Source organism: Amblyraja radiata, chromosome 14 (assembly GCF_010909765.2).
Source record: "Amblyraja radiata isolate CabotCenter1 chromosome 14, sAmbRad1.1.pri, whole genome shotgun sequence".
In the NCBI taxonomy this organism is placed as follows: Eukaryota; Metazoa; Chordata; class Chondrichthyes; order Rajiformes; family Rajidae; genus Amblyraja; species Amblyraja radiata.
In genome coordinates this window covers 19,172,164-19,244,252 of record NC_045969.1, presented here as the reverse complement: position 1 = coordinate 19,244,252, position 72,089 = coordinate 19,172,164, and the positions used below count along the sequence as shown (strand labels likewise).

Here is a 72,089-nt window from a genome sequence, read left to right as displayed (position 1 = left end):
GTGTGAGGCCGAAAACTGAAGGGGCGGGGTGAGCAGAGTGCAAGCTGCATCTGCTGCGACCAACCCCACCCCTTCCCACCGCGCACCCCCTCTTCCTCACTCTCCCCCATCCCCCACCACCCCTTCCCCCACCGCTCCGTTCCCCCACCCCAATTCTCCCACCCCCTTCCCCCACACACACCCTTCCCCCACCCCCCTTCCCCACACCCCCTACCCTCTTCCCCACCCCCCCCCTTCCCCACACCCCCCTTCCCCACCCCCCCCCCTTCCCCCACACCCCCCCTCCCCCACCCCCTCCCCCACACCCCCCACCCCTCCCCCCCCCCCCCCCCCCCAACCCCCCCCCCCCCCCCCCCCCCCCCCACCACCCCCCCCCCCACCCCCTCCCCCACACCCCCACCCTTCCCCACCCCCCCCCCCACCACCCCCCCCCCCCCACCCCCTTCCCCCCACCCCCACCCCCCACCCCCCCCCCCCCCACACAACCCCCCCTCCCCACACCCCCTCCCCCCACCCCCCCCCCCCGCCCCCACCCCCCGCCCCCCCCCCCCACCAACCACCCCCCCCTCCCCACCCCCCCCCTCCCCCCACACACCCCCCTCCCCCCACACACCCCCCCCCACCCCCACCCCCCCCCCCCCACACCCCCCCCCCCACCCCCCTATCCCACCCCCCCCCCCCCCCCCCCCCCCCCTCCCCACACCCCCCCCCCCACCCCCCACCCCCCCCCCCACACCCCCCTTCCCCACACACCCCCCTTCCCCACACCCCCCTCCCCCACACACTCCCCTCCCCCCACACACTCCCCTTCCCCACACACTCCCCTTCCCCACACACTCCCCTTCCCCACCCCCCCCCTCCCCCACACCCCCCCTTCCCCACCCCCCCCCCCTTCCCCACACACCCCCACTTCCATACATCCTCCCCCTTCCCCACACCCCCACTTAGTCTAGTATCCTAAATCTTTCCTATCCATGTATCTGTCCAAATGTCTTTTAAATGCAGTTATAGTATCTGCCTCAAATACCTCCACTGGCAGCTCTTTCAATATACCTACCATTCTCTGAATGAAAAAGTTGTCCCTCAGGTTCGTATTAAATCTTGCCCCTCTCACCTAAAACCTATGTCCTCTGGTTCTTCATACCCCTATCCTGAGTAAAAAACTTTATGCATTCACCCTATCCACCTCTCTTATGATTTTATACACCTCTATAAGATCACCCCTCATCCTCCTGCACTCCAAGGAATAAAGTCTTAGCCTGCCCAACCTTTCCCTTTAGCTCAGGACCTCAAAGCCTCACAACACCTTTGTAAATCTTCTTTCGGGATTAATGACACCCTTCCTGTAGCAGCATTAGCAAAGCTGAACAAAGTCATGCAAGTGTGGCCTCATCAATAGGTTTGTAGGTTAATTGGCTTCGGTAAAATTGTAAATGATCTCTAATGTGTAGGATAGAACTAATGTATGGGGTGATCACTGGCCGGCGGGGACTCGCTGGGCCGAAGGGCCTGTTTTTGCGGTGTATCTCTAAAGTTTAAAAGTCTAAAGAATCTATTTCTCCTTTCCTGGGTAAGTACATCACTTTCAAAGTATATCATTTTTTTATACTTTTAAGAACAAAGATGACACCGTGATTAATACCATTTGAATTGCAACAAGTGATATTGCTGATTCAATATTTTGAGTCCAACAAATGATTCAATTGAATTACATATTCACAAAGGGAGTACACTGTAATTGACAAGACACTTTAGACCATGGAGATAAGCTTATCTGGGCAATGATTAAATGGGAGCTGTTAGAGAGTGAGGATATGGACAAAAGAGTTGGGAAATACAGAACAGGAATACGAGAGAAACACAAGAGGGAAAAAAACCAAGTTGGACGATGCTGGCAGATGGATGACTAATGCATCTGTGACATTGACTCAACTTGCTTTCTTAATCCCATTTTTCCTCTCTGGGAGTAGTCGACATGCCCAGCCTGATCTGCTGCTTTCATCCTCCTGCCCAGCAGTTCCCAACTCCTGCAGTCTTTTGTCTATGTTCTTTGGTCTATTTTCTCACTCTCTAACGGCTTCTATTGATCATTAACCAGGTAAAGGCATACATAGGCTGTTTTCAAAATGGGGAGATAATTCAGAAATCGGAGGTGCAAAGGAACCTGGAAGTGGTGGTGTAGGATTCCCAAAACATGGATCGCAAGACACCTCTGTCCATCGGTACTGTTAAGGGTCCTGCATTAACTGTATAGTTTCCCCTTCTATGCAATCTGGGTGTTGCATTCTATGTGTCACTTGTTGAACATCGTTTGTCATTTCTATACCCATTTCTGCAGCTGACTTTTATCCCACTATATAATATTATAATATATATTAAACAGCGCCTACACATAGGCAAAGACAGCAACCGTGATAATTCAGAGACCGCCAGCATCGCCTCTTCAAGCCCCAAACCTGAGTCACCAGGATAAATCTGAAACGACCAGCTCCTCCTCTTGAGGCAAGGGTGAAACTACAGGGATAAGCCTGAGATCCCCATGCCTCCTCATTCGAATGGCCAAGACAGGCCAGTGTCACCATACATGCATCCGGACGGCGAAGGCCAGGTCTCCCATGAGATCCTGGACTTCCTTACTACGGTAAATAAGAAATAACATTAAGTTCACCCGACTGCATGTTTTGGTGTGGCCTCTGCCAAACCCAGAGTCATCCCTAATGCCATATATAATCACAAACAATAGGGTTGAATGAATTCATACGGGATGAGTTGGTGCCAGAAACAGTTGCTAAGGAAAAACATGATCTCAAGCATGGCACGGTGGCGCAGTGGTAGAATGCTGCCTTACAGCGCCAGAGACCCGTGTTTGATCCTGACTGCAGTTGCAGCCTGTATGGAGTTTGTACGTTCTCCCCGTGACCGCGTGGGTTTTCCCCGGATGCTCCGGCTTCCTCACTCACTTCAAGGATGTACAGGTTTGTAGGTTAATTGTTTTTTTGTAAAAGTTTGCAAATTGTCCATAGTGTGTGTAGGATATTGCTAATGTATGGGATCCCTGATCAGTAGGGGCTGCCGAACGTCTTTCAAAGTGGGGGGGGCTGAGTGATCACTGATCACCTGCCTCGGGGATACCCGGTGAGGGAGCGGAGCGACCGAGCGGGAGGGAGGGAGGCACAATTATTTTTTGTTGTTGTTGCTCGACCTCCAAAAACCGGCAGATAATACAGGCCATCCCCCAACTCAAAAAGTGGGGGGATATAACCGTAGTGTGATTGGCCGTTGAGCGGAGGGGAGGGGAGGCTCCGCTCTATGATCTTTGGTTTTGCTGCGCTCTCCTTGCGCTTGTTCTGAGATTCTGGATGTCGAAGGTCCTCAGAAGAAGATAAAAAATATGCCTGCGGGCCGGATAATTTCGGGTTATGAAGCATGTCTCGCCAAAAAGTGGAGGGGCTGCAGCCCCCAGCCCCCCCGGTTCCACGGCCCATGATCAGTGCGGACATGGTGGGCCAAAGGGCCTGTTTCCACATTGTATTCAAACTAAACTAAACTAAAGTGAGAGGTTGTATCAATGTAGCTCACATTCTGCTGTTTGGAGTCACTGCCTGCAGACCCCACGATCCATGCTAAACTGAGTTAGAAGCAATGTGACTATTGACTGGCCTTCCACATCTCAAGTCCAGCAATGAGGTATCAATGATGACCAAGTTTTAACAAGTTCAAGGCCACTGACAGAAGGCAAAACTGCTTTGCTTTTTCTCAAAGCTGTTGTTGATGTTACTAGATGTTAAAGTTTTGTGACATTCTCAAACATTTAAAATATTCATAAACTATTCTTGTTTAAACGTTTTTAAATATTGAAGTTAATTAAAAAATATAATTTAAAAAGCATTAAACCAAATAATTTAAAAGATGTAGCATGTATATTTGCCTCCTAAATCCTTGCCGCGTAAACCTCATCAATGGGATTTATTATTCCTGCAATCATCCCTTTATTTTTCCTTGCCTTATTCAGTGTAATCCAATTCTTATGTTCACCAACTCACTATGTGGCTTTAGTAAAATCTATATCACTTACGTCAGCATTGACTTAGTGGGTAGCACTTTCACCACTGAGTCATACACCACCTTAACTTGGAAACAAATCTTGCATCATCATTGCATTTAAACCTTTGAACTTCTGAATGCACAGTGAAGTAGCCTCACATCAAACACTGGAGGAACTCAAGATGGTGCCACTCCATCAACTTCTCAAGGGCAATTTGGGATAGGCAATCAAACCGGGCCTTGATAACTATTTCCCATAAGGGAAATAAATAAAAGTGAGTCAGAAAGTTGAGGTTTCAGGCACCCTGTCGGAAGTGCAGTCTTAAAAATGTCCGATGGATGTCAATTGGTCTGTTGCTCCTTGACACTGGAACAAAGAAGAGGAAGTAAATTATTCTGGGCAATCCTGAATATCGTTGTTCCACATCTAGTATATTCAGTTGTTATTGTACTGCTGGGTGCCAATCTGATATGTTTCCTTCAGCACAACATTTCAATATTGACTCAAAAATGGTATAGGATGTCCTGACTTGGTGAAATGCTCAGTATGAATAGGTGTTTTATCTCATTATGAATCATGTCAGCATCATGAAACCCAGCCCAGTTTTTCTTTTCTGACCCCCTACTGTTTGAGGATCTCCTATGTACCGTGAGTCCGGGCTATCCTAATATGAACCATCAGGAGACTCAATTACACCGCAAGGGACTCTGGCTGTACTTGTGACTTAAACGTGTTTCTCCTCTCTGGTATTGCCAGTCCAATTTGACGTAGAAAGCTCATTTAATGCAGCACATTCTACAGGAAATGTTAACATGTCAGTAAAGAAATTTATTCTCTGACGATGTTAAAACAAACACCACCAATGTTATGTGCATATCCAATTATCTTTTATCTAAGTAAGTTACAGCTTAAACTGTTGAAACCACATCCTGTTCAGATGTACCAATTGAAGAAACGGTCTTGCAGCATTATGGTATCCTGACATGCAATCTGAGCAGTATCATGACGTGCATTCATTCAGTGACACATCCTTCATGTGACTATTGCAACACAAGCAATTATTGAACTTCATTCATTTGGCTTCCTTAATTCCTTTTGATTCTATATTTTTAATTTAGTTTAGTTTAGAGATCCGCGCCGACCAACAATCCCCGCACATTAACACTATCCTACACCCACTAGGGACAATTTTTACATTTACCAAGCCAATTAACCTACATACCTGTACGTCTTTGGAATGTGGGAGGAAACCGAAGATCTTGGAGAAAACCCACACAGGTCACGGGGCGAACATACCAACTCCGTAAAGACAGCACCCGTAGTCGGGGTTGAACCCGGGTCAACGGCGCTGCATTTGCTGTAAGGCAGCAACTCAACCGCTGTGCCATCCACAACTGCGGATAAAATATTATTTTATGATATTCATGAACTGGGGCATCTTCAGCTGATTTTGGGCCATAGCAGGCTGTGCTAAAGATCAGTGGAGATATAGTAGGAATCATTAACTTTCTACAGTACAATAGTTAAATTGTCTTAAGGTAGATACTAATTGCTGGAGTAAGTCAGCAGGTCAGGCAGCGACTCTGGAGTAAATGGATCGGGGATGTTTCGGGTCAGGACCCTTGTTCAGACTGATCAAACTGTTCTACTATCTTTTCAGTTAAAGTATGGATCAGCATTCATTATAAAAATAGACACAAAATGCTGAAGTATCTCAACAGGTCAGACAGCCTCTCTCGAGAACATGGACAGGTGAATTTACAGGTCGAGACCCTTCTTTAATGTAAAAAAAAACACCTGTTTGGTAGCAAGCAACATGATTTGGCTGCTTGTCACGGTTACTGAGTGGGGTAAACTATTTCAATAACAGGAATATGATTATAAGCATGATTCTGGTTAAAGCCATTTCCCAGTATCAAGGATGGTGCACATCTGCTAGGAAGTAGGCATGCGTACCCTGCCCATGCATTGATGATCGAGTAGATCTATTAACATCAGGAAACCAAGAGCCTTGGGTCAGATGATAAATGATAGAAGTATATCAAATTATGAGCCATTGATATGGCAGACCATCAGAACCTTTTTCCCCAGGCAAGAAATATCAAAGACTACTGGGCAAAACCTTATTGTGAAAGAGGCGGAATTTGAAGGAGATGTGTGGGGCACATTTTCCCTGTAACTTGAGTGGCTGAGGGGAATCCTGACAGAAGTATATAAAATGATGAGACCCATAGATAGGATAGATAGTAGAGTGTAAGAGGGTATTAGATGGGCACATGGACGTGTAGATTAGACTAGTTTACCTTTTCAATATCATGTTTAATTTCAGCTTCCATTGTCTCAGTAAAAAAAACACCTTTATTCAATTAATTATTTAGAGGAGGCATTAGGGTTAGGGTTTGTGCTTAATTTTTGTAAACCAGCATCTCGAGTTCCTTGTGTCTCCATATTCTGAATTGTGTTCTCTACAGGCATCTAAACTACCAGATCACCAGTATCTATAATCAACAATTTGGTTGAGGGAACAAAATGATATAGTTCCCATGTTTACTGTTTTTGCAAAATTAGGTGGCACTGCGAATAGTGACGTATAATGCCTTCAAGAAGATATAGGCAAGCTGTAAGAAGGCAAGAACGTGGCAGGTAGAACATGTTGGGGACGATTGTGAGGTCATCCATGTTGGTGTACATAACAGAATGGTAGTTTTTATAATTTTAACCAATTTGGTATTGATGAAATTCATGGAGACCTGGGTGTTATTTTACGCAAGCCACAGAAATCGAACATGCAGATGCAGCAAGCAGTTAGGATGAAAACTGGTGTAGAAAGGACCTGCAGATGCTGGGATATACTGAAGAGAGGTGCAAACTGCTGGAGTAACTCAGCAGGTTAGGCAGCATCTCTTGAGAAAAAGAATGGGTGACATTCCGGGTTGGGGCCCTTCTTTCAGTTTGAAGAAGATCCTGACCCGAAACATCACCTATACATGTTCTTCAGAAATGCTGTGTAACCAAATGAGTTGCTCCAGCACTTTGTGGCTCTCTTCGACAAATGGTGTGTTGGCTTGTAACACAAGAGGACTGAGTGCTGGAAAAGAAGTGCCCTTAACTCAAGTGTGTTATGCAGTTTTGATCTTCCAAACCAAAGCGATATATACTTGCTATCGAGGGAGTGCAGTGAATATTTACTTGCTGGGCTTGCCATATGAGAGATCAGGTCAATCAGGTCGATATTTTCTAGAAGTGGCAATTTCATTGCAACTTGTAAAATTGGTACAGGGCATGACAGACTGGAGCAGGGAGTATGTTTCCCCTGGCTGGGGTGTCTAGATGCAGAGGTCATACTCTGTGAAGACGGAGTGGGCCACATAGTGCTGAGATAAACGAGCATTCTTTTCTCTCGGGGAGTGGTGAATCTTTGGTCTTCTCTATTCCAAGTGGCATATGTACATAGAACATCGAAAGTATAGCATAGGAAAAGGCTCTTTCTCCCACAATATCTGTGCCAAACATAATGCTTAGATGAACTAATCTCATCTAACCACACATGATCCTTGCCCCTCCATTCTCTGCATATTTATGTGCCTATCTAAAAGCCTCTTAATGTCGCTATGGGGTTGAGAGAGAAAGATAGATCAGCCATAATTGAATGGGGGAATAGACTTGATGGACCGAATGGCCTAATTCTGCTCCCAATAACTTATGAACTTTGAAACTTAGAAAGAACACGCAAACTCCACACAGACTGTACGCAAAGTCAGGATGGAAGCCGGGTTGTTGAAGCTGTGAGATAGCTGCTTTAACTTAAACATTTCCGTGTCACCTCAAGGACAACATGTTTACTATCTGTTGTTTTTTTGTAAATCACTACAATTTGAAACTACAATGTTAGAGGAAATTAAATAAAAGTAAGCTAATACATTTTTCAAATGAAGATAAAATCAGCTCCTGACCTAAAGGGCACACCCATAATCACTTTGCTTTTAGCTGAAAATGCAGATTTTCATAAGTACTAGTATCTGAGTCGCCAGACTTTAATTAACTAGTTCTTGCTGATCTCCCAATACACTGGGAGACTAAAGTCTCTTTGCTTACTACTATATATTACTGCAATTTAAAGCTACAAACGTCAGCAAATTGTCCTATAAAACCAAAGTACACAAAGTAAATTTGGTAAGAGTTATCTCATCAAATATGAAATTACTATTGGATTTTAAAAGGAACCAGGATATGATTAACTATTCAGCTATCAGAGAGGGATTGTCTCAAGAGAAATAATGGGGTATAAATATCAATGCCACCTGTACATCCATGAACTCCTCAGATTTTCTGGAGGGATATGTGGTAGCATAATGTAGTGCATCGAGAGGCTGGTTATTATGCGAGTCAACTCCTGCCTCACGATAAACTGGATCTGCCTCAATACGCCTACAGCCACAATAGGTCAATACCAGATTCTATCCCACTGCCTGTCTACGCAGCACTGGCCCATCTGGATAACAGAAACAAATCTGCTAGGCTGCTGTTGATTAACTACAGTTTGACGTTCAACATTATCTTCCTCTCCAAACTCAACTCCATGCTCCAAGTCATGGGCCTCTGTACCTCCGCTTTGCAATTGGATCTTTGACGTCCTTATCGGCAAACCTCAATCAAAGCAGACCTGCCCCTTAATGACCATCAACACAAGGGCACCTCAAGGCTGCATGCTTATCCCCCTCCTCCACTCTGTTTACACTCTTAACTCTCTGGCTAAGCATCGCTCCACTGCCATCTAAGCATTTACATAGAAACATAGAAAATAGGTGCTGGAGTAAGCCATTTGGCCCTTTGAACCAGCACCGCCATTCAATATGATCATGGCTGATCATCCAAAATCAGTACCCCGTTCCTGCTTTCTCCTCATATCCCATGATTCTATTAGCCCTAAGAGCTATATCTAACTCTCTCTTGAAAACATCCGGTGAATTGGCCTCCCCTGCCTTCCGTGGCAAAGAATTCAAACCTCACAACTCTCTGAGTGAAAAGGTTTTTCCTTATCACAATCCTAAATAGCCTACACTTTATTCTTAAATTGTGACCCCTGGCTCTGGACTCACCCAACATCGGGAACATATTTCCTGCATCTAGCCTGTTCAATCCCTTAAGAATTTTTTAATGTTTCTATAAGATACCCTCTCATCCTTCTAAATTCCAGTGAATATAAGCCCAGTCGATCCATTCTTTCAACACATTTCAGTCTTGCCATCCCGGGAATTAACCTGGTGAGCCTACACTGCACTCCCTCAATTGCAAGCAAGAGCGGAACTCGCTATCAAAACATGGAGGGTACGGGGACACAATTTTTTGGCGGCCACGCGCGCATGCGCACACTCACACACACGCACACGAGGCTTCAGAGGCTCAATCCAGCGCTAAATGCAGCTCAACTCTGCCTGTCTCACCGGGTTAACTACAGCCCTGTCTGGACTGACGGGACATCAGTGCTGCTTCTCCACGCTGGCCATATTTCCCACAAGTCCAGGGAGGGCTGTAGGTTCCCCTGGCGGGACAGGCAGAGTTGAGCTGGGTTTAGTGCTGTTTCTCTGCGCTGGCTGTGGGCCTGGGGGCACCGCTCGCATCTGACACCCAACCTCTCTGGCCACCCGTTGGGGGGGGGGCACTCGGGACAGCGCCAGAGACCCGGTCGGGATCCATCCTGGCTGCGGATGAGACGCAGGTCTGTGCCACGTCTCCTTCCTCCAATTACCGCACTCTACCCTCAGTCCCCCCCCCCCCCTATTTGTCCCTCCTCCAATCATCGCGCTGAATCATCATGTCCTGCCCCCATTGTCTGCTGACCGACGTCTCTCTCGTCCAATCGGCGCCCTCGATCAGCAGTCCCACCCCCACTGTCTCGTGGAAAGAGGAGATTTTAAGATCCGGATCACAAAAACTTGGGGGGGATGTCCCCCACCTCTCAAAACATGGGGGGGACGTGCCCCCTCTGCCCCCCCCCCCCACCGTGTTTTCCACCCCTGATTGCAAGAATGTCCTTAGTTAAATAAGGAGACAAAAACTGCACACAATATTCCAGGTGTGGTCTCACCAGGGCCCTGTACAACTGCAGTAGGACCTCCTATACTCAAATCCTCGCTCTATGAAGGCCAACATGCCATTATCTTTTTTCACTGCCTGCTGTACCTGCTGCTTACTTTCAGTGACTGATGTACAAGGACATCCAGGTCTCATTGCACCTCCCCTTTTCCTAATCTGCCACCATTCAGATAATAATCTGCCTTCTTGTTCTTGCCACCAAAGTGGATAACCTCACATTTATCCACATTATACTGCATCTGCCATGCATCTGCCCACTTACCCAACCTATCCAAGTCACCCTGCAGCCTCATAGCATTCTCCTCGCAGCTCACACTGCCACCCAGCTTTGTGTCATCTGCAAACTTGGAGATGTTACATTTGATTCCTTTGTCTAAATCTTTTTGCCAACGACATCACTGATTTTGGTTGAATCATGGGTTGTGCTGAGTCAGTGTGCGGTGGAGAGAGATAACACCTGGTGTTGCAACAACAACAACCTCTTGCTCCAAGTCATCAAGACCAAGGAACTAATTGTTGACTTCAGACAAGAACGATTCACCAGTTTTCATTGGTGGATTCAGAGGAGAGAGTTAACAGTGTCACATTCCTGGGCTTTGAAATCTCGGATGACATGCCCTAGGACCAGCAAGTAAGAAGGTGCACCAATGCCTCTGCTTTCTTATAAGTTTAAAAAGATTTGGCATGTCACCAAATACTCTAACAAACGTCTACAGATGCTCTGTTGAAAGTATGCTGACTAGCTGCATCATGGCAAGGTAAGGCAATTCCAATACATTGGAATACAAGAGGGTGCAGAGAGCAGCGGACTCAGCCTGGTCCATCACAGGCACAGCTCTCCCCACCATAAAAAGCATCGACAAGAACCATTGCCTCAAGAAGGTGACATCAGGTGTCAAGGATATGCCCTCTTCTCGTTGCAGCAGATACAGAGGCCTGATGTTCCACACCACCAACCTCAGGAGGAGCTACTTTCTTACAACTGCCAGGTTTATGCGCGAATCCACACAACCCTAATCCTAAATCGACAACAGAACATCATGGACCATCTCCTGCAACACCATGAACATTTGTTTTGCTATTTGTGTTTTGCAGTACTATCCTTTAGTTTTACACAGTCTCTTTTTAGTTCACTGATTTGCACAGTCTCTTTTTAGTTCACGTGATGTCTAATTTATGTATATTTTATCATTTATTTTATCATAATATCATAATATCATTTATTCATTTGTTCATTTGTCTGAGTCTATGTGCCAGTGATGCTGCTGTTAGCAAAATTTTCATTGCATCTGTACTTCACCGTACTTGTGCAAATGACAAGAAACGATACTCGACTGGACTTTAAGTGAGTTTTTGCAACAGAGGTTGTAGAAAGCAACAGCAGATGCTGGTTTAAACCGAAGATAGACGCAAAATGCTGGAGTAACTCAGCGGGACAGGCAGCATCTCTGGATAGAAGGAATGGGTGATGTTTCGGGTCGAGATCCTACTTCAGACTGAAAGTGTGACCCTGTTCAACAGAGGTGTTTGGGGCCACACTCTCCAAGGAATTCCCATGCCATTTGGGCCTCATGTTAAAATCCTGGAAAAAATTGTATCTCTTGCTTGTTAGTGTAAGGTTTGTGAAGTTTGGTTGAACAATTTCAGGGATCAATGTGAATTTATTCAAAATGTTAACAACTAATTTAGAAACAATATATGTTAACCATTTAGACGAGGGAATTAAATGTAACATCTCCAAGTTTGCGGATGATACAAAGCTGGGTGGCAGTGTGAGCTGCGAGGAGGATGCTATGAGGCTGCAGAGTGACTTGGATAGGTTGGGTGAGTGGGCAGATGCATGGCAGATGCAGTGTAATGTGGATAAAAGTGAGACTGTCCACTTTGGTGGTAAGAACATGAAGGCAGATTATTGTCTGAATGGTGTCCAATTTGGGTAATGGGTGGTGCAATGAGACCTGGGTGTGCTTGTACATCAGTCACTGAAAGTAAGCATGCAGGTACAGCAGGCAGTGAAAAAAGCTAATGGCATGTTGGCCTTCATTGTGAGAAGATTTGAGTTTAGGAGCAAGGAGGTCCCACTGCAGTTGTACAGGACCCTGGTGAGACCGCACCTGGCGTATAGTGTGAAATTATGATCTCCTAATTTGAGGAAGGACATTCTTGCTATTGAAGGAGTGCAGTTTAGGTTAACCAGGTTCATTCCCGGGATGGCGGGACTGACATATGATGAAAGAATGGGTTGACTGGACTTGGATTCACTGGAATTTAGAAGGATAAGAGGGGACCTTATAAAAACATATAAACTTCTTAAAAGATTGGACGGGCTAGATGCAGAAAAAATGTTCTCGATGTTGGGGGAGTCCAGAACCAGTGGTCACAGTTTAAGCATAAGAGGTAGGCCATTTAGGACTGAGATGAGGAAAAACTTTTTCATCCAGAGAGCTGTGAAACTGTGGAATTCTATGGTACAGAAGGCAGTGAAGGCCAATTCACTGGGTGTTTTCAAGAGAGAGTTAGATTTAGCTCTTAGGTCTAAAGGAATCAAGGGATATGAGGAAAAAGCAGGAACGGAGTATTGATTTTACATGATCAGCCATAATCACATTGAATGGCGATGCTGGCTCGAAGGGCCGAATGGTCTACTCCTGCACCTATTTTTCTATGTTTTTTCTATGTTTCTGTGGAGAGATAGTGTCAGTCCCGCTGAGTTACTCCAGCATTTTGATTATATTATTAGTTTGAGGTATGATTCAATGTTGCTCAAGATCCTTATCGTATTTAGTAACAGTGCTTACACCACTGGCTGCTCAACTTTAATTTTTTTTTAAATCAAAATATATTTGGGTACATATTACCGTTGTAAACATGAATCCTCACTTTTATGCCATGCCAAAACAAAGGCATCCAAACCAGACCTCAAACTATGGTCACATAGTTAATGGCTTGGAGGGACTTCTTATACTTCATACAAACTGAACAGAACTGTCTACACAATGCATTTATTTCGAGTGGAAAAAGTTTCGCACCAAGTTCTGTTTGGAAGACTTTGTGTTCTAGTTACAGATTACAAACAGCTGTTGGCAATGCAAGGTTCAAGTATCAGTTATTCAAAAAATGAAACCTTCCATAAAGCAGAGGAGGTTGATGTTGCCCAATTGGACAATGGCCTTGAGTATCACTCTTCCAAGCAAAATAATTCCTTTTTCGTTATTTAGGTTACCACATAAAAATTCTGAAATCACAATCTTTTCCTTACATCTGGTGGAATATTTTCCAGTTATTGTCACTCAAATTGCTGAACAACTCAGAAAAACAGTTTTCAGAAGTTTGGGCAAATTCTCAAGGGTTAGCCCATTGCAGATTAATGTTGAGCTGTCCACTGTTCAAGGATGTCTCCTGCGGAGAGATGGGATGGTCATCTTTAGTGTCCTGGGAAAATATCACACTGAGAAGGCTATGAAGGCTATACAAAGTTATTAGCAAGGTATAGATAACTATTTAGAATAGCTGATCTCAAATGTACAGATTCTGTGGGGTGGCACAGTAGCACAGGTGACAGAGACCCGGGTTCAATCCAGACCTAGGATGCTGTCTGTGTGTAGTTTGCACGTTCTTCCTGTGACTGTGTATGTTTCCTCCAGGTGCTCCAGTTTCCTCCCGCTTCCCAAAGATGTGTGGGTTTGTAGATTAATTGTCCTCTGGAACATTGCCTCTAATGTGTAGGGAGTGAATGAGAAAGTGCGATAGTGTGAACAAGCAATGAATGGTCAGCGTAGATTCGGTGGGTCAAATTTCCAGGCTGTATCTCTAAAATAATCTACAAAAGAGGTTCTGTACATCCTCAAATCTAGAAAAAGGCAGGGCCTCTATGCTGTATCTCTAATCTAAATTAAACCACCAAGGAAAAACTCAGACATGCGAAAGGAATTAAGTGATAATTTCAGAGAGTGCACATTTTTAGCTGGCAGAAAGGCAATAACTTTCCGGCCCGTATAAATGCACACTCAAAATGGATTGAAGTGTGATGTGTAAGAACTAGTGCATCAGCAAAATGTATATTTGAGCAGATCAAATCAACTTTTTCCATTCTTGACACGTTGGTACTGTTAAACAATGATCATCAATGAACATATTTTAAATGTTTGTTTTAGTAAACAAGAAATAGTATTAAAAAAAGTCCTGGAGGAACTCAGTTTGTCAGGCAGCATCTGTGGAGGAAACAGAGGTTTTGGCTCTGGGCCTTTTTCCAGACTGATCACTTAAGCATTGCCAGCATTTATACCCCATGAACAAATGATTAATAAGAAATTGATGTTGATAATTGTGCCTTTTCCCCCCTCTGTTTGTCTATTACTACTCTGGGCTGACTCTGACAATTCCCATGGATAGGGCTCTTTTTGCCTTCTTATCTGTTTGGATGTCCTGGGACCAAGTTTTCTTTCTTTTTCTATGTTAGTGTTAAAAAGGAATGTGGCTAAAAGCCAATTGCGTGCCAATCGTTATTAAAAAGGAATCAGAATATGCGTTAAAGTTTGATTGGAATTATACAAATGTGACCACACCTAGTTTGCTCTTTGTTCTTGCTGCATAACCATGGAGGCAATGTAATGACAGTTACCTGGAATTAAGAGTTTTTTTCCATGACGTACGATTGAGTAGGAGGGACCCATTCAGGAGATGCTCTCATTTAGGTTTGGGTTTGGGTTTATTATTGTCATGTGCACAGAGATACAATGAAAAGCTTTGTTTTGCATGCTGTCCAAACAGCTTAAATATACTATATGTTCTGTCCATTTCCCCACACAGATATTACCTGACCAGCTAGGTTCCTCCAGTACTTTGTTTTCATTTCAGTATGGCTGGCAACCATTTATCAAACCAAAAGGCTTGCTCTAACTGAATGTAGCCACTTGAGGTATTAACTCATTGCCGATGAGACCAACTAAAATTAATGTTGACCATTCATTACTTTCTCTTCTTAAAGCTGTTGTGGTGCCTTCGTTATATTTAACAGACACCAATCATTTAATACAATATCTGTATCAATGTTTGTGACCTATTCAATTTTGCTCCTTATAATTCCTGAAAGATAAAAGTCACTTTCCAAATAAGAAGTAAAAAGCTCTTGGTTGACGGCCCAGTATTCTCTCAGATTTCCCGTCAGGTTTTCACAAGGAATTGAAAACATGAGGTTTACCGTTCAATCTCTTCCATGGCCTGGAAACATTGTGGTAATGACTCAGGCAATACAGCCTTTACGTGTGTTTGTGCAGAGAAAGATTGAAAAGAAAACATAACCAAATTTACCCAAGCGCGCAAGACAAAAAGGAAAACATTTTGCAAATAATTAGTGAATTCAGTCAAGATGCCTCAACAGCAGTGATATGGTTTTTCTATTGCATAGTTAACATTGTGATAATTTGAAACACAGACCATAACCAAAGGAAAATACATTAGGGCTGCAACTAAAAGCTTGATCATAAGGAAGTAAATTTCAAGAGGATTCTTTAATAAGGAACTTATTTAAACACGTGTGCTGGGTGGAGGGGGGTGGGGGGGGGGGGGAGATATGAAGATGATCTCAGTAAAAGTCAATATGGTTCACAAGAAGCCACAGTTAGACCCATGCTGACTTCTTACAGAGTATCTGAAGGAGGTTAGAAAGGAGTTGGGAGCTCAGGATAAACTTGATTACTTGGAAGTGGTTACTTAATTGCTTGGCAGTGTAACCTGCCATCTCATTGAGTAACGAGGAGAGATGGGCCAAGGGAAAGATAAAAAGAAAAGGAGAGTGGAATAGAGGGTAAGGTAAATAGGTAAATAAATGGAGAAATGAATAAATAATAAATAGATAGAGAAATCCATAAATGATTGACAGACAGTCATACAGTCAGACAGACAGTCAGACAGACAGACAGTCAGACAGACAGACAGACAGATAGATAGATAGATAGATAGATAGATAGATAGATAGATAGATAGATAGATAGATAGATGGATAGATGGATAGATGGATAGATGGATAGATGGATAGATGGATAGATGGATAGATGGATAGATGGATGGATGGATGGATGGATGGATGGATGGATAGATAGATAGATAGATAGATAGATAGATAGATAGATAGATAGATAGATAGATAGATAGATAGATAGATAGATAGACATTGACAATGACAGTTAGCTCAATCTACTTCAGTCTGAGAACAAGGTGGCGAGGTGACAAGAGTTGGGAGTGTTAATGGCTTTGGGCTTTCTTGTGTTTACTTGGACAAAGTGATGGTTCATAAAATAGTGATGCTTGCGCGTTGAAATGAATGATGTAGACATGGATTGGGTGATGCTGCTAAGAGAAGTAGTAGTCAGATAGCAGATGAGAGTTTGAATGCTCCAGCACCAAATTTGTGGGAGGTAGATGGAAAAGGCATAACTGGAAATCCCCGGATTAGGATTAGATAGATAAGAATGGAACCAATTGCAAGAACACAGACCAACTACCCTCAACATGTAATTTCCGTTGCCAAGTCTCCCACCATTAATATCCCAGTGGTCACTGTTAACCTGAAACTTCACTGGACCAGCTAGAAATACAGAAGCTGCAAGCACAGGTCTGAGATTGGTAACTTGGAGTGAGCACTTCAAGCCCTTTAGACCATGAGCCATAATTCTTAATTCGCAAGAGGGTGAAAAGTAACCAGGGATAGGTGGGAATGTAGTTGGGATTAATCAGGTCAGCCATGGCCTTATTGTAAGGAGCTGGCTTGTGGAACCAATGGCCCACCTCTGCTCCTAGATTGTGTGTCTGTTATTAATCACTCTAATACTTAAAGAGAAACACTTGGTCTATGAAAATAATTGGTTACTTTCATAGACATTGCTTCCTATGAACAATTACTTTGAATGACTAACTATAACTTTGTGAATATTTGAAAAAATACCTTTGCTAAATGTCAACCTGGCAATCTGCTTTTCAGTTTGGACTACTGTGGGTTGCAGTGGAGTTTCCATCTATATCTTTAAAACAATTCTAGATTCATAAAACATTGATGAAACGTGAAAGCATTTCTCTCCAATTTGAAGTGCAATTGGTGTTTGGTTGTTTAAACAAGTTTTTTAAATCCATTTCAGACAACATGTCACCTGACAAAAGCAAAAAATGAAATCCAGAAGAATCAAGATGTATTTAATACATCAGCTATCACAACCCCAGGTTTCTTTACGGCCAATAATGTACATTTGATCAAATTTGAAATGCAGGAAACAAGGAAGTTGATTTGCATAGAGCAAGCTTCCACACAAATAGCACCTCAGTCTTCAGGCTGATCATTTCTTAACAAGCATCTAATTATATTGTTTCTTATCTGGAAGCATTTGTGAGTGACTAAGGACTACTTTCTGACATTTGGCATTTCCACATTTGCTCCTTTTGTCGAGTATTAAAATGAATCAAAAAAGATAGTCGTAGAGTTGAGGATGTATAACATAGAAAAACATAGAAAATATGTGCAGGAGGAGGCCATTTGGCCCTTGGAGCCAGCACTATCTATTCATCGTGATCATGGCTGATCGTCCCCAATCAATAACCCGTGCCTGCCTTCTCCCTCGATGTGGCCCTTGCATTCTTTCTTTTATCTACACATTCTCTGCAGCTGTAATACTATCTACTGCATGGTTTGATTGTATGAATGATTCACCTTGATAGAAGGCAAGACTACGTTTTTCACTGCCTCGCAGTGCACATAACAATATTAAGCCAACACCAACATAGAACTGTACAGCATGCAAATAGCATAATCAAGGACGAGTCACAGCCTGGCCGTTCCCTCTTCTCCCCTCTTCCATCAGGCAAATGTATAGGAATGTGACAACGCACACCTCCAAATTCAGGGACAGTTTCTTTCCAGCTGTAATCAGACAACTGAGTTATCGTACCACAACCAGAGAGCAGTGCTGAACTACTCTCTCTACCTGTTTGAAGACCCTCGGACTATCCCCGATTGGACTTTGCTGGCTTTAACTTGCACTAAACATTATTCCCTTATCATGTATCTATACTTTTATGCAATGGTATATGAACACACTGATCTGTTTAGTATTTGTGCCAACTATGTTCTGCTGTGCTAAAGCAAAGCAAGAATTTCATTGTCCTATCAGGGACACATGACAATAAAACTCTCTTGAACTCTTGAAGTCGGTCTCTAACCAGAGACCGCGAGCTCCATGATATTAAAGTCTGCAGGCACTCGCGGTTGGAGCTCAGAGGTCGATCCCTGGCGAAGGGATTGCGGGCTCTGCGATGGTAAATCCGTAGGAACCTGCGGTGTAGCTCTCGAAGTCGGTCTCCAGCAAAGGCCGCCAACTCCTCAATGTTAGGCCGCAGTGCAGATGGAGATACAATACGGGGAAAAAAATCGCAACTCTGTCCAGGTTACTTGCTCCAGATTTCAGGATCGGCAGTTTTTTTGTATTTCCATGTCATTCGCAAGTCTGACCCCAAGTCTCTGAAACAGAGACATTTTGTAGAAGTTCTGAACTGAGAAGGAGTTACCAACAGAGGAAGAGTTTCAAGGATGCCCTTAAAGATTAATTTAAAGAAGTGCAGAGGCACCCATTGACGACCGGGAATGTCTGCCCATGACGGGCTCAAACTGGAGGAGGAACAGCACAATGGTGCAGCTGGTAGAGCTGTGGCCTCACATGCCAGAGACCCAGGTGCAATCCCAATCCTGGATTATGTCTGTCGAGAGTTTGGAGTCCCACCTGTGACCATGTGAGTTTCCTCCAGGTGCTACAGCGTCTTCCCAAAGGTGTGCAGGTCGGTAAGTTAATTGGCCACTGTAAATTGCCCTTAGTGTGAAAGTCAGTGGTAGAATTTGGGGCTAGTAAGAATGAGAATGACGAGAGAAGAAAATAATTGGATTAATGTAGGATTAGTGTAGTTGGCTGGTTGATGGTTGTTTTGGCCTCTGTGGACTGTACTGTATCCCCATGACTCTGAAAATGTAGGATGGTATAGAGAACTTCAAGTCCGTGCATTGGAAGCACACTAAAAACCCTGTGTGAGTGGCAGAAGGAATGCACCACTCTCAAATTACCCTCTTATCTGTTGTATCTTGAAACCCTTGTCCTTGTGGGAGAAACTGCAGATCTCACATGGACTTTATTCACTGTCTCAGAGTCCACTTCTTTTTTTGTGTGCGTATGGCGTGCACAGCCTAAAGTTGCAGGACAACTTGTTCTATTTGATCTTATGTTTGTGCATGTCGGGTTGATTGCATTAGTCGAAACAGGGTGGACCACGTGAAGGTTGCAATCCCCCACCCCAGAATCCACTCAACCAGAGTAGAAATAAGTTATTTTTGATTCAGCAGCATCGCCTAATAAAAACAGTTGCATCAAATTATAGATCCCATTCCCAAATCCTATTTTGGAGAGCATGCAAGTATGAAGCATGAAGTATTCATCATGAAATAATGCAATATTCTGCCAGCCAATTCTAACGTGGCAATTGTCCAATCCAATCCCGCTTGTTGGCAATTATACCTCTGAGTAGCACAAGACTGTCACAGATCTTCTCTTGTCAAGTACAGTGCATGTAAACAACCTTCCCCAGAGCAAACTTGACTGGCAATGACCATGGACAGAATCTTGTAAGATATATTACAATGAGATGTCACCAAATTTGATCTCTTCCCACTCACTTTCTATATAGCGAGATAATGCCCTTTCTCAAGGATTTTAACATAGAACATAAAACATCTAAAAGTACAGCACAGCAACAGGCCCTTCAGCCCACAATGTCCGTGCCAAGCTAAACTTATCTCAACTGCCTGCACATGATCCATACCCCTCCATTCCCTGCACATCCATTTACCCATCTAAAAGCCTCTTAAAAGCCACTGTTGTGTCTAGCTTCACCACCACCCACGGCAGCGGATTCCAGGCACCACCCACCTCCTTTAATCTTTGTAAAAGACTTACCCCACACATCTCCTTTAATCTTTGCCCATTTCTCCTTAAAGGTATGCCCACTAGTATTTGTATTTCCAACCTGTGAGAAATGTTCTGACTGTCTACCCTGCTCCCAGTTGTTCTGGGACAATCCAGTCTCAGAGAACCATGTACAATTCAGCCAGAAAATAAGAACTTCCAGCAATTGTATTTGTTTAAAAGGAACAGATACACCATGTTTAGTAACAAATAGCTGGTGCAGATTCTCCGCTTTATCTTATGTTTTAGAAAGAGGACTGGGGGACCATGAAATCAAGATTACCTTGACTTTAACAATGTGGGCACTTGTGTTTGCTCACTTCCCAAGTTTATAAAGGACACCTGTTTGCAATGTGCTGGTGATTGAATACCACATGCCGTGAAGAGATCCTGGCTAAGGATCTTTAGCAAATGACAAAGTATCATTTTTCCTGATAGGAGCTACAGACTCTGGCATAGATGGAGCAAGATGGACCTGACAGAGGAGATGCCCATGTCACAGGAATACTCCAGGTCAGTCTCAAACAAAAAAGGTGCCACAATATTGCCATTGATGTCAGGGTAGGTCTGTGGTCAATCTTTACAGAAACTGTAAAAAAGGAAATTTGATTCGAAAAGCAGAAGCTCAAGCAAACGCATCAAAGGGTGCTTGCCCCATAAGGAAACACGTGTGGCAGTTTCTAAATTGACTAATATTGAGAAGCTGAATACAAATTCTAAAAAGAACTTTCTCGTCATTGTGGCTCATCATTTGTTACCGTTGATTAACTATCTTAGTAACAAATTGGGGTTTCCTCATGCATTTAGCAATAAGAGTTCCCCCAACATCGCTTGACTCAGATGTTGAAATCGCTCAGGGTTTCTCCAAAGGTTAGTCTTTGTTTTAAAACGAACCAAGTTCTCACAGGCTTTCCCCAGTATGAACACTAGGTTGACAGATCGTGGGCATCGGACTTTTTGATCAGATAAATACCAAGCTAAAAATATTTTCTGTTAACAAGGAATTAAACAAAAAACAGATTAATAATTAATAATTTATTGGTATTTCAAATGATTTTATATGAATCACGTTAGTCCTCAAAAACTCAATTCATTTTAAATGATTATCATCAAAACTAGTAACTTTTACATTTGTTACCCAGAATATATAGACTATCCAAACTCACATATTTTTCAAGATAATCTGAGTCAGTTGACTTCAGTTAATCAGTTCCAGTTATTTACCTATTACTTAGCAGCCACTTGCTCACCATTATAAATGAACACCTGTAGATATGCTTGGTTCTGCATTTAAATATTATCGATGTCAACGGAAATTTTCTACTGATATTCAGAATATTTTAGTTGAGAAACCAACCAAAGTCACTTTGTTCTGTTTTCTTCTTACCACTTCACTTTATTCAGTAAAATTTTCACAATCAAAGAGTCAGGGCAGAGTTTTGGTTTTGTAGCTACAAATAGCCAGGAAATTACAACATCATTGAAACTGAGCCCTCAGAAAGTGAAAGTCAAATTCAAAATGTTGCCCAATGTTGATTTTACTTCTTCATTTATCCATTGCATTATATGGCTTGAGCAGTGTGTCATTGCAACATAGGGAGATTTGAAATTTCATTCATAACTACTCGCATTTGGTCATTTGGTATCATATTGCAGAGCAAAACTAAAACAATTTTAGCTTTGCAGAATTTTGCTGACCACAGAAAATGTTAAAACATTAAATATCTTGTGTAAGAAGGAACTGCAGATGCTGGTTTACACCAAAGACAGACACAAAATGCTGGAGTAACTCAGCTGGTCAGGCTGCATCTCTGGGGAAAAGGAATAAGTGGCATCTCAGGTCGAGAGCCTTCATCAGACTTTCAATATATTTGTCAATATATCTATACCAACCCTGAGCTGGACCAGCGCAAGATGGGGATCTTTTAAGAAATTATAAAAGGGACATTATGTACATACTTGAAAATAAACTGGGAAAGAATAGGAATATATTACTAATTAAATGCTTTGTTCAAAGGAAAGGCACAGACATAGAAACATAGAAACATAGAAATTAGGTGCAGGAGTAGGCCATTCGGCCCTTCGAGCCTGCACCGCCATTCAATATGATCATGGCTGATCATCCAACTCAGTATCCCGTACCTGCCTTCTCTCCATACCCTCTGATCCCCTTAGCCACAAGGGCCACATCTAACTCCCTCTTAAATATAGCCAATGAACTGGCCTCGACTACCCTCTGTGGCAGGGAGTTCCAGAGATTCACCACTCTCTGTGTGAAAAAAGTTCTTCTCATCTCGGTTTTAAAGGATTTCCCCCTTATCCTTAAGCTGTGACCCCTTGTCCTGGACTTCCCCAACATCGGGAGCAATCTTCCTGCATCTAGCCTGTCCAACCCCTTAAGAATTTTGTAAGTTTCTATAAGATCCCCTCTCAATCTCCTAAATTCTAGAGAGTATAAACCAAGTCTATCCAGTCTTTCTTCATAAGACAGTCCTGACATCCCAGGAATCAGTCTGGTGAACCTTCTCTGCACTCCCTCTATGGCAATAATGTCCTTCCTCAGATTTGGAGACCAAAACTGTACGCAATTATGAATGTGTTTACAAAAAGACACAAAGTACTGGAGTAACTCAGCGGGTCAGGCAGCTTCTACTGAGAACATGGATGGATAACGTTTTCCGCTGGGACCCTTCAGACTGATCCCAAAGGAGTTAAGTAGATGTAATGTATGTGGAGAGTGGTGGTATTGCCTTAGTTTTATCTAGTTCTATTTATAGTCATAGAGTGATACAGTGTGGAAACAGGCCCTTCGGCCTAACTTGCCCACACCAATCAACATGTCCCAGCTACACTAGTCCCACCTGCCCGAGTTTGGTCCATATCCCTCCAAACCTGTCCTATCCATGTACCTGTCTAACTGTTTCTTAAACTGCGTGCTCAGCCAGGCCATTGGACTGCGGGTACTCGGGGCTGCTGGTGGTGTGGTGAAAGTCCCAGGGTTTCGCGAAATCCCTGAAGAGCTGACTGGAGAATTGAGTTATGTTGTCTGAGAGTAGCTGTAGGGGTGCTCCTTGGACAGAGAAGTGGCGAGTGAGTTTTTGAATGACCATGGCTGAGGTCGGGCTGCTGAACAGGTCGATTTTGAACCAGCCTGAGTAGGAATCGACTAGAACCAGGTATCGTTTGCTGTGCCACTCGAAGATGTTGGCTGCTACTATGGACCAGGGTAAGTCCGGTGTGGGGTGCGGGAGAAGTGGTTGTTTCTGTGGTGAGGGGGGGGGGGGGGGGGGTTCAGGCTATTGCAAATCGGGCAGGCGGCAACTTTCTCGAGAATGTAGTCAGCCATGTCAGGCCGGAAAAGCATACCTTTTGCATGTTGGAGGGTTAAGGGGCTGTCCCACTTTCACAACCTACTTCACAACCTTTTTTACTCGTGGACATTTTTCATCATGCTAGAAAAAACGCCCCAACCTACTTGATGCCACGAGTACCTACGACTAGCATCACGGCCTGCTACGACCTCCTACAACCTCGTGACAGTGGGACAGGCCCTTTATTTCTGCAGCAGGATGGCTCTCATGGACAATATCGAAGTACTTGCTGTGAAGAGACGTCGGGATAACTGCCTTGTGTCCTTTCATTATAATGCCGTCTTGAATGACGGACATCGTGGACAGAGTGGAATGGGCGGACAGCCTGCGGCAGGTGGTGCTGTTTGTCTGGCCAGCCGCGGCGGATGATAGTGGCCAGCAATTGTAGCCTTTTTTCTGCAGCTGTTTGTGCCACTAGGATGGAAGGCCGGAGACCATCATAACCGTGTACCCCTCGTGCTCACCATCAGAAAGGTGGATGGCTGTTTGTCGGGTTGGAGGCAGGTGACTAGTAGGGTGCCTCAGGGATCTGTGTTGGGTCCTTTGTTGTTTGTCATGTACATCAATAATCTGGATGAAGGGGTGGTAAATTGGATTAGTAAGTATGCAGATGATACCAAGATAGGGGGTGTTGTGGATAATGAAAAGGATTTCCAAAGTCTACAGAGTGATTTAGGCCATTTGGAAAAATGGGCTGAAAGATGGCAGATGGAGTTTAATGCTGATAAATGTGAGGTGTTACACCTTGGCAGGACAAATCAAAATAGGACGTACATGATAAATGGTAGGGAATTGAAGAATACAGTTGAACAGAGGGATCTGGGAATAACCGTGCATAGTTCCTTGAAGGTGGAATCTCATATAGATAGGGTGGTAAAGAAAGCTTTTGGTATGCTAGCCTTTATAAATCAGAGCATTGAATATAGAAGCTGGGATGTAATGTTAAAATTGTACAAGGCATTGGTGAGACCAAATCTGGAGTATGGTGTACAATTTTGGTTGCCCAATTATAGGAAGGATGTCAACAAAATAGAGAGAGTACAGAGGAGATTTACTAGAATGTTGCCTGGGTTTCAACAACTAAGTTACAGAGATAGGTTGAATAAGTTAGGTCTTTATTCTCTGGAGCGCAGAAGGTTAAGGGGGGACATGATAGAGGTCTTTAAAATGATGAGAGGGATAGACAGAGTTGATGTGATCAAGCTTTTCCCTTTGAGAATAGGGAAGATTCAAACAAGAGGACATGACTTCAGAATTAAGGGACAGAAGTTTAGGGGTAACATGAGGGGGAACTTCTTTACTCAGAGAGTGGTAGCGGTGTGGAATGAGCTTCCAGTGGAAGTGGTGGCGGCAGGTTCGTTGGTATCATTTAAGAATAAATTGGATAGGCATATGGATGAGAAGGGAATGGAGGGTTATGGTATGAGTGCAGGCAGGTGGGACTAAGGGAAAAAAATTGTTCGGCACGGACTTGTAGGGCTGAGATGGCCTGTTTCCGTGCTGTAATTGTTATATGGTTATATGAAAGGTGTTTTACGCAGGTTGGGCGAGGTGCCCATGAGAGGATGTCAGCGAAGTGCATGCCCTTACCGCGCTTGTAGGTTAGTCTGATGTCATATCTCTGTAGTTCCATCATCATGCATTGTAAACACGCTGGTGCCGTGTGGATTGGTTTACTGAGAATACTGACCTGGGGCTGGTGATCGGTTTCAACTGTGATTGGGTTGCCAAAGATAAAGTCCTTGAATTCCTTGCAGGCAAAAGTTACTGCGAGTTGCTCCTTCTCGATTTGAGCGTAGCGCTGTTCAGTGTCGGTCACGGTGCGGGAGGCATATGCAACTGATCTGGGACCCTTCCCGTTGTCTTGTAGGCAAGCGGCGCCCAGTCCATAGTGGGAGGCATCGCAGTTGAGGGTGATGGGCAGTAGCGGACTGGGTCTAAAAATATTGGTTGCCAGGAGACAAAGGGGGCCCACCCACAACTACAATGCTATCATTTAACAGGGGCCCACTTCCCATCACTTGCTATCACTTCATCAGGGGCCCACTTGCCATCGGGCAAGCTGACACCCTGGCCAGTCCGCCACTGGTGATGGGTAATTTGGCATCGAAGTATGTGAGGGTTGGAGCGCAAGACATTAGTTGTTTGAGGGTTTCAAACGCCCTATGCTGGTGTCGGTGCCAGGACCAGTGTGTATCCTTGTGGGTCAGTTGTCGCAGCGGGGCTGACAGCTCGCTGAAGTTTGGGATGAATTTTCCCAGGTAGTTTACCATGCCTAGAAATCGTTGGAGATCGGTCACATCCGTAGATGATGGCATTTTGTTGATGGCAATGGTTTTAGACGGGCCTGGCCTGAGTCCGTTGTTGGTGAACACGTGGCCCACATAAGTCACTTCGTCGACCCAAAACCTGCAATTGAGGGGGTTGAGTTTGAGATTTCTTTCCACACGATCCAGGACCTGCTTCAAGTTTGAGTCATGCTCTTGTGCATTGCGCCCGGCGATCAGGATGTCGTCCATCATTATGTCGCATGGGTAGCCAGTAAAGAGTTGTTCCATAGTACGTTGGAAAACTTCACTGGCTGAATTGATGCCAAATGGCATTCGTAAGAATCAGTAGCGTCCGAAGGGCGTTGCGAATGTGGTTAACATGGAGGATGCACGGTCATTTGCCAAAATGAGTTATTTGCATCTAGGACAGAGAAGACTGTGGCTTTATCCAGGCTTTCTACGACCCCTTCCACCATCCACATCGGATGGTGTGGTCGTTTGATGGCAGTGTTTAAATCTTTAGGGTTGATGCAAATCCTTATTTCGTCTTTGTTCTTCTTGACTGCTGCAAACATAATGGAGACCCAGGCGAAGGGGCTATTGAGAGGTCCTTTGGAGGCGTAGGTTCGAATCCCACTTCTGACACCATTGTTATCATTGATCCACAACAACCCACACAGAGTGAAAGATCAGTCTTTATTCCATAAGCAAACAGGAACATTTAAACTGCCAGCCACTCTCATCCAGTCGGTGTGGAGAGCAGGCTGACCTTCATAGTGTAAAGCTGTGTAATACCATGTAAAGGTTGGCATGCACATATGTGCAGTGGAGATTATAAATGGCATGGATTAGTAAGGGTTAATCTACAGCTGCTCAGCTCGCACTAGCAGATTTTACAAGGCAGCTACTAACCTCCAAGATTCTCATGTAGACAAAATGTATGTCTCGAGGAAACCTTTAAAAAAAAAAAGATATGGCATGGAAAAATGGCCCTTCAGCCCTTTGAGTAAGTGCCAACCAACGATCCACATACACTAAAACTACCCTACACACTAGGTTTACACTTTCTACCGAAGCCAATTAACCTATAAGCCTGGAGTTTGGGAGGAAACTGGAGCACCCAGAGAAAACCCACATGGTCACTGGGAGAATGTACAAACTCCATGCAGACACCACCTGTAATGAGGATCGAACCCAGATCTCTGGCACTGTAAGGCTGCACCTCTACCGCTGCGCCACCATGCCGCCGAAAAGTTAAAGTGTACTTTATTGGTCTCTCTGCCCACTCACTCATTCTGATCATCAAATAAATGAATGGGCAAAATCATGGCAAACATAGCTTAATGTGGCTACCAGTTTCTATTAATAAAAGAACTGAAAAGTGGCATATTATTTAAAGCGGCTATAGATTGGAAAGTACATATGAATAAAGAGATGATGTTGTCACACGTAGGTTTAGCGAGCAGTTTAAGAAGGCAAACCTACAGTAAAGTGAGTGGTGTACCTGTGGAAGTTAAATATATTTAAAAGAAAAATTGAAACTTTAAAAAAAATCAAAGCATATACGTGGTTTGGGGAGGAATCAGTGAGATAGATGAGTGACATGAATAGCAGAATATGCTTGAAGGACCAAATGCCGCTTTATTTTCCCGCTGTCCCGCTGAGCTACTCCAGCATTTTGTGTCTATCTTCGATTTAACTAGCATCTGCAGTTCTTTCCTTTAGACAAACACATTTTTCTTTGTTTGTCTAAAGCAAATTATTATGCCCTATACTCTATTGCCATTTATGGCTTTCTTATTGTGCCTAGATTGGCTATCATATTGCATTAGAATTTACCAGTGCCTTCCTTTTAAAGTACCTCCGGCTCGGATACATGCTAAAAAAGGAAAAAGTTTGATATAAACGCTGGTACTTCTTAACATTTGTCTGTAAATACCTGTGTGAGGCTCTTTTGCATTTGTTTCCCAAATGCCAGGCACAAGCCATGAATCACCTAGGTGTTCTGCCACTGGTCATTCCAGTTCATAGGAAACACCCAATGTTTTTTTTATTTCACACTCCTGGGAAAGCACCTGTTCTGTACTTCCCTGTTCGTATGTAGGTGTGAACCAGTCCTTGGGATTGTGTGTTATAGTACAGATTAAATATGTAAGAGATTAGGCACTCCTTTCTTTCTGGATTCAAACTGTTCCCTTATTTTTAAAGGAGCCTTTGTCAGAATTAGTACACTATTAGACATCATTATGTTTTACTACATCACAGTGCAACGTAGCAACCCCACTCTACAATCAAGTTCAAGTGAGTTTATTGTCATGTGTCCCTGATAGGACAATGAAATTCTTGCTTTGCAATATTGTTTGTGCAAGCATTGATTAACCTTTAAACAATCTCTATGCCTCAGTGCAAATAGATTAACTCACCAAAGTTGAAAATATTAAAAAAAACTGCTGTCAGAAATCAACCATAAAATATATATTTTTTAAATGAAGGAATCTGAAGCTTTAGGCTGCTCAATCCACTGATCTACATTTGTATTTATATATGTTTCAGTGGCTGGCACACTAATAAACATGGCCACAAATACATAGAATGAAACTATGAATTTAACTGCAATGAGTGGCGAAATAACATTTCAGAGCAGACATAAATCAAGTAATGTTTCTATTTTAGACACTTACTATCATAAGGATTTTAGGGGGTGGAAGATTGCAACCTTCACGAGGTCCGCCCTGTTTTGACTAATGCAATCAACCCGGCGTGCGCAATCAAATAGAACAAGTTGTCCTACAACTTTAGGCTGTGCACGCCTTACGCAAGAAGAAGATAAGGATTTCAGTAAATGTAATGGTGCCATGTATTTTTTTTTTTTTGCAGTACATGCAGAGGTTCTGACAAAGACTTTTGCCTCCAAAATTTGGGAACACACTACAGGAGGGGGGGGTGGAGGAGGTGGTATCACAACATTTAAGAACAATTTATATGAACATTTGAAATGCCACAGGGTAGAAGGCTACAGGCCAAGTGCTGGGAAGTGGGTGCAGTGTAGCTAGGTACCTGATAGCTGGCACAGACATTGGGTCAGAGGGCACGTTTCCATGCTGTATGACTGAGTTTAATTTCTCCTTATTCCTAGCCAGGAAGAGCCAAAATAAGGAAATATACTGACACTAAGATAATCAATGTTTCAAATCTTTAATATAATGTTTCATCAAATGACAGAATTTGTCCACAAGACATACTTCATTGAATGATTTTACAAAATATCCCCACAAATTCATTATTGGCACTTTAAGGCTAAATTTAATCCATCTACATGTAATGATATAAAGTATAAACAAATTTAGTTTAAAAATTACTATATAATCAAAAGGGAAAAAAAAAATCAGGCATAGTGAGATTGGGAAATACAAAATCTTCCTAAATGAGAAATACAACTATATATCGATTGAAACAAACATACTAAACACAAATGTGTTTATATCCGAAGTGATCTCAGATATTTGCACATACAATTTTGTAGTCATCCAAAATTCTCTCTATTTTGTCACTTTCTTTCAGCACGAGTGCAGCAAATGCCATTACTTTCACCTTCCAAATTGTAACCAGTAATTCATCCATCAACCAAAAATGTCCTAGTCAGCAGTGACTTTAATATTTGCCATACTACTACCCTTTTTCATTAAACCTCTTTCCTCCTTGTAATGATCTTCATTGGGTTTTTTTTAAACTTCAAATGTATTAATTAGTATAATCTCTCTCAGAATCTCCTGTGCAAATACCTAGAATAAATCCAACAAATCCTTCCTGTTAGAAGGAAAGACCACCTTGCCAAACAAATTAAGAAATTTCCCAAATAGAACTGTGCACTTTACAGAAGTAAACTCCTTTTGCTGCATCAATGGTAAATTAGAATTGACCCAAAAAGATCTATATTCACACAAATGGACGAACGAAGGCAAATATCCACACCAGTGCTGAAAAACAAAGCAACTTCTTTCAAGGCATATTCTTATTAAAACCATATCTCCTGATTTACCTGACCATGGCTTCAATACAGCTGTTTTAATGTTTTACCAACCTATGGGAAACATTGAATTTGGATATATCTAAACATCCCCCACAGATGTATTCCTAGTTTCGAATAACTAAATACTCTGAATATTGTATTTACGACAAGATATGCATCAGAACATTACTATATGTTGCACTGATCATCTGTAATAATTTTAAATCGTCATGACCTGGATTTTGTTATTTACATTGAGAACAAAACTGCCAGCCACTGCAACACTAGGATGCATGTCAATAATGTGAAGTGGCTGCCAGTCATTAATACTCTTCTGCAATTATGTTACTTTGCCCTTAAGTCTAATCCAAGTAAAAGCAATGACTGGATGAAAGTGCCAAGTATATACATACTGTCCTCACTGATAACACCCTGAAAATGATCCACTGTTCAAGAGAACCATTAAAATGGCATTTTCAGATATAATTACTAATCAGCAAACTCACGCGCTTACATCTGCGGATTATAATTAATCAATATTTCAAATATAATGCAGCAATAAAAAAGATTTTTGTCAAAAATGCATTTCTGCTTTTGCTTAAATTTCATGTATGTTACAATGTTTATTTTGTGCTCTATAAAGTGGTGACAACCAGTTTAAAAATATATTTCATCTCTGGTTTTTGGTCCATCAAAAGTTTGGAATCTGATTGACTGCTTTGCTCAATATCACTGCTGCCAGAAACCCAAAACAAGGTATGATAAGGGGGACCCAACTTATAGGGAGATAGACATTAGGAAGCATCACTTTACTTCTGACAACAAAATCCAGGCGGACAGATCCAAAGTCAACTCAATCCCTTCTGTTAACTCTAAAGAAGGAAAAGGTGCACAATTCTAAAAGCATAAAAAAGGTTAATACTACCATTAGAATGCTTTTGTTTACTAAGTACTACACAGTAGTCAACAATTAAAGTTTCTTTAAAAGAAACAACACACATTTGCTCATAACTAGCAAATTTCTCTGTACAAAACTAACAAGACTGCCTAACTGACAGCGAGGGTGGCGAGAAACATCCCAAAATAGGAAGTCAGAAGAGGGACATTCTCGATTGGGCAGCTTTACCCTTCAAGATCCGTTTAACCTGCAAATGAGAAGCGAGAGTAAGCAATTAGACTTTCAATATTGTTTCACTTCAGTTAAAATTGTTTTTTGAAGGAAGCTACTTTTTTTCCCCCCAACTATTAATTAGCTTTTATGAAGCTATATTTTGGGTTGCTAATGCAGTCAAGGCTCCAGGTACAACTTTTTGAAGAATGGGGAGATTTCACCACAACTGCTCACTCACCTCTTCTCCTCTTAAACCATCTGGTACAAGATGTACTGGCTGTTCATTCTCCAGGTTTCTGGCACTGGGATCAGCTCCCTTTCTCATCAGAAGCCGAACTGCATCTACCTGACTGAGCCGGTCTTGCATGCCAGCTGCAATGTGAAGTGCGGTGTTCCCATTATATGCCTGCAAATAACAAAAACACACTTTAGCCAACAATAGGTTTTAATCCCCTTCACATCAACATAAAAACACTCATTCTGAGCACTCGTATGTTTAGTGTAGTGGCTATCATCAGTTAGATGTAGTGCTGCCTGAAAATTCATCAGAGCCAACTAGACATTGAAAGGCATCAAATGTTTTATTCTTTTCAACAAACTCCCTTTATTGACTAAGTGGTTGCTGGTTGCCTGGGTTGTAATCTTACCTTGGCATTTACCACATTGAGACTGGTGGGTTGCTCAAGAAAGCAACGCAGAAGTTCGACATTCGTTTCTTCTGCAGCCATATGCAGAGGAGTGCGACCACTCTTCCGATCCTGGGGGAAAATAAGACATAGATTTGAGCTTTTTAAAAAGGCAAATCATAGATTTGTTCAGTGACAAAATAATTATCATTTAGTTGACTTACTGACAACACTGACTGCCCAGAGCCATTTTAATTGCACCTGCAATCTCTATTGCTTGATTAGAGCCTAATCCAAACTTACCCGAGTTTCAATAGAAGCTCCCATCTGTAATAAGGCTTTAATCGTATCCAACAAGCTCTTGCTTGTCATGACCAGTTCTTGTGTCTCAACAGATAGAGGTTGCTGATGAAGTTTACTCTGAAGCTCATGAGCAATGTGATTCTGGGCCAAGACTGCACAATGTAGAGGAGTCATACCTAAGATAAGAGAAACATTCAAAGTTCGCATCACAATTTACAGCTGCTAGTAAAAGCAAAACAATTTCTATAAAACAATGCTAATTATTTTGGTCAAAAACTATTCCAAAGTTCCATTTTTCCTTTTTACCTTTAGTGAATATTATTTGAGAAATTGCTGTCTGGTTCAAGAAAACAATATAGCATTATCTGACTGTTGAAAAGTGGTGTCTACTAAATTTATTTTGACAATGTTTAATCTGGCTATTGCTTGCGCTAGAAATAGATCTTACCATCAAAGTTTGTAACTTCCAGATTGAAATGCTGACAACTTAGCGATAAACCCTTTTCAATGCCCTGCAAAGGAACAAAGATAATCTGTAAATAGTATTCAATTTAAATAAAGTATGGTGCGTATTGTTACTTAATTCAAATATTACAACAAATGAGGCACAATTTGTTTGAGTAAATGCACAAGATCATTAAAAAAATGATATGTATTCACATAATGGCCAAGATACAAAATTGCCCAGAGATGCCAACATAAAAAGGGCAACCAAATAGAAGAGTTAAGATATTTTTGCAAAAAAAAAGATCGGATTTCCTGGGTTGACAAAAGAACATTAGGAAAGCTGTTTTAATCACCTCCAGCACTTGAGCTCACTGGCATAATTAAGAGCATATTATGAGGTTTGCCAGAGTGTGGATTAAATGGTGGAAAGACAAAAAATATTGGAAATAGTGAGGCAAACGTATCTTTTTTTTTGTCCTTTAGGTTCCAAAATAATGAATATTTCCAATATTCCAAATTACATGAAATCTTTGAAAGATACATTTCTATCCATAATATTTTATGTTTGGGAATTTAATGGAAAAAACATTTACAAAACGTGTCGGTTTTTACATGTATCAGCGGCCTCTTGAAGATGAGGCTTCTATGGAATCACGTTGAAGAAAGAAGAAAAAAAAACACCCACCATAAGCACATGAAAGTGTCCCTTTTCGGCAATGACATGCAGTGGTGTTCTACCCCAGCGATCCGAAGTATTAACTTGTGCTCCAAGGGTGACCAGGTCCTGGACAATCAGGTGCTGGTTGGCAGCAACAGCCACTTGTAAAGCACTCTTTAAAAGAGAAAGGAATGTTTGACCAACTCATACAAGGAAATGGATGGAAAAAAAAACAAATGCCAAACAGATAAGAAACTAGTGTAATAAGCAAACAGTGTAGCTATTGCACAATGCAAGTCATGCAGTTATTGAAAAACAAATCCATTTCATTTAAACATTAGCAAGAAAGTGTATATTGAGAGATTATTGCTTGCAACATGAATGAAGCTGTAAAACGAACAGTGACACAAGAGACACAGATGGCAGAGCTGCTGCAACAGTGTCAGTAACCAGGGATCAATATTGACCATGGGTGCTGTCTGTGAAGTACAGTGCCCTCCATAATGTTTGGGACAAAGACCCAATATATATTTATTTGCCTCTGTATTGAAATTGGGGGGGACTATGTATAAACATAGTTGTAATTTCTACATGGTGAAACCAATATGTATAAAAAATACCCTTTAATAAAATCTGACAATGTGCACTTTAACCACATGTGATTTTTTTTCTCATTACAAATCTCAAATTGTGGAGTACAGAGACAAATAAATAAATGATGGGTCTTTGTCCCAAACATTACGGAGTGCACTGTATATGCACATTCTTTCTGTGCCTGCATGGATTTAATTCAGATGCTTTGGTTTTCTCCCACATACCAAAGATGTGCAGGTTTTTTAGGCTAATTGACCACTGTAAATTGGCATGAGTGTGCATGGAGTTGATGAGGAAACAGTATACAAAATTATTGTGAATGGGTGATCAATGATCAGCGTAGACTCGTGGGTCAAAGGGCCTGTTTTCTTGCTATATCCTTAAAACCAAACCTAAACAAACTACATAAATCGATTGAAAAAATAGATTGTAACAATTTTTTTTGGGGGGGGGAGAATTTCTGTTTAAAAATCAATGTTTCCACCATTGCCTTTAAATCCTGACAATGGTTTTTTTACATGGCTGATGTGTCAATGTATGCTTACCTGACCATTGTGTTCCTTAACATCTATCATGTTAACAGCAGCCATCTTCTTTCCAAGAACATATGCAAGAGCCCGTCTGCCCTGTGCAGCAGTGATGTGTAAAAGACTGGAACATAAACAAAAAATAGATTATAAAGTAAAAGCAGCTTATAATATCAGTCTCTTTCCTACACGAGAACTCAACCACTGCTCAAATTTTTAATTTTTGAAAATTAAACAACATTTTTACCAGCATGCCTTCATAAATAATATTGCTTTCAGTACTGCAATTTCAGATTAAGAAACATTGAATTTCACTATGAAAATACAATTATATTTTCCAGAATGTCTAGGGAACAAATCTAAGAAACAAGTCTTACAATGAGGTACACATTGAAAACTGGGCACAATAAAACACATCAAGAACAAAGATTTAGAGACACTTACGTGTCACCATCAGAGTCTTTGGAAAGAAGTTGCACTTGAGTAAGATGGAACAATTTCTTCTCCTCTTGTTCAAGTTGCCATTGAAAAAAGGACTTGCCTTGAGTTTGTGATGGATAGTACAAAGAGGCATGCTGCGACACATCACCCTGGGGGTTAGGCTGCAGGGAGCCACAACTTGGCATATAAAATTCAGACGATTGTTGACTGCCCACAAGCTGGTCACCAATTTGAGGAAATGATAACTCCTCGGGCATGGATGGATTTGGGTGCATTGGAAAAGCAAATGTACAATCTGGAAAATCACTTGGCATCTGGTGAAAACCTAGGACCTGTCCACAGGGGAGAACTTGCTGGAAAGTTGGAGATTGGTGGACAGCTTGATATGGCTTCAGGTCCTCCTGTTGTCCAGAAATTTGCGGCGGACTACGTACTGGGAATTGCTTAAAGTCCTGGCACAGTTCAGAGGCTAGATGGCATTCATGGAGTTGCTGCATACAACTGTTGTTGCGGAATTTTCCTTCCTTATGGAAAGTTTGATCATTCTTGGCAACATTGGCCCAGTTGACCTGGACAGTATTCAGAGAAATCTCATGGGTGTCATTCTGCAACATTTTAATTATGGCCTCAAGAACATCTGGAGTTACATCATTTCGTGATTCAGTTTTATGGGCTCCATCTGAATTCTCGGAGCTTGGAGTCTGGGGCGGAGTCTACATTGAAAAACAAATTAGACAATTCAATTAGTCAAATAAATGATCTTATTTAAAAATTACACCCTATTTGACAACTGCCGTAGCAAGTGCGTCATAGTTTCACTGCCTTGTCATAAAATGACCATTGTTGTACTCTGGATTCCCACAAGCATTAATATTACTGTCATGTGCAAATCTAGAGACTACACCAAAGAAACAACAAAAGCAAGACTATATTTTGAACAAACATTGGATATTCTTACCAGTGGGTAGGATGACGCAGGCGTTGCAGATTGCTTATATGGAGGTGCATCAGTTAGGTTCTCCAAAGCTGATCTTTTTTGGCCACTCAGGACAGTTCTTATTTCTGTTCAGATCAATAAGTAAATTATGTCATGGATTTGTACAGCATAGAAACAGGCCCTTAGGTCTACCGCTTTCATTCATCCTTAAGCCCATCTACACTAATCACACTTAGATTCGTAGTATTATTCATCTTAGAAACAGACCCTCCTCCCCAATCCTTCTGAGCTAACCAAGTGCCTTTCTGAACTAACTCCATTTACCTGCATTTGGCCCACATCCCTCTGGCTTGCTCATCCAAGTCCCTGCCTAGATGTCTCTTCCATGCTGCTAGTTCTCCTACCTCCACTTGCTTTGGTAGTTCATTCCAGCTAAACCTAGTTTTAAACACTCCAAGAATAGAAACAGGCACTGGCTATCTGTCCTATCTATGACTCCCATGATTTTATATAGCTCCATCATGTCATTTCAGCCTTCTTCACTCTGGGAAAATCAGGCTCATTCCATCCAATCCCCCCTTTTAACTCAAGCTTTCCAATCTAGGCAACATCATTGTGAATCTTTGCCACGTCCTCTCTAGCTTAATCACATCCTTCCACTTGCACAGCAACAAAACTTCAGGTGTAGTCCCACCAATGTTTTGTGCATCAGCACCATGACATCCCAACTAGATTCATTGGCAGATGAAGGCACGCATTACTGATTCATTCTTTCACACCCTGTCAACTTGTGTTGCTGCTTTCAAGGTACTATATAACTGTTCCTGAGATCTCCCTGTTCAACAATACTGCCTATGCCCCTGCCATTCAATGTATATCCTGCTCATGTATAACTTCCCAAAATACTGTACAGCACATGTTCCAATTTGTTTTAAAAAATAACATCTACAAATTTGCAAGATAATTACTTACGAGAAAATGGCTCTTCTGATGAATTTGAATGAGTCTACATGGAAGAAGAAGAAAAAAAACTAAGGATATAGATAATTTTCCCAAATAACTTTCCATTTGATCTAAATCCAATTGCTGTTTAGTCAAAGATAACAGGAGATTGAATTGCTTAATGTTAAAAGCAAATTTTAGCATTTAAGCAAGTGGTGAATTTTCAAATGTTTGACTATTTAAACAGATTTATTGCAATTTAACAAAAAAACTGAAAAAAGAAAAATCAGACAGACTTACCAGGTGACTTTCCAGCTTGGTGTCTGAGTGAGTGCTCCTCAAGTAATTGAGGAGGTCCTTGACAGGATGCTTCACTCTAACTCCCTGGAAGGGTTGTTTCACAGCCCTTGCTGTTCCCAAGCAGGCCACTAGAAAAGGAAATGCAAGGATGAGCATTTTAAACAGCGGCAGTAATGTATTTTACACCCAAGGAAACACAGCAGCCATATTAAATCCAGCCATCTCCGACAAACAGCACTGCAGTAAAGACCAGATACTCTGCTTTGTGCATTGACCCTAAGGGAGTGGGTGGACTTTAGTTTCACTTTTTATCTGGAAGTTATAGTCCAGCTGCAAAGAATCAGCCAAGATGTCCATGTTCAAATCTCTCAAATTGGACTTGATCCTGGAACCAACTGAGTCTAGGGCAAGGCGAGAAGTTGGAACAACAGCGTCAAAGCAGAGGAAATTCTAGGGCTGCAGATCAAGACAAGACAAGAGACATTTATTTGCACATGTACCAATTGGTACAGTGAAATGTGTGGTCACCATACAGCCATACGAATAAAAAGCACAGAACACGATAGTCTTTAACATAGACATCCCCACACAGCGGAATCAAAGTTTCCCACTGTGAGGGAAGGCACCAAAGTTCAGTCATCCTCCTCTGATGACTCGCCTCATGTGCCTGAAACAGGCAAGAATACATGTTGTCCAAACTAACCTAAACCACAGCTGAACTAAACATCAGGAGCCACCATTCCAAATTAATAATCTAGAAATCTAAGAACTTTGATCCAGTTCGAACAATTCTTAGTCATCATTTTACACCAATTAGACTGGATCAGTAAACGCGATTCCTTCGTACAACTCGAAAAATGAAATCAAATTCTTGTTCCAGACCACTTGGTATGTCAGATTAAATTCGCCAGTTTTATTTTGAAGACTATTAAATCAGGTGCAGTCAGGGAAAAGGATTATTATCTCCCAATCTTGTTCTATTAAAGTAGCAAAATAACGCTTTAATTTTTTTGTTCGCAAAATAATCCCGTTCACTGTTGTCCGACGCAGCCCCGCCTTACTCATCGATCAACGCAAACTTCTCTAACTGTTCAATTATTTACCCAATAATTGAGTAGCAGAGAAGTTGACGAGGCAGAAACAAAATGGTCAGTACCAGGCTAGAGGAAGTACAGGGACAAAAAATGTTACTGCAAATGGAAGGGTTGGCAGCGGGGGGGGAGTTAGAAAAGTGGCGGCTTCACCTGTCCCGGTTGCTAAAGAGAGGGCACGGTTGTACCTCTGCCGACTTTGGGAGGGGGGGCGGGGTGAAGAGGATGGATAGGGGGTGGGTGGGCGCCACTGGGCCTGCAGGATAGATATGGGAGAGGTAGCTGGAAGACCAAGGGGGAAGGGCAGCTGTATCTGCACCCACTTAGTTTGGGTTGCGGGGAAGTGAGGGGGGGGGAGGGAGAGGGAGAGGGGTGGAGAGAGGGAGGGGGAGGGAGTACAGGGCCACCGTGCCTCGACCAGCGGGAGCGACTATAATCTGGGCGGGAGAAACTGCTAGAATGGAAGGGGGAAGGGCGGCAGGTCTACCGGACTGGAGAAGGGGGAAGGGGCGTTAAGCTTCGTGGGCAGGGGGAAATTAAGAGGATAGGCGGCCGAACCTGTAAGGGCTGAGTGAGGGGACGTGACGCTAACTGTGGCAGGAGGTGTAGCTGTCATACCTGGCGACGGGACGCCGCAGCTGGACGTCTCGGACAGCGGCGAGGCGGGCGATGGCGGCTCGCTGGCCGCGGGGGAGCTCTGGTAGAAGGAGCCCAGGTTGATGGGGCTCGACATCAGCCAGTTCTCGCCGTCGTTCGAGTTCTCGCTCCCTCGGTCGAGGATCATCCTTCGGGCGGAGAAAGGAAAGGCGGAATGCGGAGGTGGGGACGTGTTCCAAGCAGCTCCGGGAGGTCACCTAAATCTGCAGAGCTTCCTCTTGTTCGCAGCTAATGCACAACCCACCCTCCGACACAACTATTTTTTTCTGCGGCGCCTTCCGGGAGGCAGTCTTATTATGTCCTCCCTTCATCTCCTATTCGTCCCGTCTGACGGGGAGGATCCCATGAAGGGGCAGGAATTACGGTAAGTGCAAGAACAGCCTTCATTACTGGCAATGATGATATGGGAAGGGGAGGAGTAGTCCGAGGTCCCATTGCCAAGACTACAAGGTTGTCCCTCTCGAAGGGCGATCGGCGGTGACGCAGGGAAGGAACAAACAAAGAACAAAGTGCAGTTCCTTCATAAACGCAACATAAAGTCATAGTTGCTTCGCTCTATGATCTTTGGTTGCTTCCGAATAAGGCGAAGTTTGGGCACGTGAGCAAGTGCTCGACCCCACCCAACAAAAAAAGGATTCAGAAAGGAGTCACAAAAAAAATAAGCGGTGATACTTAAAATTATGTGACATAGATAATGATGGGGATAGAAACTTAGAAAATAGGTGCAGGAGGCCATTCGGCCCTTCGAGCCAGCACCGCCATTCGTTGTGATCATGGCTGATCGTCCCCTATCAATAACCCGTGCCTGCCTTCTCTCCATATCCCTTGATTCCACTATTCCCTAGAGCTCCATCTAACGCTCCATCTAACTCTCCCTCCCTCTCTCACCCTCCCCCAAAAGAAGATTTATAACCAGAGTGCGTGTTTCTCGACCCGGAATGTCACTTATCCAGTGATGCAGCCTGACCCGCTGAGTTATTACAGCATTTTTAAATCTATTTAAGCCTTTAAGGCAAAGATTAGGTGGATGGCGTCGCTGGTAGTACTGCTCCCTCCCTCTGTCGGGTGGGGTTTTTCCTCCCACGTCCCAGTGACGGTGCAGGTTTGTTGGTTAATTGCCCTCTGTAATTTGCTCCAATCGTGCGATGGAGGTGTTGAGAAAGTGGGATAACTAGAACTAGTCTGAACCGGTGATCGATGTTCGACGTGGACACGCGTGATCCGAAAGGCCTGTTTCACTGCCGTATCTTTTAATCACTCAAAGGGATTTGATATATATTTATTTTCACTCTGAGGGTGAAACGGGCGGTTGCATGGGATAGGCGCAGGGCATTTCCTTGCCAATGTACTTGACCTGTCAGAATTGGAACATGTAGGTTGGCAATTCCAGATCTTGAGCCTTTGGAATAGAAAGCATTGACCCCAATCTCTGAGCAAAAAAAATAATTAAAAATGAGCAGGGGTCAGCCTTGGACGAGAATAGGTTGGGACTGAATGGACGGGTTGATGGAGGTTGGAGGGATGCGAATGCCAACTGAGCATTATGGTATCACATGTCAACGCCGATCTCTGTTCGTGGTCAGAAGTGCACTGCTGTGTGATACACTATGTGGTAGAAGTCTGGTCTCCATGCCACTGGACCAAGACTTTGCTCTGTAGAGCCCTTGTGCCAGCTGATGCCCATCTAACATTATAAAATTAATATGCAGGTATCTTCCACCTGTCAGAATTGGAGTGGAAACAAGTCATAATTGATTGTGAGGCATTGCCCGAGAAGAGGGAGTTATCATGGATGGTAAATATTGGAGGATATCACAGAGACTGTTCTGGTGCATATTATGACACGGCAGTAGCTTTTTAAAAATAAATATAAAGAAAAGCAGGGAGAGGGGGATCAGTCAGGAGTGTGTTGGAATAGTTGAAATAAGGTATTAGGGGAGGAGGGTATATCAACCATTGAGGTATCCTTCAACCATTGGGGAGAATGCAGGAAAGGGGTACTGATTGTGAATGATCAGCCATGATCACATTGAATGGCGGTGCTGGCTCGAAAGGCTGAATGGCCTACTCCTGCACCTATTGTCTATTGTCTTTTGCTAGTTCTAATTTTAACTCAAAACAGATACAGACACAAGATTTGTACGAAGAACTGCAGATGCTGGTTTACACCGAAGACACAAAATGCTGGAGTAGCTCAGTGGGTCAGGCAGCATCTCTGGAGAAAAGGAATAGGTGATGTTTCTGGTCGAGATCCTTCTTCAGACTACAGGGTTCGACGAGACAGTAGAAGGGTCTTGATGTGAAACATCACCTTTCCTTTTCTCCGGAGATGTTGCCTGTCCTGCTGAGTTACTCCAGCATTTTGTGTCCATCTACAGACCCAAGGCATTTCTTTCAGGGTTCTCACTTGCTGTATATTTCCAGCAGTTTTTGTTCCCATTTCACTTATCTTATATGCGTTTATTTTCTTTTAATCATTATTTCATTATTGATCAAATGGAATAAATCAAAATTCATCACATTGCAAGTATTCCAACTGAGGATTCCCCTCATTTCATTGTCCAGTCCTTTCACTGCCTCCAATCACCCTACCCCTGCCATGTCTATTCCTGTCCCAAGCCACTGTCATGCTGAAACCTTCTGTTCACAACCTGTGGCTTATTTAGCCCTGAAGTTCCAACTCAATGTCCTCTGTCACAGTGAATATTGATTGCATCCCCTATCTTTACCTCTACCTCAGCCTATATGTTGCTAAAATCTCACCCATATTCCACTTTCTATACTGAACCTTTCCAATGTTCTCCAGTTCAGACTCCGCTCTCCCTTTCTAAACTCAGCAGCTCATGTTCCAACTCTCACCATCTCCCACTCATATTTCCCTTTGTATTCTCTGATCTACATTGGATTCCAGTCCACCAGCATTTGAATAAAATTCTCATCCTTTGGATTAAATCACTCAATTTGCTTCATCTATCCTATTTCCATACCTCTTATAGTCTTATTGCCCTTCAAGTAGCATCTCTCCAATTCTGACTTCCCTTCACTAACTGCTGACAGCTGCACTCAATAATTCAGCATGTCAGGCTGAACATTTCTCATTTTGGGAGAACATGAATAAATGATGTTTCAGGTCAGGACCTATCTTCAGATACATTAAGTGTGAAGAAGGGTCCTGACCCAAAAAGTCTCGTTTCCATGTTCTCCAAAGAGGTTGCCTGACTTGAGAAGTTACTTGAGTAAAGCAATAATCCTGATAATTGATTTATCTATTGAATGATACACCATTTCGACTCTTTGGATGAAATAATTATTTCCCTTTATATTAACCTCAATACCTATATTTCCATTTACCTTCTGAATTAATCAAATCCATAAAAACAACATCTATAAACTGTAGGTACACAAAATTGCTGGGGAAACTCAGCGGGTGCAGCAGCATCTATGGAGCGAAGGAAATAGGCGACGTTTCGGGCCGAAACCCTTCTTCAGACGGGCGAAGGAAATAGGCGACGTTTCGGGCCGAAACCCTTCTTCTATAAACTGTACTCTTTTTTCACCAAAGTCCTTCAATCAGTTTAGTCAGATATTATTTACTTCTCCTTTATTGGCTCAAACTTGTTCAAGTTAGAATTATTTTGACTTTGCTGAAAGTCTGTAGTAATTTCCTACCTCTTATATTAGATTATTTGGCCTGTGGATTTGTGATTTATCTCTCTCCATTTTTTTTTTCACCTCGCTCCAGTTTTTCAACAGGGCTATTTCAATTGAAATCCTCCAGTCTTCTGGCACTACACCCGAATCAAATGATTGAGGTCAGTGTTGGTACTAACCATCACTACACACGGGAACCTAAGAATCCATACCCATGGCAAAAATTGTTTCATCATACTCAGTTCTGACAAAGTCATAGAGTCATGAAATGATACAGTATGGAAACGGGCCCTTCATTACAATTCATGCACAATGACAAAGATGCTCCATCCAAGTTATTTTTGAGACCACCGGAAACAGTTGCTCCGATTCTCTTTCCACAGGTGCTGTCAAGCCTGTTGAGCTTTGAAAGCAGGTTCTACATAATTTATGTGATATTTCCTCGTAATTTAGCTCTTGGAGTTCAGATAGATTTCAAGCTCCAATGTCAAATCATCCTTGCAAATGCAGTGAACAAAACTGCTCACAGTACTCTGGGTGTGGACTTGCCAGAATGTTGTATTACAGGATTTTAGTGTTGTAGGTCTATAGCCCAGGATTCTTAACCACGTTGATGAAAGGTTATTGATTTTGAAACATGGATACTTTTTTTTCTCTCCAAAGTTCTAGCCTGACCTACTAAATATTTCCCACATTATCTGTATTCATTTATTTTGCCTTTTTCAATATTTCTGTATATGTCCTTGAGATTTTATTAATGGATATACAAGTAGCTGTAATTCTCTATTATTATTGCTAAAGCTTCCAGACATTGTATTGCATTGATACTATTTTGTGTTGTAAGTGTTCTAGATACGTCTCTTTATTTATTTTACAGTTGCATATCTTTAAGTCAAACAGCAGACATGATGAGGTGGCTTTCTAAAATTCAGCTGACATTTCTAATAATTGTGCCTCTCTGATTACATCCTGCTAATTTGAGGGTCTGCCCATTATCTCTGCTGTGTCGTTTGCTGCTCAATCAGTAACTGGTCAATAATTTGATTTCAATTCCATAAGTTTTTACTGTAGCCAACAGTTTCTTACATAATATGTTTCAAATGACCCCTGGAAATTCACATAAATAGCACTTTAGTCGTCTATTAACATATTCAGGTTCACCAGACCAAACAAACATTTTTACTTAACCTGACATAAGTCCACGGTGGTTATCTCTCCACCAGGTGTTGAGTTATTCTATCATTTGCATGGTCTCTGTAATTGCGCAAACATAGATAAAGGGCTCTTTGGTCTGTCTTTCAAGTGCTCAACCTATCTATCTCCATGACCATCTTCATAATTTTAAATTCCGAAGTTGTACTGAACCGATTGGAAAAATTGATCGTTTGGTTCCAATGTTTGAGGACGTTTGACTCAAAAGGAACCAACTGTGTAGTTTACAATCCGTTCACTACAATTCTTTTATACTTTCAATTACTTTCTTTACAATTCTGATATAGGAACCATCATTGTCGTTTATCACTCTTTAGTACTATTAATTTCTTCTTTGCTGATATTTAGTCTTCACTAAGTCCCTGGGCTTGTGTAACTTTAGTTTCCTTACGTGTTTGGCATGTCATGCTCCTTCTCCAAAGCAAATATTAATTCCTAATATCTGCTATTTCTTTATTATTATCTATAGAAACATAGAAAATAGGTGCCGCAGTAGGCCATTCGGCCCTTCGAGCCAGCACTGTCATTCAATATGATTATGGCTGATCATCCAAAATCAGTACCCCATTCCTGCTTTCTCCCCATATCCATTGATTCCTAAGAGCTATATCTAACTCTCTCTTGAATACATCAATATACATCATCTAAAGTAATAGCATCTCCTTGCTTCTAATCATCCTGTTTCTCCAAGTATTGAGGAAGACATTTTTGTATTGATTTTGATATTCCATATAAGTTTCTCCTAAATTATTTATTGTATGCATACTCATGATCTTGTGTTTGCAGCTTGTAGTTTTCAGACTAACCTACATAGGAACCCACATATCTTAAATGTTGACTCTTAAATGTTTCTTAAACGCTGTGATGGTAATTACCTCGACTACTTCCTCTGTTAGCTCATTCCATGCACATCCAATCCTTTGTGTAAAAAAAAAGTTGGCCCTCTGGTTCTTATTACATCTTCCCCCTCTCACCGTAAATCTATCTCCTCTGGTTCTCAATACCCCTACTCTGGGTAAGAGTCTCTGGGCATTTTCCATTTCTATTTCTCTTATTATTTTGTACACCTCTATAAGACCACCCATCATCCTCCTGTGTTGCAAGGAATAAAGTCCTAGCCTGCTCAACCTCTCACATACAGCTCATTAATTATACAACTGAAAACAAACTTTTTACCCCAAAGAGAAATATAATACTGATGGCCTGGCCATTTTGCAACACTCCAACACATTGGAGACACCAATGGGCTCATTGCAAAAGAACTTGGGCCTTGTTGTCCTGGCGGGACTACTGTTGGATACTCTCAGGGTAATGAGATTGACTGCGATTGCTTCAAGGTAGCTGAATGGCTTTAACCTTCAGACACTATTATCTCCAGCACACTCCTCCTACCCTCTCAATGCTCTATTTACAGAGGCCAAATGCTGAATCTACTCACCACCTAGCCATCCTGCAATACATATCTTTCACACAGCACATCCCCATTGAAATTGCTAATATCCTCCTCCCCAACTTCCATCCAAATTGCTGGGTGTTTTTCCAACATGCCTACCAGCAACCAGCTTGCTGGGATCTCTTGCCCATGTTACACACATCCCACCAACCATGACATATGCTTAATTGGCCCAGAGATTATGTTATCTGATCTACCCTCCATAATGGCCCATATTCCATGCCAAAAATGTGCACTGTCTGGTTATTTCTACCCGAGGCCTGTAGGATATGGGTGTAGTTAATGTTATTTTACTCGTGACACTTTCATTCGTGAAGAAGTACTAGAATTTCTAGGATTCATTGCCTCTCATTCTGTATCCCTAGAACGTAGAAAATAGAACAGTACAGCGCAGGAACATGCCCTTCGGCTCACAATGACTAGGCCAAACATAATGCAAAGTTAAACTAATCTCCTCTGCCTGCACGTGATCCATATCGCTCCATTCCCTGCCTATCTTTGTGCCTATCTAAAAGCCTATTTAATGCCACTATAATATTTGCTTCCACCACCACTCATGTCAGCACATTCCTGGCACCATTCTCTGTGTAAAATAAAACTTACTCCTGCATCCCCTTTAAACTAATCCCCCCGACCTTCAGTTTTGCCCTCTAGTCTGCCCTCAGAAAAAAAGTTTTGATTGTCCATGTAGTCTATGCCTCTCATTATTTTTGTTCTACTGTCAGGTCATCCCTATATGTCGGAAGCTCCAGAGAAAACATAGAATAAGTACAGCACAGGAACAGGCTCTTCAGCCCGTAATGTTGGTGCCACACATAATTTCCCCGGCACATGATCCATATCCCTTCATTCCCAGCATATCCATGTGCCTATCTAAAAGTCTCTTAAATGCCACTATCGTATCTGCCTCCACCACCATCCCTTTCAGAGTGTCCCAGGCACCTACCATTCTCTGTGTAAAACAAAAATGTGCCCCGCACAATTCTTTTAATCTTTACCATTCTCGCCTTAAACCTATGCCCTCTAGTCCTTGATATTTCCACCCTGCAATAAATGTCATAAGAAATAGTAGAATTAGGCTATTTGCCTTATCAAATCTACTGCGCCTTTCAATCATGGCTGATCTAACCCCATTCTCCTGCCTTCCCCCCCCCAAATAATCTCTGACACCTGTACTAATCAACAACCTATCTATCTCTGCCTTCAAAATATCCACTGGCCTGGCCTCTACAGCCATCTGTGGCAAAGAACATAAATTCACCACTATCTGACAAAAATAATTTCTCCCTCATCTCCTTACTAAAAGAACGTCCTTTAATTCTGAAGCGATGACCTCTAGTCTTAGACTCTCCCACTAATGAAAACATCCTCTCCGCATCTACTTTATCTAAACCTTTCACTACTCTGTATGTTTCAATGAGGTCTCCCCTCATTCTTCTAAACTCCAGCGAGTACAGACCCAGTGCCGACAAATGCTCATCATACTTTAACCTACTCATTCCTGGGATCATTCTTGTAAACCTCCTCTGGATCCTTTCCAGAGCCAGCACATCCTTCCTCAGATATGGTGCCCAGAATTACTCACAATATTCCAAATGTGGCCTTACCAGTGCCTTATGGAGCCTCAACGTTACATCCCTGTTTTTGTATATAAGCCCTCTTGAAATAAATGCTGGCATTGAGTTTGCTTTCTTTACTACCGATTCGACTTGCAGATTAACTTTTTGGGAATCCTGCACCAGCACTCCCAAGTCCCTTTTCTGGATTTTCACCCCATTTAGAAAATAGTCCATGCTTTTATTCCTACTACCAAAATGCATGACTCCACACTTTGCTGCACTATACTGCATCTGCCACTTCTCTGCCCACTCTTCCAACCTGTCCAAGTCCTTCTGCCGAGTCCCTTTGATACCGTGTGCTGTTATCTTCCTCAGCACCCTTACGTGTGGCACCTTTGCAAAGGCTTTCTGAATATCTAAGTAAACAACATCTACTGACTGTCCTTTGTTCTGTTATTTATTTCTTCAAAGAATTCCAGCAAATATGTCAAGCAAGACCTCCCTTTCACAAAGCCATGCTGACTTTGGCCTATTTTATCGTGAACTTCCAAGTACTCTGTAACCTCATCCTTTATAATGGACTCTAAAATCTTACCAACCACCAAAGTCAAACTAACCTGCCTATAGTTCCCACTATTCTGCCTTGCTCCCTTTTTGTGCAGCGGGATAATATTAGCAATTTTCCAATCATCTGGGACCACACCTGACTAGTGATTCCTGAAATATCACTATCAATGCCTCCACAATCTCTAAAGCCACCTCTCAGAACCCTAGGTCTACCCTATTTATGCCTCACAATCTTATATATTTCTATTTGGTTTCTCCTCAAGCTTCTACGTTCCAGAGAAAACAAGGCAAACATGTCTAACCTCTCCTTGTAGGTAATACCTTTTACTTCTTGTATTATTCTAGTAATCTTTACTGCACCCTCTCCAATTCCTCCACATCATTTCTATAATGGGGCAACCAAAACTGCACCCAATACTCCAAAAAAGACCTAACCACAGTCCTATAAAGCTACACCATCTTCCTGACTCTCTTACTCAATGCCTTGATCAATTAAGGCAAGAATTCAATTTTCTTCTTGCATATGGTGTGCACAGCCTAAAATTATAGATCAAGGGTAGACATCCAGGCCAGGACAGCATCAGTTACTTGGTGGATGGCTTTGATGCCCCCAGGGAAAAGCCTCAGTGGCCAATCATTCATGATGTGTGGGATGGTCTGATCTGGATGTCCTCAGTCGCAAGCAGGGCTGTCTGTCATCCCTCACTTATGCAGTGATGGGCTGTTCTTGCATGGAAGGTGCGGATTCTGTTCAGGATTAGCCATTGCTTGCGATGGAGGTCAAAACCCGGTGGTTTCACTGTGATGACCTCTCCGTTGTTGGTGTTGGCATCTTTCCTGGCTCTGCGCTACTCAGTCTTGCAGTCAATGTCTTCCAGGGATTTAACGGAAGACAAGAAGGGTTTGCGGGACTTCAGGCACATGTTGGGCAGATTGTTCAAGTCAGCATGGATGGAAGGTCAGGGTTAGCCTCGATGGTGCACCAATCTTTCAACATCCTCTCCCTTCTGCGTAAGCTGGGAGGGGCGATATGAGAGAGGACAGGGAGCCACTGCAAAGGTGTTCACTTAAGCGTCCCTGTGATGACCCGCATTGCAGAATTAAGGACAGTGTCATCTCGTTTGGTGTGGCAGCTATTAGCCCAAGCTGTTGAGCAAAACTCGGCTGTTGAGTAGACTAGGGCTTGCGGTATTCCATATGCTTTCTCTACTACTATCTACTTGTATTGCCACTTTCAGGGAGCTATGGACTTGAAACCCCAAGATTGCTCTGCACATCAATGCTGTTGAGGATCTTGCCATTAATTGTATACTTCCCCCTTGCAGTAGACCTCCCAAAGTGTAACATATCACACTTGCTCGGATTAACCTCCAACTGCGATTTCTACTAGTTCTCCAATCATATCTGTAACTGTTCTAAATCTGTATCATTTGACTACCTTCCTCACTATCTGCAACTCCATAAATGTTGATGTTGTCTGTAAACTTATCAACAAACCCATCTACATTCATGTTCTACTTCTTTAGAGGCCCAAAACACCCCTAGTAGTAACCCTCACTGTAAGATGTCAAAAACAGACATCTTTTAAGTTAATATTTCTGTGCAAATCTAAAACTGCTGGGTTTTTTTAGTTACAGTGCTCTCCATAATGTTTGGGGCAAACACTCATTTATTTATTTGCCTCAGTACTTCACAATTTTAGATTTGTAATAGAAAAAATCACATGTGGTTAAGGTGCACATTGTCAGATTTTAATAAAGGCCATTTTTATATATTTTGGCTTCACCATGTAGAAATTACAGCTGTGTTTATACATAGTCCCCCCATTTCAGGGCAGCATAATGTTTGGGACACATGGCTTCACAGGTTTTTGTAATTGCTCAGGTGTGTTTAAATGTCGGCTTAATGCAGGTATAAGAGAGCTCTCAGCACCTAGTCTTTCCTCCAGTCTTTCCATCATCTTTGGAAACTTTTATTGGTGTTTATCAACATGACGACCAAAGTTGTGCCAATAAAAATCAAAGAAAACATTATGAGACTGAGAAACAAGAATAAAACTGTTCGAGACATCAGCCAAACCTTAGGCTTACCAAAATCAACTGTTTGGAACATCATTAAGAAGAAAGAGAGCACTGGTGAGCTTACTAATCACAAATGGACTGGGCAGGCCAAGGAAGACCTCCACAGCTGAGGACAGAAGAATTATCTCTATAATATAAGGAAAAATCCCCAAACACCTGTCCATCAGATCAGAAACACTCTTCAGGAGTCAGGTGTGGATTTGTCAATGACAACTTCATGAACAGAAATCCAGAGGCTACACTGCGAAAACAAACCACTGGTTAGCTGCAAAAATAGGATGGCCAGGTTACAGTTTGCCAAGAAGTACTTAAAAGAGCAACCACAGTTCTGGTAAAAGGTCTTGTGGACAGATGAGACGAAGATTAATTTATATCTGATTGATGGCAAGAGCAAAGTATGGAGGAGAGAAGGAACTGCCCAAGATCCAAAGCATACCACCTCATCTGTGAAACACGGTGGTGGGGGTGTTATGGCCTGGGCATGTATGGATGCTGAAGGTACTGGCTCACAAATCTTCATTGATGATAAAACTGCTGATGGTAGTAGCATAATGAATTCTGAAGTGTATAGACACATCCTATCTGCTCAAGTTCAAACAAATGCCTCAAAACGCATTGGCCGTCCGTTCATTCCACAGCAAGACAATGATCCCAAACATGCTGCTAAAGCAACAAAGGAGATTTTCAAAGCTAAAAAATTGTCAATTCTTGAGTGAAGATCTGAACCCAATTGAGCATGCCTTTATATGCTGAAGAGAAAACTGAAGGGGACTAGACCCCAAAATAAGCATAAGCTAAAGATGGCTGCAATACAGGCCTGGCAGAGCATCACCAGAGAAGAGATTTCTATTACAAATCTCAAATTGTGATCAAAGAGTTTGCCACTTACAGAGATTACATTTCTCAACAGATTCACACATCCTTCAGAGCTGACCTTTTTAAGTCATGTTCAGTTATGTTTCCTACTGAAACCCATGCATAGCAGTCATGTTATGTGTAAGGACCCAATCTTTAGCTTCCATCTATATTTTCGTTTCGGAGTTCCTGAACCCGATATTGTCCATGACGGGGAAACAGGGAATCTCCCGACTCTTAAATTTCCGCTATAACATCGCTATCTGTTGACCTACTGGCAAATTATTCACATTTTCCCCCACACGCGGACGGCACGGTTTCTACAGTGGCTGGGGATGCTAGAAGTGCCCAGCAGCGCAAGCAGTCCCGGCGATGCTACTCATCTCTATAAGCGTTTTACCACTTTGTTCTTTATTTCGAATGTCCAGTATTTACATGGGATTTTATTTTCGCTGCGATTACACCATTCTGACCGCTGATTGACCATAGCCCGCGGAAGCTTGGCCAAGGGGCTCTATATCCGCAGAACATTTTAAACACTTAATATTGGGTAGGAACAACTTGTAAACCAGTAATTACATGAGAATATAACTGACAGATCGAATGTGTATACACATAACTATCAGGACTAGTAGTTTATTGTTAAACCATCAAAATTAAGCAGACAGTAACCATTGGATCCAACCCGCTGGTGGGTCATCTGCTCAAAGTGAATAATAATCATACACTGAAATAAATAATCAACCAGTCTTTCATTCCGCGGCTGTTTCCTGAATTGTCTAAGCGACGATCATGATACAAAAAAAACCCTGCTTAATCCTCGTGCAAAAGGCAGAGAACGCGGACTCCGACTGCCTCGAGTTACCTGCAATTTCCAGTCATTGTCTCTTCGATGCTGTCCACGACAGAGTTCGGCCCTAGCACTGATTGACGCGAACAATGAATGTTTGTTCTACCTTGTGCGTGTCCTCGGAGTCCCCGGCAAAGATTGACGAGGAATTCGCACGTTAGGTCAGACAACTATTTAGAGAGAGAAAAAAAAAACCTCCACTGCGTTTCCGAGCCGCGAGGTCTGACGTCTTGGAAATTCCCAGTCGTTCGACAGTGGTGTCATTGTAGTATTTTTCTGACAGTTGCCAGCGACGGAAAGGAATCTGTTCTTAATAACGCCCCTCATTTCACTCGGCTACAGTTTGTCCAAGTCAGCTGCAACACAATGCGAGTAATTGTTTATTTATGAACACTTAAAATGCCCCGCGAACCCTTCCATTCTTATTGCTGACATTATGGTCATCGAATAAGTGACTGAGGTCACTGATCTATCCATGCATGATAGTTATGGTCTGAGCGCAGGTATATGGGACTAGGGGAGAATACGTGTTCGGCACGGACTAGAAGGGTCGACATGCCTGTTTCCGTGCTGAAATTGTTATATGGTTATAGTGGGGCGGGGGTGGAAATGAGCGATACCACCCTCAGAAGGACACAAAGTGCTGGAGTAACTCCAGCAGGTCAGGCAGCATTTCTGGAGAACATGGACAGATGACATAGAAACATAGAAAATAGGTGCAGGAGTAGGCCATTCGGCCCTTCGAGCCTGCACCGCCATTCAATATGATCATGGCTGATCATCCAACTCAGTATCCTGTACCTGCCTTCTCTCCATACCCCCTGATCCCTTTAGCCACAAGGGCCACATCTAACTCCCTCTTAAATATAGCCAACGAACTGGCCTCAACTACCTTCTGTGGCAGAGAATTCCAGAGATTCACCACTCTCTGTGTGAAAAATGTTTTCCTCATCTCGGTCCTAAAAGATTTCCCCCTTATCCTTAAACTGTGACCCCTTGTTCTGGACTTCCCCAACATCGGGAACAATCTTCCTGCATCCAGCCTGTCCAACCCCTTAAGAATTGTGTAAGTTTCTATAAGATCCCCCCGCAGTCTTCTAAATTCTAGCGAGTACAAACTGAGTCTATCCAGTCTTTCTTCATGTGAAAGTCCTGACATCCCAGGAATCAGTCTGGTGAACCTTCTCTGTACTGCCTCTATGGCAAGAATGTCTTTCCTCAGATTAGGAGACCAAAACTGTACGCAATACTCCAGGTGTGGTCTCACCAAGACCCTGTACAACTGCAGTAGAACCTTCCTGCTCCTATACTCAAATCCTTTTGCTATGAATGCTAACATACCATTCGCCTTCTTCACTGCCTGCTGCACCTGCACGCCTACTTTTAATGACGGGTGTACCATAACACCCAGGTCTCGTTGCATCTCCCCCTTTCCTAATCGGCCACCATTCAGATAATAGTCTACTTTCCTGTTTTTGCCACCAAAGTGGATAACCTCACATTTGTCCACATTATACTGCATCTGCCATGCATTTGCCCACTCACCCAGCCTATCCAAGTCACCTTGCAGCCTCCTAGCATCCTCCACACAGCTAACTCTGCCCCCCAGCTTCGTGTCATCCGCAAACTTGGAGATGTTGCATTCAATTCCCTCGTCCAAATCATTAATATATATCGTAAATAGCTGGGGTCCTAGCACTGAGCCTTGCGGTACCCCACTAGTCACTGCCTGCCATTGTGAAAAGGACCCGTTTACTCCTACTCTTTGCTTCCTGTCTGCCAGCCAGTTCTCTATCCACATCAATACTGAACCCCCAATACCGTGTGCTTTAAGTTTGTATACTAATCTCTTATGTGGGACCTTGTCGAAAGCCTTCTGGAAGTCAAGATATAACACATCGTTTCGAGTTGAGACCCTACTTCAGACTGATGGGGGGGGGGGGGGGGGGGGGGGGGGAGGAGGAGGGGGGGGAGGAGGGGGAGGAGGAGGAGTGAAGAAATCTGGTCCTTTGTGTATTAACCAGCAACTACAGTTCTACAGCCCTCACCTTTTCACATTGTCAAAGTTATAGCGCTTTCTCACGGGGCGACTTGACGCAAGAGTTAACAAGAGTTGAACATCGTGGGAACCTCGTGCGATAACCGTACGGCATTCGTGGACCACCGTGGCGCTAACGGCAGGTAATCGTGTAACTTGGTGACTCGGGAGAAAATTCAAGCAAGCTTGAATTTCTCCAAGAGTGACTTGTACACTTGTGGTTGAACATTGCAACATAATATGCACGTAGTGGCCAGTGCGATATCCGTATTAACTCTTGCGTTTACCGTGGGAACTCCTGCGAACGGTGAACCCGGAAGCTGGACAGAGGGGACAGAAGGTGAGTAAAAATTGTCTTCTGTGGGATTGAATTTAAAAAATAAAGATTTGCATCCGCATATGGACATCAACTTATTCATGAGTTATGTTAATGAGATTCAAGAAAATAACTATAATCTTTAAAAGGGACTTTACTGAAAGGTCCCGCATTTTTATGGTCCATGAGAACATTTTTCACATGTACTTCTTTGACAGCTCGGAGTCCTCGCCGACTAGCGATCGATGCCTTTCCGAAGCAGGGTCCGGAACGCGACCAATCAATGTTCTCCAGAGACCCGTGTAAAAAGAGTGAACTGCACATGCTGGTTTAAACCGAAGACAGACACAAAAAGCTGGAGTAACTCAGCGAGTCAAGCAGCATCTCTGGAGAAAAATAGGTGATGTTTCGGGATGAGACACATCTTCAGACTCAATTCCGATTAGGATGTCTGAAGAAGGGTTCCGATTCGAATCGCCACCTATTCTTTTTCTCCAGAGATGCTGCCTGACCCGCTGACTTACTCCAGCTTTTTATGTTTTTCTTCCCAGATCTGACTTACCTGCTGAGTTACACCAACATTTTGTGTCCTTTTGTGCGTATTAACCAGCATCTGCAGTTCCTTTAGACATTACCTAACCTCAGATTTTAGAGATATAGCGCCTAAACAGGCCCTTCGGCCCACCGAGTCCGCGCCGACCACCTATTCTTATACACTCCAGGGACAATTTTACAATGTTACCGAAGCCGATTAACTTACAAACCTGTAATCTCTGGAGTGTGAGAGGAAACCGGTGCACCCATGGTCAGGATCGAACCCCGGTCTCTGGGGTTGTGAGGCAGCAACTCTACCACTGTGCCGCATGTAGTCAGATTTAATAAATTGCTGGTGTTGCTTCCAAAGACAGAGGCACTGATAATATTAGATCAGAATTGCATCTTTCCGCTAATAGTCAATTATTAGTCAATTAATAATAGAATCAATTATTGTTGGTGACCTTTCACCTACGAATATCACACTATTTTCGCAGAGGTAAGGGCCAATTAGGCATAGCAAAAGGTATGAACACTTTTATACATTTTTTTCCGACTATTTTGTCAAATGCAAATACAGGGAGAATGATCAAAGTGCTCACATGGCTCACTCTGTTAGAAGCGTTCTGAGTTTAAATGTTCCGTGTATTCCTTCTTAAAGTATAAATTTTTGTGTGGCCAGGGGTGCGATTGAGAACAGCTGGGAAAGGGCGGAGGGGGCGTCACGAATAACAGCGTTTCCCTGGCCATATTATGGCCCATTCCCCAACCGTAACATTAATCAAGCTCTGTCTAACTCCGCCTTCATACCATCCCCGTGACATGGGTTAGTCATCGCTGGGCGGGCTGTGGGCCAAATGGCCTGCCAACGGGAGTCAGAGACTTGACACTGAGATCCATTGTGCAGGAAGGAACTGCGGATGCTGGTTTTTACCGAAGATAGACACAAACGCCACCTGTTCATTTTCTCCAGATATGTTGCCTGACCCATTGAGTTACTCCAACATTTTGTGTCTGTGTTCACTATGAACATTGAATTATTTAATTTTAGGTAACTTACACTCTCTCTCTCTCCCCCGCCCATCCCCTCCTGCTCCCCCTCCCCCATGCAGTAAATGTCGGTTAACCAGTGCAAGGTTTGCAACGATGGTTCCCTCTTGGGATCACACTATCCCTAGCCAACAATTGGCCTATCAGGGAACCAAATATAGACATAAAGTGCTGGAGTGACTCAGTGGGTCAGGCAGCATCTCTGGAGGAAAGGGTTAGGCGACATTTCGGGTCGGGACCCCTCTTCAAAATACCCTGCTGAGGTCATCTGTTGTTGGCCCTGATTTGTTCCGGTCTTTTCTTGCTTCCAGTTCCCCCCTACAATCATCCCGAAGAAGTGTCCCGACCAAAAATGGAATCTATTCCTTTTCTCCAGAGATGCTGCTTGGTCCGCTGAGTTACTCAAGCATTTTGTGTCTAACATGCTGATTCAGACAGTTTTTGATTATCAAAGATTCTGCGCTGACTCTTTCTCTGAAACACACGTTGGAAATTTAAACTTGTGCGCAACTAACATCGTCTTTATCGTCAGTCTACCGTGGGAACTCTTTAACTCAGCGGGCAGGCATCAGTTGATTGTTACTCCCTTCAGTTTCCCAGGGGGTCGGGACGGGACTGGAGTTGGGAGGGAAAGGTGGGGGAGTCGAGGGAGAGGAGGGGGAGACAGATGGGGGTGTCTTCATTTACTGGCGGCGGGTGTCTGTCACTGAAACAGGCAGGTGAGATTTCACATCCACCTTGTGTGTGCCTCTGTCTCTCTCCCTCCCTCCCTCTCACACAGGCTGAGAGACTCTGCCTCTGTGAGTGTACGTCTCTTTCTCCCCCTCTCCCACACACAGTAAGACCGAGGTACTGTGCTCAGTCCATCTGTGTCTCCCACATACACAGTAAAACTCTGCTTTGTGTGTGTATATACGTCTCCCCTCATTTCTCTCTCTCCCCCCCCCCACCCCTCTCTTTCTCCCCCTCCCCCACCTCTCTTTTTCTCCCCCTCCCCCACCTCTCCCTTTCTCCCCCCACACACAATATTCTGCTTAGTCTCTCTTCGCTCCCACACACACAGAGACCAAGGTCATGTGCGCTCTTTCTCTTCGGCCAGTCACCCCGAAGTACATCACACTGCCTCTGTGCCTCTCTCTCTGTCTCTCTCCTCCTCTCTCCTAAGTAATGTGGCATCTTCCTGCAGTAAAGTCACGGCATTAGTACAGGCATGTCTCCAAATGAGCCAATTCAACCTAGGGAGGATATTTATAGTGTGTGAAAAAAAAAGTGACATCATTTGTGCCACGTGATGATTTAACAACACTTCACAATTCTCACAATGGTACACAAAATTGCTGGAGAAACTCAGCGGGTGCAGCAGTATCTATGGAGCGAAGGAAATAGGCGACGTTTCGGGACAAAACCCTTTTTCAGACTGATGGGGGGTGGGGGGGGAGAAGGAAGGAAAAAGGGGAAGAGGAGGAGCCCAAGGGCGGGCGGATGGGAGGGTGGGAGGAGACAGCTAGAGGGTTAAGGAAGGGGAGGAGACAGCAAGGGCTAGCAAAATTGGGAGAATTCAATGTTAATGCCATCCGGACGCAAGGTCCCCAGGCGGAATATGAGGTGCTGTTCCTCCAATTTCCGCTGTTGCTCACTCTGGCAATGGAGGAGACCCAGGACAGAGAGACTGTCCTGGGTCTCCTCCATTGCCAGAGTGAGCAACAGCAGAAATTGGAGGAACAGCACCTCATATTCCGCCTGGGGACCTTGCCTCCGGATGGCATTAACAGAGAGACTGTCCTGGGTCTCCTCCGTTGCCAGAGTGAGCAACAGCGGAAATTGGAGGAACAGCACCTCATATTCCGCCTGGGGACCTTGCGTCCGGATGGCATTAACATTGAATTCTCCCAATTTTGCTAGCCCTTGCTGTCTCGTCCCCTTCCTTAACCCTCTAGCTGTCTCCTCCCACCCTCCCATCCGCCCGCCATTGGGCTCCTCCTCCTCCCCTTTTTCCTTCCATCTCCCCCCCACCCCCCATCAGTCTGAAGAAGGGTTTCGGCCCGAAACGTCGCCTATTTCCTTCGCTCCATAGATGCTGCTGCACCCGCTGAGTTTCTCCAGCAATTTTGTGTACCTTCGATCTTCCAGCATCTGCAGTTCCTTCTTGAACACAGTTCTCACAATGTTCATTCAAGATTTAACGGGAAAGCTCGGGAGACGGACAAGTCACTCGCACAAATAACAGAAATGCCGAGTACCGTGGGAACTCTTTATCTACCCCCCGTTATATCGTGTGATATTGTGCTAGACCACGACCACTTCACTCTGATTACATCTTGCGTCAGGTCGCCCCGTGAGAAAGCGCTTTAAATGTTCTACGTTTTCTCCACCAAGAAACCGTGGCATTTTACATCCAGCCACGTTGTAGGTGCAGAATTAGGCCATTCGGCCCATCAAGTCCAAGGTACGTCCTTTTATTCTGAGGCTGTGCCCTCTGGTTGGTCCTCGACTCTCCCACTAGTGGAATCATCCTCTTCACATTCACTCTATCCAGTCCAATAGCTTTGTAATCAATTTAATAAAGCATGTTACTTATCGATCCAGCTGTCTATAAGAGGCATTCACATTTTATGGATATAAAGCAGAGTGGCAAAGTAAGCGGACACCGCACGTGCTGAAGACCAGAAAGGTTTTATACAAAATCAAAATGATGGAGAAACCCAGGGAAGTGGGGGGAAATGGGCACAGAAGACGTTTCGGGTCGGGGCCCTTCTTCACAAAGGTGCGAGATTTGATTTCCCGGTTTGTGTGCAGAGCATGTGCTTGGGGGGAAATACAGCGCCTTAGTGGCTGGCGCGGAATTTCATAGAAATTACAACAGCGTAATTGGGAAGTACACCGGTATTCCACCCCCAGAGCACCCATCTGTTGCGGTGCTCCTGGTCTGCCAGTCCGAACACTCGAAGCCCCCCACTCACTTCAGCAAGAGGAGCTGCTTTGGCCTGAGCACCTGCACGCTGCCGTGTTCCCCCCTCATCGACGAATCCTCCACGGCTCGGTGTGGAGAGGCTGCTTGTGTTAGAATGGCCGGGGCCACTGTTCGGCAGTTGGATGCGAGGGCTCGGGATTTGACAATGAGTACAGATATTGTAGGAAGCAACAGCGGGCGCACTGTGTCGTGACAGCCCACCCAAATCTTGCTGTCTCATCACCTCAGTCGAGCTTAGTACCTGATCTGCCCCCAAATCGCAAGAATATGGAACACAGAACTGTACAACATAGGAACAGGCCGTTCAGCCCACAATGTAGGTGCCGACCCTCATGACAAATTAAACTAATCTCTGGCTTCATGTGGTCTACAGTGCCCGCCATAATGTTTGGGACAAAGACCCATCATTTATTTATTTACCCCTGTACTTCACAATTTGAGATTTGTATTAGCAAAATAATCACAGTTGGTTAAAGTGCACATTGTCAGATTTTAATAAACGCCAATTTTATACATTTTGGTTTCACCATGTAGAAATTACAGCTGTGTTTATACATAGTTCCCCCCATTTCAGGGCACCGTAATGTTTGGGACGCAGCAATGTAATGTAAATGAAAGTAGTCATGTTTAGTATTTTGTTGCATATCATTTGCATGCAATGACTGCTTGAAGTATGTCATTCATGGACATCACCAGTTGCTGGGTGTCTTCTCTGGAATGGGCAGAAATCCGGGGGGGGGGGGGGGGGGCTGTCTCCCCCCCATGTTTTGAGAGGTGGGGGACAATTACCCCCTTGTTTTGTGAAACTTGTAGCAGCAAAACCGCCTTGGAATTTTACATTTTTAAAAAGCTCTCGGGTTTAATGAGTACTGCAGAACGATTGGAGTCATTTATCACTTGATTCCTCTGAGACGAAAACGATTTGTTAACTGCCACTGTTAGTGCTTGTTAACTGCCAGTAGTTAACATCGTATATGTTATGCAATGTGTCACCAATACATCGATATGCATTCCCCTGTAAAAATAATTGTGTTTTGACCTTCAAGTATTACTGATGCCGCGTTCTTATGAATAAAATTCACGGGAGAATTTCTTAAAACTGTCTGATGCGGGTACAATTGCCATTTGAACTATGGGCGTATTGGTGGATGTCATGGGAAAGATTTAAACGAGTATCGGATGGTCATTAAGGGCTCAGGACTGCGACCACGGGCTTCCTGGCATGCAGGTACAGTCCCTCATTCACCCTCGTTATTTAGTAATTTTTACCCATCATTTCGGGATATTATATGAAATATAAAAAATTTAAGTATGTTTATTTTTGTTAATTTACCAAAAGTTTCTTTATGTATGTTTTTGTTAGCTTGTGAAAAGTTTATGTGTGTTGTTTTCTCTCGCTCTCTCTCTCTCTTTCCTCCAAGGTTAGTTCTTCTGTTTGCCTTTATTTGCTTCCATTTTATTTAGTGTTATTTATCACGATGTAGCTTTTGAAAGATTTAAACGGGTATCGGACGATCATTAAGGGCCCCGGACGGCAAGCATGGGCTTCCTGGCGTGCAGGTATGGTCCCTCATTCATCCACGTTATACCCTCCACAGGGCCCACAGCCGAAGCCACTGAAGTCGAGTCGCAGCCACAACACCATCACAGCCTCCGAAGTCAGCCAGCTGCGTGATGATAAGTCCACAGACTGTGCGACCGGAGCCCTCAGGGGGGAAGAGTGGGAGGAGATAAAATTATTAGTTGTCATGCGCACTTGTGACCCTTCGTCAGACTGGTTAGGGATAAGGGAAACGAGAGAAATAGACGGTGATGTGGAGAGGCTAAGAACAATGAATGCAAGATATGCAAAAAAAGTAACGATGATAAAGGAAACAGGCCATTATAAACTGTTGTAGTGTGAAAATGAGAAGCTAATGTGACTTGGGTGGGGTTCTTGGTTTCTTGGTCCTCCAAAATATTCCAAATGGAATTTAAACTAGAGGTGGGATAGAGAAAGAGGGAATGCCGGGGCTACCTGAAGTGAGATAAATCAATATTCATACCACTGGGCTGTAAGCTGCCCAAGCAAAATATGAGATGCTGTTCCTCCAATTTGCGTTTAGCCTCACTCTCACAATGGAGGAGACTGAGGACTGAAAGGTCTGGGAGATCAGGTAGGTTCAGGCGGGCTGAGCGAAGGTGTTCCGTGAAACAATCGCCCAGTCTGTGTTTGGTCTCGCCAATGTATAAGAGTCCACATCTTGAACAACGGATACAGTAGATGAAGTTGGAGGAGGTGCAAGAGAACCTCTGCCTAACCTGAAAGGACTGTCGGGGTCCCTCGACAGAGCCAAGGGAGGCGGAATGGCAGAAGTTGGTGGAAAACTTAGATATGGCAGAAAACTTAGGGTGGTTGCGGAAGGTTCTTTTTCAAATTGGTGGCCTTTGACTAGTGGTATGCTTCAGAAATCAGTACTGGGCCCAATACTGTATGTCATCTACATCAATATTTTGGATGAGAATGCACAAAGCATGTTTAGTAAGTTTGCAGATGATACTAAAATAGGTGGTATCATAGACATGGTACCACATATGATAAATCTATGATAAATAGATGGTAACATGGGTGGTTATCAAGAATGACCAGAGATCCTGATCAGTTGGATAAGTGTGCTAAGGAATGGCAATTGCAGTTTAATTCTGATCGGCGTGAGGTGTTGCCTTTTGGGAAGTTAAACCACAAGGAGCTTCACGGTGAACGGTAGAGCCCTGTGGAGTGTTGTAGGGCAGAGGGATCAAGGAGTACAGGTAAATGGTCCCCTGAAAGTGGCATCATAGGTAGATAGGGTGGCAAAGAAAGTATTTCGCATGCTGGCTATCATCAGTCAACAAATTAAGTATGGAAGTTGGGACGGTATGTCATAGTTGTATGAGACGTGGGTGAGCCCGCAGAGAGTATTATGTTCAGTTTTGATCACCTTGCTATATGAACGATGCCATTAAGCTGGAAAGACTATGGAGAAGATTTATGAGGATGTCAGAATTTGGGATCATGAGATATAGGAAGAGGTTGAACATTCTGGGACTTTATTTCTTGGAGTGCAGGATACTGAGAGGTGATCATATAGAGGTGTATAAATTAACGAGGGGAATAGATAGGGTGAATGCACACAGACTTTCACAGGGTGGGGGAATGAAGGATCAGAGAACACAGCTTTAAGTGAGAGGGGAAAGTTTTAATAGGAACATGACAAGCAGCTTTAACTGCGAGTGTGGTGGGTATATGGAACAATCTGCCAGATGAGGCAGTTATGGCAGGTGTAATACCAATATATTAAAAGACATTTAGATAGATACATGAAAAGGAAAGGTATCGAGGGATTTTGACAAGGCACAGGCAAATGATTCTAGCTTATATGCAGCATCTTGGCCTGCTTGGATGAGTGGGTCATAAGGCCTGTTTCTGTGCTGTATGACTCTAAGACCGCATCCTCTCCACCATTTTAAAAACAGTTCCCTGGCCTACACAGCCTCACTTTTACCATGGATGTCCTATCTCTACACACTTCTACCCCCCCCCCCCCATCAGGAAGACCTTGAATCCCTCTGTTCTTTTCTAAAATGTAGACCCAACTAATTTTCCTCTACTGACATTTTTTGTCTCCTCTGTGTCCCATACTTCTGCCCTCACCCCACCTAGATAAAACAAGGGTAGAATTTAGTTTTTACCTTTGCCTCTGTATGCAGCACATCATACTTCAACATTTATGCCTGTGATCCTTTCACCAGCCACACCTCCCCACCCCTTTCTGCTTTGTGCAGGGACCACTCTCTCAGTCAATCCCTGGTTTACTCTTCTCTCTGTTCCCATCCCTCCTCCTCTCCTTGCATTTTCCCCTGCAACTATGAGGAAATGCAATACATGTAACTACACTTCCTTCCTTGCCCCCATCCAAGATTAATCTATACCTCCTTCAACCTTATTTTCTTTACTTATAGGCCTGTCCCGCTTAGGCGATTTTAGGCGACTGCCAGTGACTGTCATAATCGTAGCAGGTCGAGACTGGACCTCCCCTACGACAATGTCTATGACAAGCTACAACAACCTTCCACCTAGTTGACGTCAAGCTGCAGCAAGCTACCAACAACTGGCGACCATAACCTTCGCGACTAGGATGTTCACCTACGACCACACCTACGACAACCTTCAACGACATCTACGACAACATACGACAACACTGACAACAACGTACGACAACCGAAGTCAACCTACGTCCTCCCGCAACAAGCTACGACAAGCTAAGGCACTGTCAGCGACAACTGAAGCCTCTAAAACAATGGAATCACAGTTTTCCGATAATTTTCAATGCAGTACAATGCTTGTGTTTGTTTTATTGATCAAAAAATATGAGATTTAAATATTTGTAAGTAATGCCACGAGACACTAATCTGAAATATAATATCTTCATACATCAATTTGTCGTCAAAATGTCAATCATTTCCTTTATTGATATTGAAATAAACAAAAGTTTTAACAACAAAAAAAGGTTGATAAGAACATACAACAAACAGTCCACACAAAAATATTATAATCACAATAAAATTGAAATGATCTATAATAAATCTAGGAAGAATCATAACTTTAACAACAAAGAAAGTTTGATTTATTATTAGATTATAAAATATATACAACTGTGCATACAAAAATAAAGATATTATAATCACATAAAATTGTACTCCCATACCCAAAGGAGGGTCGTTGAGTTTCAATAAACTTCACTCAAACTATAAACTTTAAACTTCAAACTTCAAACATAATACAAAAACATACATGACTTAACATCATTTATGGACACATTACATTGATGTGTGATCTGTGTCCATTAATCCTGTAAAACCCAGACTCAAGTGCCCGCGCGTCCTGGGTCGCTGTGTGGGGATATCCCCTGTTGTCACTGGTGCGTGTCAAGGCTGGGGTGGTCTGTGAATGCAGATGAGAGTGCAGAGCAGCCACTAGATCTTGCAGGCTGCCAGCCAGTGTATGTGGATGCGCCATCTTCCTCTGCAAGAGGGAACTGCATTCTTATTGTGTGATGTGGTTGCTGGGCAGTGTTGCTGAGATACAAATGTGCTCAGCTTGTGAGGATGGGATGAAGCATGTCATGCAAGCATAAAGTCCTATTGACCAAGATTATTGGTAGATGAGTAATGGGGCTGTGGCACTTGGTGCAACATCTGAGGGTGGGGTTGATAGGATGTGTCCTTTGCAGCACTCATTGACCATTCTGGGTTAAAGGGTGAGGGAGACTGAACAACAGTAGCAAAGGTCAGCCGAGATAACTTCAAGTTTTTGCATGATTGTCTTACAAGAGCACAAATGAGGAGTGCTGTGTTTGTGTGTGTGTGTGGTTAAGAGAGGACAGGCACTGGGAGTATAGAGCATCAACCATGACAGCACTGGCGTTGCATTTCAGCATTTTTGAATGAATGATATCTTTTATTTCGAAAATTATATATATATACATAAATACATACACACATACATACATATACATGTACATATATACATACATACATATACACATATACACACATACACATATACATAACATATATGTACATACATAAATTAAAAAATCAAAAGCCAATTTCAACATAATACACATTAGACTCGTTCGAAAAGGGATAGGAAGAAGCCTATGCTTGTCAAGTCCTCCCCCCATTTTTCACCATTAACAAATGCAAAATTCAATAAAATAAACTAAACAGACAATTCAAATAAAACTACTCCAATCAAGCTATTAAGAAAAAAAGAACAAAAAAAGAAAACAAAAAGAACAAGCACCATTAACATCTGTGAGACTTACATTCTCCTTCATTACTGTACTTTTCAAAGATATATCTTTTGTACATTTTTTTAAATTGCATTATATTCATACTTTGTTTAATCGTTTCGTCAAGACCATTCCACAAAACCACCCCACAAATGGAAATACACATACTTTTTAAATTGACTGATTGATGTTTTGAAGAACCTTGTGTAGGGGCTGGTGCAGCCAGATTTAGATGGGTGCTAAACTTTAATAAATTAACTTTGTTCCGAATAATAAGTATATAAAACCCATAAAACTGCATAACTGTAGTGTTCAGACCTATCTCTAAACAAAACATCCTTGCCACTTATGTGGCACCCTGGGGTGAAATCCCTTCCCTTGTTTGGGGGGTGTCGCCACTGGACTCTGCCGCTCAATGTCCAGCAGCAGAAGGACCCTAGACTGTGGTGCTCCCCCTAAGAGCCTTGACGCTGACTGCACCAACCTTCAGTGCATCTTTCAGCATGTACACCTGCAGTCTGGAATGGGCCAGTTGGCAACATTCCCTGATGGACATCTCGCTGTACTGGTAAACCAACAAGTTTTAGGCAGACGAAAGAACACCTTTAATCTAGTTGATGATCTTCCAGCAGGACTTGATGTCCATCCCCGAAGGTGTCCATGGGAAATCCCTGTAAATCAGAGAGCCCTTTGTTATGGAGCTGTTTGGGATGAACCATGACAAAGACCCTTGCATCATTCTCCAGATCCTCTTCACAAATCCACACTCTGTGAAGGGATGGGCAACCGTCTCCTCTCCATAACAGTTGCCTCGAGCGCAATGTGCGTCGGTAGGAAGACACCAATGGTACAGGAAGCATCTGACTGGGAGAGCCCCTCTCACCATCAGCCTAGCGAGGTCCTGGTGTTTGTTGGTGAGTTCTGGCGATGAGGCATTTTGCCAGACGAACTGGGCAGTCTGCTCAGGGAACCACACCACAGGATCTATTGTGTCCTCCTGCTGTAGATATTCTGTGTTGACCACTGTCCAATGGATTTGTGGTCAAAGGTGTTTGTGTGGAAGAACTTTTCCACAAAGTACAGGTGATGCTGCAATATCCAGCTAACTAGCATATTATGCAGTAACAGCGTTCGTCCCATCCTTCGCAACACATGAAGAGTTAGAATCTCAGCAGGCAATGACACGGTGCCCACATGCTTTGGCTTCATGCCAAGCCTAACACAACCACACACAAAAGTGGCCATCAGGATGAGGACAACGTTGGGTAGACTTTTGCCCCCTTTGCCTGTTATTGTTATTGTGACCTGTCAAATCCATTCCATTTTTGATCAGAAATTTAATATCGAGGGGAAGAAGTTGTTCCTGAGTCTAGCTGTGCTCATTTTTGGAGCTTCTTTGTTGATCAGAAGGTCATGGACCACAGTTGATTGGAATTGGAAAAGGATTAGAGGTCAGAGTGATATTGTTGTATGGGTGATTTTAATGTCATGATGAAGAGTGAGGGTGGGACTGAAGGATATAAGATAAATATGGGCTTTGTCTTTGAGATCGAAACCAAAGCTGCACCAAGAATGCCCAGTTGCTCTTGGGACACCATAATTTACTTTCCCTTCAATGTTCCACAAGGAGAGTTAGCGTTGGGGATGGAGGTCATTGAAACCTTGTCAGACAAGCAGGGGTGACTTGTAAGCAGAAGTGCCTAGTTGAATTACTGGAGTTGTGTGATTCGATCACAGAAGTGTCACAATCATATTCCAATTTGGGAAACATCAATTTACAAATGTGTGGACCTAAATAAAAAACACTACACGACTGATTCTCTAGGCCAGTGAGTTTCAGTTTGTTGGTTGAAACTTTTTTTTTTGTATAACTTGCGGAATTCTCTTCATTGTTAAAAAAAAAGCAATCCTTGAGAGTGAGATTAACTTGCTTCCAGTCCAGTTCTGTGCATTCTCAGCTGGCTCAATCATCCTGTGCAAGACCTATAGGGTGATTTCACGAAAGGTCACTGGAGCATAGATCCTCACCCGCGTGACCGCAAAATCCAACTGGGGTACAAACGTCACTTCCGGTACATGTTAGTGATGCTGAAAACGCGCACTTTCACACCCGTTAAAAACCGCGAAAAGGCCCGTTTTTGAGCTGTAAATAACTGTGCCAGTCGGGGTGACCGTGAGGCACAGTTATCTAACTTTACAGTCCAGAAGATAGATAAAAACGAAGGTAAATACAAGAGGGGGCTGAAGGGGCAAAAATAGCGGAAGTGGTTAGCGGACATTCGCCGTGGAGATATAAAGATCGAAAATATCGGGAATTATCGCGTTTGCTCGCTGCATTTCATCAAAAGTAAGGCATTGTTGACGTTTTATCTTTATTCATTTGTTATATGAAAAGTTTTAAAAGTGAAAAATCCGTCAATAAAATTGCAAAATCGCCCATGGTTCTCAGGTGGGTTTTAACATGCAAAATGAAAACGCTTCTGAAGCTACATTTACCATTTAAATAATCGTAAACTATCAATGAGTTTTGAAATAAATCTTACTCAGATGCAAGCTAAGAAATGGGATAATTGTCAGCTGTTAATTGGACAAAATCAGGACATTTTATTATTTGCCAAAATATATTTCTCAATGTTTCTTGTTTAAAGCCTGCACAATCACCCAAACTACTTATTTATTTATCATCTAATAACAGACAAGCCTGCAGCATGGAATGATGTCACCAATCCTGATTGGGCACCCACTGTGAGCAGGATAAACAACGTGCACAAGAACGCCATGCACGTGCAACAAGTTCAGCATCAACTTGCAGAGCTATAGATGCTTGAGCTGCGACCAAATCTGCTTTAATACTCTCTTCTTGTTGCACGTGCATGGCGTTCTTGTGCACGTTGTTTATCCTGCAACAAGAAGAGAGTATTAAAGCAGATTTGGTCGCAGCTCAAGCATCTATAGCTCTGCAAGTTGATGCTGAACTTGTTGCACGTGCATGGCGTTCTTGTGCACGTTGTTTATCCTGCTCACAGTGGGTGCCCAATCAGGATTGGTGACATCATTCCATGCTGCAGGCTTGTCTGTTATTAGATGATAAATAAATAAGTAGTTTGGGTGATTGTGCAGGCTTTAAACAAGAAACATTGAGAAATATATTTTGGCAAATAATAAAATGTCCTGATTTTGTCCAATTAACAGCTGACAATTATCCCATTTCTTAGCTTGCATCTGAGTAAGATTTATTTCAAAACTCATTGATAGTTTACGATTATTTAAATGGTAAATGTAGCTTCAGAAGCGTTTTCATTTTGCATGTTAAAACCCACCTGAGAACCATGGGCGATTTTGCAATTTTACTGACGGATTTTTCACTTTTAAAACTTTTCATATAACAAATGAATAAAGATAAAACGTCAACAATGCCTTACTTTTGATGAAATGCAGTGAGCAAACGCGATAATTCCCGATATTTTCGATCTTTATATCTCCACGGCGAATGTCCGCTAACCACTTCCGCTGTTTTTGCCCCTTCAGCTCCCTCTTGTATTTACCTTCGTTTTTATCTATCTTCTGGACTGTAAAGTTAGATAACTGTGCCTCACGGTCACCCCGACTGGCACAGTTATTTACAGCTCAAAAACGGGCCGTTTTCGCGGTTTTTAACGGGTGTGAAAGTGCGCGTTTTCAGCATCACTAACATGTACCGGAAGTGACGCTTGTACCCCAGTTGGATTTTGCGGTCACGATGGTGAGGATCTATGCTCCAGTGACCTTTCGTGAAATCACCTTATAGAATGCCATGTTGTGGTTGGGATAGGCGGCTGGATGGGGTGGTGGCGGGGAGGAGGTGAGGAGGTAACTGGATGTGTAAGAAGAAACTGCAGTTACTAGTTTACACTGAAGATAGATGCAGAATGCTGGAGTAACTCAGCGGGATGGGCAGCATCTCTGGAGAGAAGGAATGGGCGATATTTCAAGTCGAGACCCTTCTTCAGACATGGGTGTGCAGTTAAGGAAGTGATGATGTGCTCCTTCCACAGAACTTGTGTTTGTTCCCATCAGAGACCCATGGTGTTCAATACCTTTAGTAACTGAAGGAGGGTCTCGACCCGAAACGTCACCCATACCTTCCCTCCGGAGATACTGCCTGTCCCGCTGAGTAACTCAAGCATTTTGTGTCTACCTACAATTTAAACCAGCATCTGCAGTTCTTTCCTACAGTGTTCAATACTTTGCTGGAATTACTCAATTTGGAAGTCAGTGAGGATTCCCACAAGATGGGGGTGTGTATTACATGTAGGCTTCTTCTTGAAGAATATTCTCTCTGTTCCTGGCAACTTTGCCCAGATAGAACTTGGAATAGAGTATCTCTTTCAGGAGGTTGATGTCTGGTTGGGTATCGTCAGAGTCTCGAGAGAGAGGTTGATTTTGGCCCCGGAAAGGGCTCTGATATTGACCACCCATCATCCTGCTAATAGATTTGAAGGATGCAGTTTTTATAGTACCTGTCTGAGGCTTTGACGTACTTAAGCATCTATGTTTCTACATCAGACAGGAGGAGGATTGCTCCTACCTGATCAATTAGGAGTTTGATGTAGGCAGGATTTCTCACGCCTGAGATTATTTGGTTAGAATGATTATGCTTTTGTTTTGTAGTTCTTCTACTTTCTATTTAACTCATTTATTTTCAAACATCTCTCTCAACGATTGGAATGTGATTGTAGCCTAACTAGTGTATAGGAATGTTTAAAAATAGTTTTAGTTTCTAAACAACCCATGATATTCTTAAGACCTGTTTTCTCAGAATCATTCTCGGAAATAAATTTCTTCAAGTCATTATTTTGTTTTGGGTTGCATCAACAGGATGGATGTCGGGAGGGATTCTAAAACTACAAGTCACTGCTTAAAAATAAGGCGTCATCCATTTAAGGCAGGTGAGACAGAAATTCTTTGCTCAAGTGGTTTTAGTTGTCTCTCCCCCGAAGGGCAGTAGAAGCAGTGTCCGTGAATGTATTTAAAACAAATAGATATAGATTTGTGATATGCAAGGAGAAGAAAAATTACCTGAAATGCACAGAAAGGCAGAGTTGAGCATGATTTTGTTGAATAGTAGAGCAGATTTGAAGGGCAGCATGGTCTTCCTTTTATAGATTGTATGTTTGTGTCTATTGTAATAGACCAGTTGTTTGTTTGACTTGTTATCAAGCAGGTAATGAAATGCACATAACAAATAAAGATTTGGATTTCTCAGCACTGCACAGAACTAGTATTTCCATCGCCCAGGTTTACTGTGGAATTCTAATTATAAACAGCTCCTGATTGGCAATGCCCTTGAAAGGAATGCCATTGCCTAACACCATAAACACAAGCAATGTTATTCATCTTCAACTAGCTAGGTGTAGGAATCTAAAGAATGATAGGAAAGAATGGAAACTACCACAACAATTGGCAATGACAGGTAAACCGAAGACTTGTACGTTTTTGCAACAATTACATTTTCTCAAACAAATTTCATTCGTAGAGAAATAAAGTAACTTCCTCTATTTTGACAATGTCGCTGAAAGTACACAGTATGTCACTTCCGATCTCATGTCTTTTTCTCCCATTATTTTGTACAAGATATGACAAAGCAAAAATAGAATTGCAAGTACAGGTACCATCAAAAAACAGAACCCTAAATTGTAATTAAATCCATTGGGCCTAATAGTGGCACAGGTGTAATCACTGTGCAGTAAGCCAAAGAACATGCCAGTGTTAGTCAGTTCTTACACCACCCAGTTCTAAATCAGTTAAAGATCTCAACAAAACACAAAGCGCTGGAATAACTCAGCAGGTAAGCCAACATCTGTGGAGGACATAGATAGGCGGTATTTTGGACCAGGATCTTTCTTAGTTATACATTAGCAAGTTTGCAGATGACACAAAAGTGAGTGGCATTGTAGTGAAGATGGTTGACAAAAATTGCAGCAGGATCTTGTTCGGCTGGACAGGTGGGCTGAGGAATGGTTGATGGAATTTAATACAGAGAAGTGTGAGGTGTTGCATTTTGGGAAGTCGAACATGGGAAGGGCCTACATGCTCAAAAAGGTTTTCGGCACATTGGCCTTCATCAGTCAGAGTATTGAGTATAGAAGTTGGGAGGTCATGCTGCAGTTATATAAGACGTTGGTCGGCCACATTTAGAGTGTTGTGTTCAGTTCTGGTCACCATGTTATAGGAAAAATATTGTCCATCTGGAAAGGGTGCAGAGAAGTTTACAAGGACATTGCCAGGACACATGGTATTGGGGGTAGAGTGCTGACATGGATAGAAAATTGGTTGGCAGACAGGAAACAAAGAGTAGGGTTTAACGGGTCCCTTTCAGAATGGCTGGCAGTGACTAGTGGGGTACCGCAAGGCTCGGTGCTGGGACCGCAGCTATTTACAATATACATTAATGATTTGGATGAAGGGATATTCTGATGTACTTGTCAGAATATTAAGGCTTCTACATGTCGGTTACAGTGCTCAGCAACTGTTGCTCTGAGTCCGAGCCCTTCACTGTGGAAACAGGAGTCAAACAGAGTCATCGCACCCACCCTGTTTGTCATCTTCATTGCTGCCATACTTCACCTCATTGTTGGAAGAGCTGCCACAGGGGATCTCAATCCTCTAGGGAACTGACGGTGGGCTCTTCAACCATAATTGGTTGAAGGCCAAGAGCAAAGTCAGTAACACCGCCATCATGGAGCTTCAGTAAGCGGACGTCTGCGCCATTGCAGCACACTCTGCAGAAGACCTCCAGGGCATCCTGAATGCCTTTGCCAAGGCATACAGAGCCATGGGCCTAGCCTTAAATATCAAGAAAACCCAGGTCCTACATCAACCTCCACCCAACCAGCCGTCTACCCAGCCCACTATAAAAGTGGACGACACCACTTGAAAACATTGACCACTTCCCCTATGCATTCTTTCCTCAAAAGCTGACATCGACTCTGAGGTCAACCATCGCCTGAGTTGTGCCAGTGGAGCCCACGCCAAACTCAGGAAAAGAGTCTTTGAAGACTGAGACCTAAAGGCTCAAACAAAACTGCTGGTCTACAGAGCCGTTGTCTTCTGCACCCTGTTGCATGGTGCTGAGTCATGGACCACCTACAGCTGGAACTTGAGAGCCCTGGAACAATACCATGAAGGATTCTGAGGATCAGCTGGGAGAACAAACGCACCAACATCTGCGTTTTGGAGGGAGCCAACATGACCAGCATCACCACCACAATAATGCAGCACCACCTTCGATGGACTGGCCATATCATCCGCATGTCCAACACACGTCTACATAAACAAATACTGTACACTCAATTGAAGGAAGATCGGCGAGCCCCTGGCGGACCAAAGAAAAGCTTCAAGGACAACATCAAGAACAGTCTGCAGAAATTCCACATTGCATCGAGCAACTGGGAGCACCTTGCACTGGACAGGCGCTCCTGGAGGAAATCTGTGGAGGAAGGAGCTGCACATCACAAAATTGAACTACACTGTGTCGCAGACAAAGCGACAGCACCGTAAGGTGAGAGAGAAGGGGGCTCGATGACTCCACTGCCCACGTTGCACCAAGGTGTGTGGATCGCGGATTGACCTCCACAGACACCTGCAGAACCACAAGTAGACGACCCTATGGAGAGGAGAGGACAGTCATACTCGTTTCAAGTGACCGCCGATGATGATGATGATGAGGTGTTATTACTTAAATTGGAGAATTCAGTGTTCATGTCGCTGGATTGTAAGCTGTCAAAACGGAATAGGAGGTGATGTTTCTCGATTTAGTTTGCGACGTGACTCTGGCCATAGAGGAGTCCCAGAAAAGAAAGGTCAATATGAGAAGTGTAGTCAAAATGGCTGGCAACCGGTAGATCAGCAGGTACTGTTGGGCCGAGTGCAAGTATTTGACATTGCTTTTCTAGTCTATGCTTAGATTCGCCGATGTAAAGGGAGTCATGGCAGGAGCACTAAATGCAATAGACGAGGTTAGAGGCGGTGCATGTGAACCTCTGTCTCACCTGGAAGGGCTGGTGGGGTTCCTGGATGGAGGTGATGGAGGATGTAAAGAGACAGTTGTTACATCTCCTGTGGTTGCAGAGAAAATTACCTGAAGAGGGGCGGTTTGGGTGGGAAAGTATGAGTGAACAAAGGAGTTGAGAAGGGAGTGGACTCACAGAAAGCATAAAGAGGAAGGGATGGGAAGGTTTCCGCCATAGACGCTGCCTGACCCACCGAGTTACTCCAACACTTTGTGCTTTACTCAATATTTCAGCATCTGCAGTTCTTTGTGTCTCCAAGATCTCAACAAGTTCTCCATTTGGTTTATTTTTTACATGAACATCAGCTTTTTCAGACACTTGTAATATTTCCCCTTAAGGCTCGTGAGCAAGCACTGTGAACTAGTTATAAAAATGCTTTTCACCTACCCACACACAACAGAGGCGGTGATATGCAGGAAGTGCCTGCCTTGCTGCTTGCCTGCCTACACTGACTCAAGGGGGTTCAAAATGTTCATGGTTCAATACCCAACATCAGAAGTAAAACAGAAGTGACAGCTGTGTTTAGAGTTAGCATGGTCCATTGACATAAAAGTCATTTTGGGCCAAACCATACTTACTAATGCATCTTTCACATTGCTTTGTTGCTGACCTCCCTGTAGACTCCAGCAAAGGACAACTGTCCTGTTGGAATTCCCCTACATTAC

The 72,089-nt window shown here is 43.1% G+C and overlaps 1 protein-coding gene and 1 long non-coding RNA gene across 2 annotated transcripts; one reads left to right on the top strand and one right to left on the bottom strand.

The window, feature by feature from the left end:
- Nucleotides 1-28,955: 28,955 nt before the first annotated feature.
- On the bottom strand, nucleotides 28,956-38,890 carry nfkbiz (NFKB inhibitor zeta). Its single transcript, XM_033032715.1, has 12 exons — nucleotides 38,382-38,890; nucleotides 36,673-36,800; nucleotides 36,403-36,436; nucleotides 35,452-35,555; nucleotides 34,497-35,206; nucleotides 34,071-34,176; nucleotides 32,959-33,105; nucleotides 32,275-32,338; nucleotides 31,827-32,002; nucleotides 31,545-31,655; nucleotides 31,136-31,303; nucleotides 28,956-30,931 (listed from the first exon to the last, which is right to left on the bottom strand). Exons 1-12 carry the CDS (start codon nucleotides 38,545-38,547, stop codon nucleotides 30,878-30,880), a joined length of 1,968 nt encoding a protein of 655 aa, XP_032888606.1. The 5' UTR covers nucleotides 38,548-38,890; the 3' UTR covers nucleotides 28,956-30,877.
- LOC116980462 lies at nucleotides 37,297-62,085 on the top strand. The gene is made up of 2 exons (XR_004413972.1): nucleotides 37,297-37,820; nucleotides 61,539-62,085. It is a non-coding gene; the product is annotated as an uncharacterized LOC116980462 (long non-coding RNA).
- The last annotated feature ends 10,004 nt before the right edge of the window (nucleotides 62,086-72,089 follow it).

What these genes read in the sequence shown, in the direction of transcription:
- nfkbiz (XM_033032715.1), bottom strand. Translation starts at nt 38,547, where the DNA reads ATGATCCTCGACCGAGGGAGCGAGAACTCGAACGACGGCGAGAACTGG. An exon ending in AAAGACTCTGATGGTGACAC is followed by an intron (nt 34,177 to 34,496) that starts GTAAGTGTCTCT and finishes TTTATGTTCCAG; the next exon opens with TCTTTTACACATCACTGCTG. An exon ending in ATGGTTTAAGAGGAGAAGAG is followed by an intron (nt 30,932 to 31,135) that starts GTGAGTGAGCAG and finishes TCTCATTTGCAG; the next exon opens with GTTAAACGGATCTTGAAGGG.